Source organism: Vigna unguiculata, unplaced genomic scaffold (assembly GCF_004118075.2).
Source record: "Vigna unguiculata cultivar IT97K-499-35 unplaced genomic scaffold, ASM411807v1 contig_122, whole genome shotgun sequence".
Lineage (NCBI taxonomy): Eukaryota > Viridiplantae > Streptophyta > Magnoliopsida > Fabales > Fabaceae > Vigna > Vigna unguiculata.
The window spans coordinates 324,203-396,291 of NW_021010828.1; the positions used below are offsets into that span (position 1 = coordinate 324,203).

Sequence of the window (72,089 nt, forward strand, 5' to 3'; positions counted from 1 at the left end):
TCCATGAGTTGAAATGCATGATAGCTACATGTTTGTGTCTTTGTGTATGTCATGTTGAGTCTTTAAATGTGCCTAACTTTTGCTTGAGTCATATGTCATATGTTAACTTAAAGTTTTCTTATTCTTGTTTTTCCAAGTATTTGAATCTTGCTTTCACTTTATGTCTTGCTTGATGTATGCTCCATGAAATTGATTTGGCCTAAAACTTGAGAAGCTAAGTGTCCAAGCCACCTAAACCTCTTTCTCATCATTTTATGAAACTAGTTGTGAAAGAGAAAATTTTGCACCAATTTTTGCCTAAAACCCGAGAGCAACCTTGCTTCTTGGTGAACTAAAAGTGTGTTTTTCACTAGGTGTTATGCTACTAGTTTTCATTCTTGAGAATTGGGTGATATTGGCTAATTAGTTCCATGCTTTAACTTGGTTATGATCTTTCTTGGTGTATGCATGATTTAAGACTTGAAGATGCTTGTCAAGTACTTTCCATAGAGTCTTTAAAATGTGCTTTTCTTGTTTTAGTCTTGTTAAAAGTTTTGTCTCAAACTTTTCTTCTTTAGAGTTTAGCTTTCCTTGTTTTTGTGTTTTTCTTGCTTGTTACTAGGTGTTCTTTGTTTTGTCTTAGTAGTTTTCTTTTCTTGAAACTCTTGGGGTGTTGTGGCCAAATCACTTGTCTTGCTATTGAAAGGTTTTGAACAAGTTTTTAAAAGTGTTTGCTTCACTCCTTTGGTGGATTTTGAGTGCTAGCCTTGCCTTGTTACTTTGGGAGAGTGATCTAAACACTTGGGTTACATTTTAGGTTGGATTTGGTCTCGGTTTTCAAGTTGTCTAACCTCTAATCCATTTATTTTGTCTCGGATTTGAGTGTTTTTGTTGTAGGAATCATGGCAAGTTCATCAAATGCACCTACATCAAACAAAAACAATACATTGATGAGATTGCTTCGAGATTTGGAGTTGTCTAGGAAGGAGGCCTTTGAACAATTGAGAAAAGACAAGGAGCAAAGTGACCTAAGAATCCAAGACCACATTCAAAGGCTTGAAGCTAAAGAGCAAGAAAGAGAGGCTAGGAAAAGAGGGCATTCTAGGCACAACTATCACAAGAGAAGCAAACGCCAAAGATTCCTAAGTTCTATGGAGGAAGTGATCCCAAAATCTTCCTTGATTGGGAAGCTAAAGTTGATCAAATTTTCAATGAAAATCATGTAAAGGATCAAGCACAAGTTGATCTAGTAGTTTTAGGATTTTTGGAGTATGCCAATACTTGGTGGCATAAAGTTTGTAAGAATTATGACCAAGGGTCACTCGCGGCTTCTTGGATGGACATTAAAACTCTTATGCACGCTAGATTTGTTCCTCCCTCCTATAGGAAGGAACTTATTTTGAAGCTCCAAAGGCTTCACCAAGGTCCTATGAGTGTGAGTGAATACTTTAAAGAATTAGAGTCTCAAATGCGTAGGGTTGAAATAAAAGAAACTAACAAAGAGAAAATAAAAAGATTTGTGAGTGGTCTTAGGAGAGACATAAAAGACCAAGTAGAGTTGTATGAGTACTCCACTCTTGAAAATGTTTTCACACTTGCCCTTGGGATTGAAATTCAATTAAAAAGAAAAAGAAGGGCAAAGAAGAGTTACTCACCCAACCACTACTCTAGTCCCTCATGGAAGGGAAATGATAAAAAGAAACATGATAAGTTCCCTTCTAACTCTCATCAAGAACCACCAAGTAAAAGTAAGTCACCAAGTGATCACATTCACCATTCCACTTCTCAAAGATCAAGTTCCATTAAATGTTTTAAATGTTTGGGTTATAATCACATTGCTTTAAATTGCCCAACCAAAAGGACAATGATCTTAAAGAAGAGTAATGATGTTGAAAGTGAACACTTATCTCCCCATTCTCTTTCAAAAGAATCTTTTTCCTCTAGTAAAACTAAATTTTTTGAGAAAGACCCTATGTTATTAAGGCGCATGATAGGTCAAGATCAAAGTGAGCTTGAGCCAACTCAAAGAGAAAACATTTTTCAATCTAGATGCAAAATTAGCAAATGGATTTGCTCTCTAATTATTGATGGAGGAAGTAGTACCAATGTAGCTAGCACAAGGTTGGTGGAAAAGCTTAGCTTAGAGACCATTCCCATGCTAAGCCCTACAAGCTTGCTTGGATAAGTAAATAGGGAGAAATAATGTCAATAAACAAGTCTAATTAACTTCTCTATAGGAAGCTACAAAGATGAGGTGTTATGTGATGTTGTTCCCATGTAAGTCACACATATCTTACTAGGGAGGCGATGGCAATTTGATAAACAAACTTTACATGATGGTCATACCAACCAATACATTTTCTTCATAAATGGGAAAAAGACCACTTTACAACCTCTATCACCTCAAGAAGTTAATAAGGATAGAAATATAATAAGAAAAGATAAAGAAGAAAAAGAAAAGGGGCAAGCTTTCACTAAGGTGTTACTTGCCTACAAAAAAATTCTTCCAAAGCAAGATGTGCATCACCCTTCCTTCGGGTAATATCCTTAGAAAGAATGGAACAAGAGCTTAAAAAAGGGAGGTGCAAATCCTCCCCCAAATCAAGTCAAGCTCCATCTACAAAGGCTTAAAGAATTTGTGGTCAAATTCTCTCCAAGGAGGGGAGGATGATGAAGGATTGACCCCACCAAGGATGGAGGCACATGCTTAAGAAGACTAAGCATGTTTAGAAAGGAAGTTCACTAATGTTTCATCCCTTTCATTTGTGTTTGTTATTTTTGATTCCCAAAGTTGACTTAGTTGAATCAACTTTAGTTGACTTGTTGACCTTTGACTAGGTTTGACTTGTTGACTATAGTTGACTTGACTTAAGCCAACATGCTAATCTATGTTTATTTGCTTTGAGGTTAATTAGGAGTAAGAAAGCAATGCTAGGTGGCACATGGTGATTGGGGAGCATAAATGATATGGAGGAGAGAGTAAAGCAAAGTCATAAAGCATAAAGTAAAAGGCATGAAGCAAGTGTACCTATGTACCTTTGGTCTCTTTTTTTTTAGCACACTTTGGCCACTTTTTGGAGACATATGAGACACATTCTTTGTCTCCTTTTGTGCTAGAACGAAATTAGCCTTGCACACACCATAGTTAGCTCCTTTGTCTCTCATTTTTTGTAACCTTATTTGACCTAGTTTCTAGAAGCTAGGATTAGGTTTTTGTAGAGACATCCTTAGGTATCTTTTATTTGCTTAGAGCCCCTAAACTCTTCTATATAAGGGGTGCTCCTAGACATGTAAAAGGGTTAAAGATTTTGAAGTAAAAACACTCTTGTGTCTGAACCATTTGTGAGAGTTTCCTCCCTAGGGAGTGAATACTTTTAAGCCTTATCTTGCATAGCAAGTGGCGGCACACATCCACTCATCTTCAAGGTTGCCATGGCTTCTAGCCTAGCCTTGTAGTGGCGTGCTTCTCACATTTTTACCATTTCTTTCCTTTCCATTTTATGTTTTCTTCTTCCTTTAATTGTTCTTGGTTTTCTATGGTTTATGTGCTCCCATTTCCTTTTTGTTTGAATCAATCCATCATCTTCTTCTCTTGAGCTTTGTGAAAGGAACCTTTACATCTAGATAACATGCTATCTTAATGTCCAGTGGGGATTTCACTTAGCTTTCTTAATCAACTCACACCATATTCATTAATCTTCTAAAAGAAAACAAGATAATCCTTCATCATTAGCATGCTTCTAACAGGGATAAACGTGTTGGTTCATCTATAGCACATGTAAGGATTATTTGTGTTCCAAAATATAGAACACAGTTCACAAAAAAATTTGAAAAGCAAAGAGATAACGGTATGCTTGAAAATGATCGAAGATTTCCTTTTTATCCACTCATGATCAAGATGAATGAATTATGTAACCTTTACTTTATGACAATTTTCACTTAATTAAAAATTCTAACAACTTTTCTTTTCTTTATAAAGGTGTCTGATTCTCATTACTTGGAAACACCGGTAGCAAAAACAATTTAACATCAGAGCTTGGAAAGACCTTGTTCATGGCAAGCTTTTGTTAGAAAAGACTAGTTAGGCTTTCATACAGAGAACAAAGTTCTCCTAAACACATCAATCAAACATGGTTTTTAGAAATGACTCACTCGCTGGTTAACCATAGCAAGTCTCTGCATTCCTCAGGTACAACATATAATAGTATATTTATAACTCTACACTGATAAAATCACGAGATTTTTTTATTTCCTTTTCACATAGAATTTAACCAGCTGCTTGTAACAAGAGAATTGTTACCTTTAATTGTGGATACTAATTAAGAAATTAAATAATGAAATGGTTTATACTAGACAACAATCAAGAGAAAATATACCATTACATTCTTTTTATAAAACTCATTTTTAATTCCTCAAGAAATTCTATTGGTATTGGTTATGTAAGTGCTTTGCCCTCACTAACCTTGGTAATTCCTTAAATGTTCTTTTGTCTAATAGGTCACCTATTGTTTGGATTTCAGGATTTCCAAGGTGTTGGAGCTTCTATATTTATCTAGACGTCTCATATTGGTGATTTGGGACTTACACTTACAAGAGTAGATCGTGTGATCGTGTGATTGTTGTTGATCCTATTGAAACCCAATGTGTGTCTTGAAGCACTTTAAATTTTTTATAAATTTGTTCTATAATATACAAAAAGAACTAGCATTATTGGTATTTTCTAATTTATAAACTGTTATCCACTTAATTGTTTTCTGCTATGTCAGTAAATAAATATTATTTGAACACCTTTGACATATTTGATAAATAGATTTTAGGTTTTTTATTTTTTTTTATTTTTAAAAAAATATGACTTTACCGGCGGTTACAACTGTAGCTAAGGTATTAAATATAATTATTTTAACCACCAAGTATTAAATATAATTTTTGTAAAATTCACTTGGTTACAACCATCGCTAAATTTTTTTAATTTTTGATTTTATTGACGATTACAACTGCCGCTAAGTATTAAATATACCTTTTTTAAAATTTACTTAACGGTGGTTAAAATCGACTTTAATATTTTTGCTGGCGGTTATATTTAACCAACGTTATGATGCTTTGTGATGTCAAATTCCGTGTTAGTTATTTAATTGACGAAAAACAAATAGTGACGGTTCAAACCGCCACTAAATTATATATCAAACTGACGTTAAAATTTAAGATTTTAGGAGTGTTAGGTAAAACATAATTATAATAACCGCAGTTAAAAGGGAGAATTTTTCTCTTGATCCTTCTTAATTCTTAATTAAGATTTTATTTTATTTTAACAACTCACTAATAAAAAATTTACTTGCCATTTGAAAGAATTTATATAAGTGTATAATTTTATAATTCAATAATATTTTATTATAAATATATTTTTTAAATTATTACTCAATGAACTATAATTTTTACAATTTTCTCTTTAAAAGGTAATTATTTACATTTCCTCTTTATTTTTTGTTAATTATTTTAATTAATATTTAAAATATTTAAAAATTTTCTTTTCATATATTAACTCATTAGTTTTCAAGAAAATCAATGTGATTTTAATACTTTTGTAATACATTTTGTTGAAAGGAGTTGAAAATTGGTATATAAAAAGAACTAAAATAAATATATTTCATTCAAAAGATAATTTTAATAATATTATACTGTGTATTAAAAAAATCATTTTGGAGATGAGTAACATTTGAATCAAATATGTAAATAAATAATCATATATGTAATTTAAATTGGAGAAGTGAATTAGGTTTTATTTCTATTTTTTGGTATGGTTTAACCATTATTTTTTATATTTTTAGGAGTTAAAATGAAACTTAAAGATAACATTTTTTCGTTATATTGTACTCAAAATTAAGGTGTCCAAAAAGTTATGTCAATCTTAATTGTACCAATTATGTATCATTAACGTTTTATTTTTTTGAAAATTAAAATGGTTATTTTAATTCCAAATTTTGTACATGTACATGATGATAATTTTTTTATATTCTATAGTATTTGTTAGTTAGTTTTTATTTTATTTGTGTTCTTGATTGATATCGTATCCATTGTTTCAGTCTGAGATAGGGGTGAGTATGGATTAGATTTTTAATGATAAAATTCACATACAATTTAGATCTAAATAATTGGATTAGATTTTCAACCCAAATCCATTTCTTTAGCAAAACTAGTTTGGATTTTTTTAAATCCAGATCCAAATATTTGGATCAAGATTTAAACTGAAAATTGGGATTGGATTTTTTGGATTATCCATATTTGAAAATCTTGATTTATAGAATGGATATTCAATCCATAAAATATATAAGATGTAAATTAGATTGAAATCCAGATCCATTAAATGAATTTTAAATGGATTTGATTTTTAATAAAATGGATTTTAAATGGATTGGATCAAAGGAAAAGTGGATTGGATCAAGAAAATTAGATTTTTTGTCTACCCCTAGTCTGAGAAAGAGTTTATATTTGTAGAAAAAAAATAAGTAATAAATGTCTAGGAAAACAATAAATAAAGTCAAGAAATTCTTGATTTCAATTAAATTTAGCAAATGTATATGATAAAATAATTTAATTTGTTAAAGTTTTAGTATAATTTGTTAGAAAAATTAAATTAAATAATAAACTGATTGTAAGTGAAATTATTTGAAAAAAATGAAGTAAAAAATTAAATATATAATAAAAATTTGAAAAAAATGATGTTGATATAGTCCAACATTTAAAGTTTTTTTTTCTGACAGAATATTTTTTTTTAAGATCACAAATTCATATATTTCATTCGGTCTCCTCTTATATTTAAATACAGTAATAAAAGAAGTAAAAAGTATATAAAGGTGGATAAAAAAAATAACAGATTTCAATTTTTAAAAAATTCATACTTAAAATTGAACTTAAATATTTTCAAAGTAGTGGTAATCATATGTTTTATTCTCAATCCATTTGTATTTAGTTTCATTACTGTATTTGTACATATTATTATAAAATAGAAAAATAAACTCATCATATTATTACTCATATATGTGCATAGTTAAGCAGATTTAATATTTAAATAATTTTAAAAATAAAGTCCTAAAATATAGATTATATTTTCAATTATATTAGAGTCTATTTATTACGTGAGTCTTAATATTTAAAATATTTTTAATTATATTTAAAGGATTGGTTTCACTTTGTATTTCCTGTTCCTTTATTTAGGACACATAAGGGTAATGTGAAAATAAAAAGGAATTAAGTGAAAGTTAATTAACTGGCTATACAAGGATGGCTTGATGGTGGTAATGACAACTCACCAATGACTAATGATAAGCTTGACCGTCACAATCTTGTTCCCAATTATGCTTTTCGTTCTGCAATCCATGACTGGCTTCAAAACCACTTATCTAGTGCTTTTCTCCCATTTTAATTGAATTGTATATCTACTTTTTACAGACATATCTAGGAAAGAAAGTTATCATTTCATTTTGTTAGCTTGGATCAGGTTCTTCAATCACAACATGATATAAGATAACATGATTATCTTACAATAGTTCTGAAGTACACATTTTATAAGATATATATCAGAACGACTCTTTATGTGATTATGTTTATTTTTTTCGTTAGTTTTATATAAGGAAATTTTGATTCATGTGAAGGAACTGTCTAAATTCGATAGCAGCAAAAATTTTATAAAGTGAGAATCCCAAATGGTCATGATGTGGTTGGTTATTCCTTTATGTATGGGTTTATCTAAAGCAAATAGTAACATAGTGAAAAAAGATTTATTTTTTTTAAAGGGAATGCTTGAAACAGGAACTTAAATGTATTTTATTTGTGATGATTTTTAACTGTCAAAATGTGATATATTTTGTGGCGGTTTTTAACCGTCAAAATATGATGCATTTTGTGACGGTTTTTAATAGTAAAAAATATGATGCATTTCGTAATGATTTTTAACCGTCAAAATATGATGCATTTTGTGGTAGTTTTTAACCGTCAAAATATGATGAAATATAAATAAATTAGACTACATTTTGTGGCGGTTTTTAACCGCTATTATTTTTTTTTCTGACAATACCAGCAGGTAGAATATTTTTGTCACAATCTGTTTTTGACATTCGTAATTCTGACGGTTATTTAAACCGTCATAAATGTCATTTGTGATGGGTTTTAACCGCTAGAACTTGTAATTTTAACCGTCACAAATATTCACTTTTTTTTGTAGTGAGAAGAGACAGTGTTCTTTTTCAACTAACTTATCTATACTTTTATCTTTTTAATAGATCTGTCACAAAAATGTTTCACATTTTTTTCATTTCTTTATATCGCTAGTTTTATGTATTCATAATCAATAATTTTATATATTGAAATATTGTGTATTTTTTGATATTTAGTTAAGCTAAAAGGAATGTTAAGGTTATCGAAAAATCATAACAGAAAATTCAATGAAGTCTCAAATTAATACTTTAATATTTTTTTATATTTAGTTAAGCAGATTTAATATTTAAAGAATTTTAAAAATAAAGTCCTAAAATATAGATTATATTTTCAATTATATTAGAGTCTGTTTATTACATGAGTCTTAATATTTAAAATATTTAAAGTCTTAATATTTTTAATTATATGTAAAGGATTGGCTTCTCTTTCAATTTCCTTCTCAATAAAAAAACACAGGTTCCGTCACTTCCGCGTTTTAAAGGATGGACTTGATGCTTCCAATTTTTACAATCAATTAGATTTGATGTATTTTTGTTTCTCTATTTTAGATATAACATTTCTTCATTTTCTTTTTTCTTGGGTATATTTCTTGTTCCCTTATTTAGGACACATAACGGAAATGTTAATTAAACATTTGAATACTATCTTTGTAAATTTTGGCACTCTAAACACAAATACTTGAAACATACAATGATTTGATATTGTGTTAGATGTGGTTGATTTGTAGGTTTGTGATTTGAATAGGTGTAATGTTTTGTCAATTATTTGAATAATTATTTGAATATTGTATTCTGAATTTGTTTACTAAGTAAGATTTAGAAAATTATATTTGTTTTAGCTTTGCTAGGTATTGTGTAGTTTCGAAACAAAAATGGCCTTTAATTATATTTTTTTGATGTAATAAATTAAAAGTATAAAAATTTGGATAAAATATATAAACCATAAAGAACAATCCTATGTTTTATGTTTTCAAAACTTTAGAATATCATACTTAAAATTCAATTTCAACTTCTTCAAAATATTGGAAATCAAAAGTTTTCCTATCTATTCATTTCTATTTATTTCCGTTACTTATTTAGACCTATTATAAAATAGAAAAAATTACTCGTTTTTTTTACAAGAATGTGCATATACGTGCACAGTTAAACAAATTCTAATATGTAAAAGGATTTTAAAATAAAAGATAATTATTCATAAACTTTCCCTAGAAGCCTAAAATATTATAATATAAAAACTAAAAGAATGAAAATAAAATAATATGAAAAATGAAATCTTAAATTTAAAATTGAACACTAACATAAAATATATAAAAAAATAATAAATAAAACAAAAAGTTGTCACATGATACTACATTCGTATTGGTAGTAATAAGGATGCATGGTTAGGGTTTCTTGTAAAGCCAAAATAAGAGAATAGGTTTCTTATTAACCATAATAACGATACATTTTTTGATATTGATGATAACATTGCTTTAAGATAGACGAAAGAGTAGGTTTCATTCTCGTTCTTTTAAGAGAAGAGAGAAGGTTTGGTGAGATGAAGAAAAAGTTATTTGTAACCTACCTAGAGAGAGAAGAAGAGCAGAAGAGACGATGTTCTTCTTCAACTAACTTATCTATACTTTTATCTTTTTAATAGTTCAGCCACAAAAATGTTTCACATTTTTTTTTCATTTCTTTATATTACTAGCTTTATGTATTTATAGTTAATAATTTTATATATTGAAATATTGTGTATTTCTTGATATTTGGTTAAGCTAACATGAATGTTGCAAAAGGTTATCAAAAAATCAGAAGAGAAAATTCAATGATGTCGCAAATTGATACTTTATTTTTTTTTTTGTAAATTTTTTAGATATTTAACACCAATCTTTGTTGGTTTTTCTATTAATTTAAACTTTTTATATTTAATTATTTTAAATTTTAATGATATTAAAATATAATTATTTTATCATTTAATTGTTTTTTAACTTTTATTCGTGAACATTAAATAAAATATTAAACATAGCAGTAATATTTATGGGCATTTTTGTTCTTTAAATAAAATAAAATTGTATTGAAGGTTATCATGTCGAATTTGATTTAATATCATAATTAATAATAAACTTTTACGATATTCGATGTATATTAATTATTCTTAACTAGTGTTCTAAAATAAAAGTCTCTCGCATCATGAATTTCTTCACATCATATATATATATATATATATATATATATATATATATATATATATATATATATAAAATAAAATAATAATAATAATAGATAAAACAAAAAAATGTCACGTGATTGGTTTCTAAAGCCTGTGGTACTGCATTGGTATTGATAGTAATAACGTTGCATTGTTCAGATTTCTTGTAAAGTTAAAATCAAAAAATAGGCTTTGTATTGACAGTAATAATGGTGCATTTCATGGTATTGGTAGTACCAATCTTAATAAATGTAATATATGTGTATGAGCAAACCATTGGAGCCTCTTGAGAGTGAATGCACATTAGTGGGAGACATGAGTAAATGGGAAAGAGAGAAATGGAATATTATTGAAAGAAGAAGAAAAGGTAGCACATCTTTTGCTTACATAGCCACAAACAGAAAGAGAAAGAAAAAACTTAAACTGAACCTAATTGTGTAACAGAAATACTAGCATTACTAAAAATTCTCGTATTACAGGGAAATTTTCTTGCAAATTTGTTAAAAAATTTGCAAGAAAAGATTTTTTCCTGCTATTTTTTCTAAGAATTTTAATGGCAGGTAATTCCTTCATGGGTAATTATTTCTACAAAATTATTAAAATTCGCAAGTATTTCTTCAAATTTGTTACGAAAAGTTTTTTATACAAATATTTTGTAAAAAAATTGGCAGCAATTTCCTACAATTTTTTTCATAACAAATTTATAAGTATTTCCTGCAAAAAAAAAAAATCAAAACAAAATTGGCAAGAAATATGAGTTTTTTTAGTAGTATAGGGACAGAATCCTCTTGATCGTTGAAAGGGAATTTAGGTTGTATATTTGACAACCAACTATGCATATTGCTTTAAGATAGAAGAGAAGAGTAGGTTTCGTTTTGGGATCGTATTGTTCAGAATGACTATTGGCAACACGTATTAAAAATGTATTTTTTCTGGACTAATTTAAAGACCAATACCATAAAATGCATCGTTATTACTGTCATACAAAGCCTATTTCTGATTTTAGCTTTACAAGAATTGAACAATGCACCGTTATTACTATCAATACCAATGCAGCACCACAGGCTTTAGAACCGATCACGTGACATTTTTTTTATTTATTAATTTTATTTTATTTGTTATATATTGATGTGAGAAATTTTTCACTCAATTTGTGTATTCAAGATTTTATTATATTGTATTATATCTTATAAATTAGATACTTTATTGACAAGTATCGGTAACTATATAGTGACTAATTATTTTTCACTAAATTTGTCATTATTCAAAGATTCGATTGTATTGTACTATAACTTTCCACCAATCTATTTTAAGCTTCCATACCACATAAAATCTCATCTTAAAAAGTTTGAATTTATAAAACAATGAATAGTTAGACTCCCAAATTAAGTTAAATGATATCAATATTTAACATTTTTTAACATTGACCTGACCCTTTGAGAAGGGGATCTTCTTAAAACACATACCAAATTTTCAATCATCATCACATTATTAATATCTACTCTATTTTAATGAAAAAAAATAGTGAGTTTGAATTCAGAAAAAAATTGTGTTCTTATCTTTCAGTTACATTTTACTCCTTACCCTTCTCTTATTCCACCACCATATATAAATTCTCTATTTTTTAATTATCAACAGGAACAAATATATTAATAGGAGCAATAACATTGCTTTAACCTAAATACAAAAAAAAAAGGAAAAAATCATCAAGAACATATCTAAACTATACATCTTTCTCTACAAATCAGATTAACACATAGATGAAGTTGTGGTTAGTTAGGTGAAATAAAAAATGTTTAAATTCTTGTATATTTTAAATTGAAAGAAATGAAAATTTGTCATCACGTCTGTTTTTTTCATGTTTTAAATTTTCATTTTGCATATGTTAGAGTTATATGAGTGGAGTTAAACATGTTTTGATCTCTTAATTTTAGTGAAAATTGAAATTGGTCCCTTTTGAAACTTTGACCCAATTTAGTGCCTCAACCTTAGAATGCATGAATTTAGTCATTTTAACCAAATTTTGTTAAGTTTATTTGACGTTTCAATGGTTAACTATTTTACATTTGAGTTGTTATACTATTTTACATATTTTCGCTTAATGTTAACTAAGAAGCACATTTAAAACGTCAAATAAATTTAATAAAATTTGGTTAAAGAATTAAATCTATGCATTTCTAATGATGAAAGACTAAATTGGTCCAAAGTTTCAAAGTTTGGTTAATTCTAATTTCCGGTATAAGTTAAAAGACCAAAAATATATTTAATTTTTAGAATTAGAGTGTGAAAGTTATCAAAAGTGGAATTTAATTGATGGTGATGAATTTTTTTTCAATTTGTTTGTTTGTTTCTTGATTTCATGTTGCATTTGGCATAATAAAATAAAAAACAGAAGGCACAGAGTAACCGCATCATTAGTATCATATCATCAATCAAAGTAAGAGAAGATTCCAAGAGTAATTTAAATATGTATGATTTATTAAATAAAGGGGTGACTCTCTTACCACATAACTTTGTTATTACATATATAATAAATAAATATATTAAAATTTTAAAATAGTGAAAATAAATAATGAGATAAAGAACGTAATATAGAATATATATACAAATATAATATGTAAAACAAAAGTTTGTGCCACGACCAAATTGCTTTCAAAATCTGAAACTATTCAGGTACTCTTGGCAGTAGTGGAATTTCATGCAATATGTTGGGGGTGTCAAAATTTTGGTTAAATTATTCTTCGGTCCATTTTTTGTCTAAAAATATCATGTTGGTCATCTAGTGTTTTTAGTTTCAATTTGGTCTCAATTTATAAAAAATAATGCAATTTTATCTTTTTCGTTAAATTTCTTGAAGCAGAACAAGAATTTTCATTAAAATTGATACTACGATTATGCCAATTACACCCACAAAGCAAATCATTCACAACTTCAGTTTTGATGAAAAATTCTTGATTTGATTCAATAAATTTAACGAAAAAGGCAAAATTACATAATTTTTTAAAATTCGAACCAAATTGAGATTAAAAAAAACTAAATGAGTAATTTAATATTTTGAACGAAAATAGGAACCAAAGAGTAATCCTAAAATTTTTATATAAACTAGTCAAAATATTGTATTACTTTTTTAGGATAATAGAAAATAATAAATTACAATTATTATTATTATAATTATAAATTAGATATAAATAATTTTTATAATTTTAGTATAATTAATTTCATTTATAATGATTCATTTTAAAAATAAAAATGATTAAATTAAACAAATAACAATTTAAAAATAATATTAATAAAATAATTATTTTATTAAAAGATGTTTAAAAGATTAAATTGAAAATAAATGTAAGAAAGAAAACTTTTCTTATATATAAATATAAATGTGTAAATATTTATTAAAATTAAATTTGAAAAAATTTGTTTAAATCATATATTAATTATATAAATGTAAAAAAAGAAAAAATTGGGGTTCATGGACCCTTATAGTTCCAACGTTGTTCGCCATTGCTCATGGGCATCCATTCTAGCATTAGTGGATGCTTTTTCTTGTAAAGTCTAGAGAGTAAAGAGCTTCTTTTGTAAATATTAGGTTTAATTATGCCTTTGGTCTCCATTTGGAGTCAAAATCTCAAATGGTACCATATTTTAAAAGTCTCAAATGATCCCTTTTTTGTTGAAACGTCTCACGTTTGCCCTTGCCGTTAAGTCAACGTTGACGACGTTAGAGGGAGTGCACGTGTCAGTTCCTCGATTTTTAAATTTTTTTAATTTTTTTTTATTTTAATTTCTTTTTTGAATTTTTAGAAAAAATTAAAAAATTGCCACGTGTCAAGCTGTCATCGTGCCACGTGGCAGTACAGTGACACGTGTCAGTATTACTCACGTTCATTTTGTTAGTCTCAATTTGTCCCTTTTTTAATTTGTCTCAATTTAGTCCCAATTTTTGTAAAATTAGCAATTTTTCCCCCTTCAAATTGAAACAAAATTTAATTTATATAATGTATACAAATATTATATTAAATTTGATATTTGTATTCATATGATATTTTTATTATATATTTTTAACATAGCTAAGTTTAGTTAAAATTATGTTTCACATCAACTTTACTTAAAATTGTTTTAAAATTTTAAATTTATATGTGTTTATTGTAACATGAACTAGGTAATTTATGAATTTTTTTCTATAACAACTTTTAACCATTTTAAATAAAGTTCAATGTAAAATATTAATTAAATGAACTTAATTTGGTTAAAAATATTTACTTGAAATATCAATTTTGATGGAAATATTTGTGTACATTTATACATAAATTAAATTTGATTTCAATTTGGAGAGGGACAAAATTGCAAATTTTTACAAAAATTGGGACTAAATTGAGACAAATTAAAATAAAGGGACCAAATTGAGACTAAGAAAATGACACGTGGCGTAATATTGACATGTGTCACTGTCACTGCCACGTGGCACGATGACAACTTGACACGTGGTAATTTTTTAATTTTTTAAAAAAATTCAAAATAAAAAAAAATTCAAAAAAAAATTCAAAAAGTCGAGGAACTGACACGTGACACTCCCTCTAACGGCGTCAACGTTGACTTAACGGCAAGGGCAAACGTGAGACGTTTCAACAAAAAAGAAGACCATTTTGAGACTTTTAAAAATATGAGTACCATTTTGAGATTTTGACTCGAAAATGGGGACCAAAGACATAATTAAACCATAATTAAATTAGAAAAAGTAATAAATTTTATAAGTCTATTTCCTAAAAAAAAGTAACATTCATAATTTTATAATTCCAAATTTTTAAGTACAAGTATGTTAAAAATAGAAATGACTTTGAATTGGATTAAAATAAGAGAAGAAATGTAAAGAATAAAGTTGTTTTTGGATTGACCAGAGAAAAACTTTAATGAGCAACTTGCTTATAAGCCACATGAACTACAAATTATGTGAGAGGGGCTTAAGCGGACCAATAGACTTAAATACTTAGTCCATCCCACATATTTTCTTACGGGTCTGAATGCTAGCTCGTCCCACATTGTCATCTTTATAAATAAACCTAAAATCTAATCATACTTTAAAAAACCAGAAACAATTTTTTCAATCACATTTTCAAACAAAATAAGCTTTTATTTATTCTAAATATTTTTTAATGAGATTAAAGTTAAGAAAATAGATTATCTTAACTTGTTTGTTAACAAATACTAAAATTTTATTATATTTGAATACTTTATGTTAACATATACTTTATTGCTTGAATTTTTAACATTTTTCATAACCTTTATTATAAAACCATCATTAAATACAATAAACAATATAGGAAATAATTAATAATAATGACTGCACATATGAAAAATAATACATGGGCATAATACGAGATATATTGGGATAATATTATTGACATAATATCTTTGGTATTGATTTTACTAATTAGAATTGCAACTTTTCTAACTGATGCCAAGCGAGCGATGTTGATCATTATTAATTCTATTGTCATTCTTTCTAAGGATGTACTTATCTCATTGTATGTGAATGACATTTTTATCACAATATGATAAGGGAGGTATTGTAAAACTAAAACCAAATCCTTTTCAAAATTTCCAGACAAATTATCTTGGACATTGAGGTATTTTCTTATTTCTTGTAATACTACACATCCAACCTATATGCTATAGTTTGCAGCGAAGTATTATAGTAAAGAAATAAGAAACTATCCTATATATAATTATGAATGTGGTTAGAAATTTAGAATACAGATTAATATTATACAATCGTGAATATCTAATCTATATATATGTGTTATTAGGAATATCTTTATTTATCTCATATTATGATTTATTGTTATAAATTTCAAATTCTTCTATTTGATGTATTGATTCATTTTTCTCAATACAACTTGTAATGTGTAAAACACCCAATTTCAACTCAACGATTTCTCTTCTAGAGTTTAAGAATAATGATAAATAATCTTAATGAACTTCAACTTTAACTTTAAGGAAACTCTCAAAAAAGTCAATTGAAAATTATGTGACAAATTCTCCCAAAACCTTCGCAAACAACATTCCAACCAAATCATGTTAACATATTTTAACTGAGACCTAATCCGAAGAAGAAACAAATCGAATAAAATAGATAGGTTTGATAAAGAATAAAAGTTTCATATTCTTTTTCTTTTAATGTTTAAAATTCTCATTTATTTGATCAAAATACTATTATAATTCTTAATTCAACTTTGATTGAAATAATATAATAAAATTTAAAATTCTTTATAAATAAATTACCCTCCCAACATTTCTCACCTATATGTTGTAGTGAGGTGTAATGAATGAAAAAAAAAATGGTTATTACAATCAACTTATATAGGCTTATAAGTTATAATCACTTCTACAGCAGCAAAGTACGATAAGACAGCTCATTAGGTTGCTTTGTAAAATTGGTTACACATCTGAATAAACAAATACAAGACCAATCTGGAATTCAGATCATTGAATGACCTACTAGGAGTAATTCATGGGGAACATGTTCCTAGAATAACCAAAAATAAAATATGGAAAGATAAATATGGGAACAAAAGCATCACAGTAATCCCTTCATGTTAGGATCAGAGTTATCAAATTATTACGGCATAAACGAACTTCTATTGGAATCAATTTATCAATGCTCAATGTACAGCAGAAATCTAATCTGGACATCCAACTCCTTGTAAAGGAAGGAGAATAACCGAACCCAAGCTTTCTGTTTAAACTGATTATCTTTTTATGGAACGAACCATTCTGTTGTTTCATTCACATACTTCCTTCAGTGCTCTGAAATAAAACTTTTCAGTGGGTATTGATGCTCCAAATTGCTGAGATTGTTTCCTTGCATTTTCTCATTCACTGGCTGACTAAAAGCAGCAGAATACACTGCTTTGATGTTGGGAGTTTTCCTTAATCCTGTAGGGACATTACTCCACGATTATTTGCAGATGCTCTTCAAGAAATTGAGAATTTCAAGATAATCGCAATGAAGTTCTGAATATAAGAACCAAGACTAGATCCATTGAGTCACCAATATGTCGAACGTCCTCTCATTGTTCGTGCTTCGGTTCCTCAACATAAGCAAAAGTTCGTCCTTGTGTAAATCTTTGCCTTTTTACCCTTCTCCACAACAAAAACTCCCTTGATACCCTTTCATCTTCGACTTGGAGCATAGGCATTAAGCTTTTGTCTATCGTAGAAGAGTTACATATGTCCACCGAACTGCATTCTGAAATGTGAAGTTCGGACTCAAGCAGCTTCTGATGAAAGAGTGTGAGGCTTCTGCATTACATTGTGAGTGAAGGAATACATATGGTTTCGTTGTTGCAGGATCATAACATGAATCCCAAATTCAGAATGAATCTTTTCTTTAAGGAAGCCATCTTATGCTTCTCCCCATGCACTAGTATAACATGCTTGGGGGCGAGAAAATTTACAAGATCCATTATCCCTTTAGATCAGTGTGAGGACTAAAAGCTAATTGATGAACCTGCCAATTAAGCGAGTCAAGTTATACCAGAAACCAAATCATTGACGCAATTACTTCAGTGCTGATTTGTACAATATAGCAGAAGACTACAAGGATTTCTTGTTTTGGATATTCAAGCAATTCAAGACTAGAAAGACATTAATTTAAATATAAGCAGTATTATAATGTCGTCTTGGTCTTATTTCTATAGCACACAAGTCTTCAAACAAAATCTCAGATAATTGGAGGAACATCGATAGGTGACAGCGACACACAGATTAGTTAAATCGGGTTTATACCCAGTGTACCAATATCAACTCAAGAGGACAGAATCTGCTATTATAGAACAAAGAAGTGAAAGAAGAAATATGGTTTCAGTTGTATATTAATATGAAAAGGCATGTCAGAAGCATACTCATCACCTCAAACACCAGCTCAGGAAGTAGACTAATGATGTAATACTCTGTGAAAGTCAAGATGTTATTTTCCTAATTTAAGTTTGCTAATCATGTTATTTTCACCACTGTGCCGATTTATCACTTGTACATGCAGCTAACTCTGTTCCTACTCATGCCATGTGAAGTTCTATGAACTGACGTTCGTAAAATAATGAATAGTTAGATATATCTCCCTGTAATTGGGTAGGGATAATATTTACCTGGCATCGCACATCGATTCTTGTATTAGCGTCCAGATCAACTTTGGCCCGCTTATCTGACATTAATTTATGACCTATCGTTCCAGCCATACAATACCTACAAGAGAACAAGTAACGGATTAGCAGAATACAACTGGTTTGCGAATATATGAAAATGGAATAGATCAATACATATTTTTCTTAGTTACTTCTAAAAGAAGTACCAACTTCCACATGTTTAAGACAGATTTTTCGGTTGACATGATTAAAAGTGAACTTTAAGTCTAACTCAACCTTATAAAATTGACTTGAAATGTGAGGTTTGCACTTACTTATATACTATAATTGCCTTATCTCTAGTAGTTGTGAGAGTTCCACGCATTCCCTTACATCGAGACATACATCTCAAATGTGAGACTAGACATTAATGGATGATCCAATAGCAAGTTGAACAATAGACCTAACAAACAACAAATTTGCTAGGATATACTCTAATTCATGACTCTGATACCATATTAGAAATGAATTTTAAGTATAATTCACCTCACAAAACCAGTTTGTAAAGTGAAGTTTGCACCTACTTATATACAATGAATTGACTTATCTTAATCAACGTAGGACTTCCAACACAATCCTCTCACACCAAGGCATATGCATGTTGACCATGTGACTATACATTAATGGGTAGTCTGATAGCAACCCGATAAGAGATGGAATAATAGATCTAACAGGCAACAAACTTTGCTAGTATAGGCTCTAATTTATAACTTAATACCATGTTAAAAATTGAACTTTAAGCCTAACTCAACCTTACAAAATTTGATATTTCTCTTGGATTTCTCTTATTCCATTATATAGAAATATTTCCTAAATCGGTGACAAATATTAGTACCAATTTATCTATTCCCTTCCCTAATATGACACCTTGTTTCCCCTCAATTCTCACCAATATGACACCTTGTTTCCCCTCAAATTCTCACCAATCTTTATCTTGTGCTTCTTCGACTTATCCACAACTTTCTGTCACTGTTTTTATTATTTTTCCTTCCTCCTTTCACTTGTTTGATTATTTTACCAAATCCTTTTTTTGCACAAAATCTGTAGTTTTATTTTCTTTTAATTTTCTTCACTTAAACGAGCTTCGGTATAGAAATTGAAATCATATTTTGATTATCAAAAGGAGTTAGATTCTTTATTTGTCAAGCATGACAACCAAGAGTTAGAATTTTGAATAGCCTCTCCTCTCTCAAATATTAGGGTAGAATTGAATAATTTTATTACTAAGAGTACGTAAAATATATATACATGATTAGAAAACTGATTTTGGAAATATAATAATAACACTTAATGTAATCAAATCCCTATTATTCAGGTGTATAATCAGATCCCTATCATTCAGGGATATTTACATTATAGACTTTATTATAATCTGTTAAATATGAATAATAAAATATAATTGCTAATAGTCTCTGATACATTAATTTGAGGAGTTCTCCCTAAATTCTGAAACCTCAACCTAGGCTTGCCCCTTCAAGCATTACACTACACATTACGATATATGTTGGTCCATAAGCCATCCAATGATAAATGATCTTATACTTCAAATTTTTTAATTTTTGGGTGAAATGACGGATTTATGCATGGCTGGGCTTAGTTAGTGAGTAAATGGATTTAATTGCAACCTGTAAATAATAATATAATGGAAAATCGTGAACGAAATTTTTTTAACTTTTATCTAAAACAATCATGTGAAATCATTCTTATGCTTTTAAAAAACAATCTGACTCGTACACATCCAAAACAATCATTTGCATTTCAATTTCTAAATTTTCTTTCCATCCAAAATTGTGAAGCAGTCACTTCCTAAATTGATTGCTATCACCAATGTATTTGTATGTACCAGAAGTTTTAGTCAAGCGTGATATTTATCATTAAAGGGCAGTATTAAATAGCTTCGTGTCCATATGCTTTTCAATGTGACAAGCTAATTTTAGTAAACATTTATCTGCATTTTGCTCATCATGCTATCAAATGGCTAATATAAAGAGAAATAAGTAAAGAAAATAAGAATAGGATTGTACCCCGGCAAAGTGACAAGGTTATTTCTGACACTGCCCACTGCTTAAAACTTCAAGTGAAAATCCACCGCTTATCATCCCAGGAGTAGCGAAAAGAACACAAGGACCAGGAGCATTTATCATAGACTCTCAAACTTTTGAACTGTAACATCCAAACCAGATGAATGAGACGTAGAACTTATCAGATAATACACATAATTTCAACAAAAGCTCTAATCTTAATTTCTTGAGTTTTCACACAAAAGTTTCAATATGGATGCATTCGAATAAGTTTGTTTAAAAGTAAAATTAATATATGTCATATTAGCAAAATTTATATATTTCCCCACGATACTCCGTTAGGACTTCTACTTTTACTACTCCAGACTTTTACCAACTGACCTTGAAATTTCAATAAAAATTTCATAAGAGATTAAAGATCGCCTAGCATAACAATGACACAATATTCTTCATCTTGCCAATCAAAGTTTGAGGACACACCATAGTTATTTCATATAAAAGAAATCTGTCAACAAGAATAGAACAATTTCCTTTTGTTTGATTTATTTTTCTTTTCAATAAATTCAAATTTGTCATCACCAGATATGAAAAGAAATATTTAAAATTTCATATCATCAAAAAGATCTAGCTTTGGTATGTGTTATATAGATGTCAAACCTAAGAATCCGATGGCAGACATTCCTTCTCATAAAACCTGTAAAGCAACTATTAAAGTATAATGCAAATTCTAGAAGAATCTAAAAAAATATATAAGATAGAGTTATTGAAATGTAAAGAATCTTCTAGAGTATTGGAGAAAAGCCTAGGATAGAAAGAAAAATCAAGAACATTCAACTATGTAGAAAAATCTAGAAGTATTTGCATTAGTTCTAGCTAGGAGTTTCTAGAATAATCTATGGGTCTATAAATACCCATGTATCCTACCATTTGTAACATCAAGAACAACTAACACAACATCCAATACAACTACTCTCAACTACAAATATACTTCTCCAACTACTACTTTCACACTCTACTATCTACACATTTTCTCTATCCCTTCAACTATCCCTTTCACAACCTTGAATTACTATCAGTGGTACCAGAGCTACGTTCGGTCATCTACTGGGCGTAGATAAACTTTTCAACTACTTCAAAAAATTAGAACTTCATTCTATACTACTTCCAAAATATTTTCTCAACCTATGGCCACTACCAATCAAACATCATCAATTCCAGTACCTATTTTCACAGGAGAAAATTATGATTTTTGGAGTGTCAAAATGAAGACATTCTTTCGCTCCCAAGATTTATGGGACATTATAGAAGAGGGATTCACTATTCCAGAAGACACTTCCGCTCTTACTGCAGCTCAGAAGAAGGAGTTGAAGGAAAACAAACAGAAGGATTCAAGGGCTTTATTTGCTCTTCAACAAGCAGTTGATGACACTATCTTTCCGAGAATAATAGGTGCCACAAACGCAAAGCAAGCTTGGAACACAATACAAGAAGAGTTTCAAGGAAGTGATGAGGTACGCAATGTTAAACTTCATTCTCTAAGACGAGAGTTTGAATTAATAAGAATGAAAGAATCTGAGACCATTAAAGACTACTATTCTAGAATAAAGGAAATAGTTAGTCAGATGAGAGCCTATGGGGAAACTATTCTTGACAAAAAATCGTTGAGAAAATTTTAATTTCTATTCCCCAAAAATATGATGCAATCGCAACCGCGATTGAACAAACAAAAGATTTGGCTACATTGTCAGTAACACAACTAATGGGCTCTCTTGAAGCTTATGAACAAAGATTGAAAAGGCATGAAGAAGACTCAGTCGAAAATGCCTTTCAATCAAAACTAAAATTACGGTCTCAGAATAAAGAATATGAAGGAAATAAAAGTAGAGGAGAAATTTCTAGAAATAAAGAAAATTCTAGAAGCTTCCCTATGACTCGTCAAGGAAAATATCCCCCATGTGGCATATGTAAAAAGACAAGTCACATGGAAAAAGATTGTTGGCATCATGGAAAACCTCAATGTCAATACTGCAAGAAATTTGGCCACGTAGAGAAGTATTGTCGTAATAAAAATAAGCATCAAGCAAACTTTGCTGAAGAAAATAATCAGGAGCAACGCTTATTTTATGCCAATCAAGAATCTCCTAACGGAGGAGAAAGTTGGTACTTGGATAGTGGATGCAGCAATCACATGGCCAAAGATCAAAGCATCTTCAAAGACATTGATAAATCTGTCAATGTCAAAGTTCGACTAGGAAACGGTACCACAGTGGAGTCTCAAGGCAAAGGAACTGTCATGGTGGAGACAAAGAAAGGTATAAAATTCATCAAGGATGTTTTATTGGTTCCCAATCTTAAAGAGAATCTTTTAAGTATTCGTCAAATGATGGAGAATGGATATTCTCTCCACTTTGAGAAAGATACATGCAAAATTTATGATAGTAGAAAGACAAAAATTGGCCAAGTAAAAATGGAGAAGAGAAATAGAAGCTTTCCCATAAGCTTCAAACCTGGAACTAATATTGCCATGAAGGCAGAAGTTGATGACTCGTGGCTTTGGCATAGGAGATTTGGTCACTTCAACACATATGCCTTAAAGCTTCTATATAAGAAAAATATGATGAGAGATCTTCCATGCTTAAAAGAGAATAATGAATCATGCGAAGGATGTCTCCTTGGTAAACAACATCGATTACCATTCTCAACCGACAAAGCATGGAGAGCAAAAGACTTACTAGAGTTGATCCATACTGATGTTTGTGGACCAATGAGGACGCCTTCACATCACAACAACAAGTACTTCATCCTCTTCATTGATGACTTCTCTAGAATGACATGGGTTTATTTCTTAAAGGCAAAGTCAGAAGTCTTTGGAATATTCAAGAAATTCAAGGCCCTTGTCGAGAAGCAAAGTGGAAAACAAATAAAAGTACTTAGAAGTGATCGTGGAAAGGAGTATACATCTCGCGAGTTTGACAAATTCTGCGAAGATGAAGGCATAGAGAGACAACTCACAGTCGCATATACTCCACAACAAAACGGTGTATCAGAAAGAAAAAATCGCACAGTCATGGAGATGGCAAGATCAATGCTAAAAGAGAAAGGTATGCCTAACACTTTTTGGGCTGAAGCAGTCTACACTGCAGTTTACATTTTAAACAGATGTCCAACTAAGGCGGTCAAAGACAAGACTCCTATTGAAGCTTGGAGTGGAAGAAAGCCATCAGCCAAACACCTACGAGTATTTGGATCTATCTGCTACATACATGTTCCTGATCAAAGGAGGCACAAGCTTGAAGACAAGACTATACGAGGAATATTCTTGGGATATAGCACACAATCAAAAGGCTATCGAGTTTACAACCTACAAACAAAAAAGCTCGTCATTAGTCGAGATGTTGAAATTGATGAAAATGCTTCTTGGAATTGGGAAGAAGAAAAAGTTGTTAAAAGCACCACTTTAGTTCCAGTGCAACAATATCAAGAAGAAATTCAAGAAGAGGCAGAAGCTTCAAGTACGCCTTCTCCACCTCCATTAGAAGATTCTTCACTAGAGTCCACTCCAAGACGAGTAAGATCTTTGGTAGACATATACGAAACCTGCAATATGGTCATGATTGAGCCTAACTGTTATGAGGAAGCATCAAAGCAAGAAATATGGGTCAAGGCTATGGAAGAAGAGGTTAAAATGATTGAGAAGAATAACACTTGGGAGCTTGTAAACTGTCCTCAAGGAAAAGACATCATTGGAGTGAAATGGGTATATAAAACAAAGTTCAATCCTGATGGAACTATACAAAAGCACAAGGGCAAATTGGTCGCAAAAAGTACTGCACGACAGAAGATCAAATTGCAGATATCTTCACAAAGGCCTTACCAAGACCAAGATTTGAACTACTACGCGCTATGCTTGGAGTTACCGAATTTGAATCAAGGAGGAGTATTAAAGTATAATGCAAATTCTAGAAGAATCTAAAAAAAATATATAAGATAGAGTTATTGAAATGTAAAGAATCTTCTAGAGTATTGGAGAAAAGCCTAGGATAGAAAGAAAAATCAAGAACATTCAACTATGTAGAAAATCTAGAAGTATTTGCATTAGTTCTAGCTAGGAGTTTCTAGAATAATCTATGGGTCTATAAATACCCATGTATCCTACCATTTTGTAACATCAAGAACAACTAACACAACATCCAATACAACTACTCTCAACTACAAATATACTTCTCCAACTACTACTTTCACACTCTACTATCTACACATTTTCTCTATCCCTTCAACTATCCCTTTCACAACCTTGAATTACTATCAGCAACTATTCACACTTCTAGTCTTTTAGGGCACCAGTTACAGCTGCCAGTCAACTACCACATGTTAGCCATTTCACTCCTTTTGCCCACTATAATCAAACCCCTTACCATTAAAACAAAATCATCCCCAAGCCATCACGTTTTTGCCATGAGGAAGCTAATGCTTTAAATATCAAATTCGTTAATCCTTTGGCAAACTGTTACAATTACTGAATTTAAAGAAATATAATCTCAGACTTAGGAATGGTCCCAACGTCAAGGCTCTGTATCACAGCATTAAAGATATGTAACAAACATTGAAAAAAGGAACAGTTTACAGAAATGTTAGTGAACATATGAATGCATAAAGATGCCAGACAGAATATTTATGATATGACAAAAAAAATATTGAAATTACCATTCTTAAAATCGAAAGCATTATGTTTAGAGTATGTATCTTTAATCTTCTGGCTTGTCCAACTAATAAGCATTTTATAATACACATTAACTTGGACTGTTAATCCTGGAAACAAAGAAATGGAGTATTAATATGAAGCACAGATCCCAACAACTAATGGAAAAATAGAAACATTGTCCGAAAAATAGACTAGTCAATAAGTTACAGAACTGAGCTGTATTTTATTATCTTAATCTGATTCATTTGAAAAGGACAAGGAAAACTATTCTGCAATAAGCCTACATAGAGTGAACAGTGCAGAACAAGAAGCTTTGGTAAAAGAATAATGCATAATCAGCTCTAAACCATTATGCTTATACAATTAGTTGTTCCCATATTTTTAAATAATGTCTTTTAGATAATGTAAATCTTAAGTTACAATAAGATATTATTAGATGCTGTAGTGATTATTGATATTACATGAGATAGAAGTAAGGAAAATATGCTTAAGAGAGTGATTCATCTCTTTTAGCTCATTCATTCATTTATAGGAGTTCCTTACATAAAAAATACTAAAATCTAATGATCAATCCAACAGATATAGGTCAGATAAGTAATACTATGCATAAGTTAACCTATTATAATAAGTTATCCCATCCAGATAAGTTACACAATTATGAAACTCTCCCTCCAACTAGAGCATATAGAATGTACATACGTACCAAACTTGGGAGTATATAAATTGAACTAGAGGAACTATGACTTTGCTTTTGACAATAAATCAACTAATAGTATTACTCGCAATTTTGTCCATCGCAATAGAACCATACACAAAGAGATAGACTGACACTTAGAGATATATCGACACTTCAGCAACTGTAAGTATTGCTTCCTACATCCCACCAAGACTTCAGCTAACAGATATATTTATAAAGGGACTTCCCACACAACAGTTTCATGATCTTACATACAAGTTGAGAATGATTGATATCCATGTACCAACTTGAGGGAAAGTGTTGAGTTATGAGAAGATATTATTAGAAATGGTAAATATCAATATCAAGATATTGTAGGGATACAAAGAGTTGTTATTTCATTAATGCAATTATCTTTAGGGTGATTAAGTAACCTCTTCTACTCGTTTCAAACTAAGAAATGAGAATTAGAGTTTATGTTTTCTTCCCTTACATCTCTTTAAAGTGTAAATTTACTATTATGTGATAATAACTGCCTTCTTTGAAAATTAAGTGGAAGTCATCATTATAATTACAGAAATTGACCACAATAGCTTTTCAAACATTTGGAAGGGGAAGAATGACAACTTCTCTATATTTGCAATTATGTTTATTATACATTGATAGTTATCATTAAAATGACAATAATATATTTTATAATATCCAAAAGTAGGGGAAGAATGCTGAATAACATAATAATCCTAAACTAACAAAAGTTTCTTAATCTGTCATAGTCATTCTCTCCCTCTAAGATATTGTGTTGATATTCTAACAATATACACCAATAAAAAATATTTCTCCATTTGCAATTACAAATTCTGGATTTTTATTAAATCAGAATGTAAAAATTTCCTTAAGAAACCATTCAGGGAGATTTCATCCAAGGAATCTCCAACCTTCTCCATGGATCCTCACTAATTCCACTAGGTCTACTGCTAAAGATCCACCGCTGTCATCTCCATTTTCTGATTCATCTGAACTTCCCCACCCAATGAGGCTCTCATCATCAAACATTTTCCAGAACCTCATTGATTCTTATTTCAGCTTGCTTCCTTCATGCTTGTTTTTTTATAGGATATGATCAAAATATACAAAAACAGAGATCTAGAAATGATATACAAAAATAAGGATACGTAATTTACTACTCCTATAGAAATTTGTGACCACCCTCTCAATCTTTAGTCAGAATCTAAAACTGATGTATACCCTGTCATACTCTTTCATCTGTCCATCATTAACTGACTAACAAATCGAGGAAGTTCACATTCTGTTGGTGTTTTGTACAAGAAGCTCTGAAACCTTTCTACTTTTAGTTTGGTAGTCAAGTTAGCTGAGAGTAGGGAACCCGTGATTAACATGTTTGTAGTGGTGGTTTATCTCTTTTTCTGTAATAAAATAGCTATTTTTTAAATTAAAAACCATACACACAGATAATCCTTTCATGGTTCAATTTTAAAAACTAGATAAGCCTCTACAGAAAAATTTCAACACAGGATTTGAGATAATGTCACAAGACAAAAAAATGCAATAATACATGGCCTTAGTGATTATATCGTTAAAACAAATAAGACTGGCTGTTTTAGTGGGATAACGGGGAGCAACTCTGGTTAGGGTTACTACAACCTCAGTACTGGCCAATTAAGCCTCAATGGAAGATTTCCCAAAAAATAAAGTGTGTGCTGTGCAGAAGACAGTTCCTTATTTAATTTATTGAATGTACATAATATGTTTATAAAAGTAATTGTGAAACTTAGGAAATAAGATAAAATCTTGTTTTCTATAAATGGGAAGGGTTACAGTGAAATGATTATGTATAGTTTACATACACAAAAACAATAGATCAAAGAAAGATAATTGACACAAAAGTATACGCTGAAACGAACCTGCTGAGAAATAGATAGGAACCTTCAAATTCATGCGTTCCCAGTAGTCCTCCAACAAAATGCATAGTTCCTAGATATTGTAACAGCTTCGTAAATATAAGACAACCATTACATATATATCATACTTTTGAAAATTGAACTGGTCACTAAAAGACATCAATTTGAGTGGCTCATGGTTTATTAATATAACCTTAGTGAAATTGTTCTTTTTTAAGGTCTTTTAAATTATTAATTAAGATATATTTAATTTTCGAAAGATCTCTCAAAAATACAGGCAAAATAATTGATAGTTTCTCCAAAATATGTTGAACCAAACACATACTTAGAATTTATAAGTGAAATAGTTGCTTGGACTTCATCCATTAGCTATAACAAATAGAAAGATAAATTACAATCTGTGAGATGAATTAATAAGAATACCTGAGCTCTTCCAACAGCAAATGTTGGAATAAGCACCTTGCCTCCACTTGATACACATTTATGAACCTAAATAATTTAATTTGAAAATTAATACCCAACGTCAGAGTAGGTGTGGGTCGAGTTCATTTTGAAAAACAAAAAGCAAAAAATAAAAAGAGAAAATAATGTAACTTGATATCCATCTCTAACACAGCATGTAACTGTCCTGCTTCCTTCCAAATAAACACAACAACCCCTTTTTAAAATTAAAACTAATGCTATTAATACATTTCACATAGACACAATGGTGATAAACTTTATTGCATAAAATATTTTATACTTGTTAGATGATATAATATTGTGTTTAGTAGTTGGGCTCAGCCCATTATGTATTTTTGGGTTTGGTCCATTATCAATATAAATAAACTATCCTTTGTGTAGGGTTTACACAAGGGAGATTAATCCCAAAACCCTATTTCATCTTATTTTACATGGTATCTAGAGCTTAGGTTAGTTTACTACAGTCACTGTCCAGCCGCTCATTGCCGCCATCACCGTCGCTACCGCAGCCGTCGTCGCCGGAGCTGCAGTTTCGATCGACGACCAGGCGACTCCAACGCCGCAGAGATCGCCGGAGTTCCCACGCGTCTCCACCCATCGCCGCAAGCTCCGGACGCCGCCCCCTCTCCGCCGCACGTGATGGTGCGTCGCCGGTCGTTTTCTGCACCGATCAACTTCGCCTGAATCGCCTTCTTGAGCTCTTTCTGGATTTGTGGTTGTTGTTTCAATCAGAGCACCTTCAATTTTTAGGGTTTCTCCCTCTATGGCTTCTTCCGCTACCAATTCGGGTGTGTCGTCTTCAAGCACTCCGCTATCTGAACCCTCTGTTTATACCAACTACGTCAATGTGCATTTATCCATTGACAAGTTGGATGGCACAAATTTCGCGACATGGGCATCCGATATCAAACTTTGGCTCAAGAGTCAAGGATATGAAGATCATCTCACCCAGAGTGTAACTACAGTTGCTGCAGATTAAGTCCACCATTAAATCATCGCTGAAACAAATGTTTCGTTCATATGAAACATGTTCAGACGTTTGGGCACAGGCCAAGTTGTTATACACCACTGACACTCAGCCCATGGCTGAATATTTGGGCAAAATTCATGCCCTTCTCCATGAGTTTAATGAGTTATTGCCTCCGGCCTCCACTCCAGCTGAAGAACTTGAGCAACGGTCAAAGTTCTTTATGTTATTGGCATTACATGGTCTTTCTGATGAATATTCCCATGTTCGCGACCAGATTTTGGGGTCTCCTGTTGTGCCCAACTTCACTGCTACTAGTTCTGCCCTTTTACGTGTGCCAAAAAAACAAATCATTGATATATCTACTTGTGCTGATGATTCCTCAGTCTTGGTCTCTCAGCGGGATGATCGCAATCGTTCTCGCAAGCCGGGAAAGGGACGACCCAAGTGTGACCATTGTGGCAAATTAGGCCACAAGATTGACAAATGTTATGCTCTACATGGACGTCCTCCTCGGTCTGCTGTAGTGGTTCACTCTGATCCTCCTCCCCGATCAGCGACTGTGGATCCTGCTTCATCTGATACCGCAGGGCACCCTGCCATTTTCAACGACTTTCTCAAATGGTATGAGGAACGTCAGAGTTCTAGTTTCACTACATCTGGCTCTGTTGCACGCACAGGTACATCATTTGTTGGCCTAACTCACTCTGATTCTCTTGGTCCTTGGGTTCTTGACTCAGGCGCCACAGACCATATTACTGATAACAAATCTTTGTTTTCTTCTTTGTCTTGTCCGGATCATTTACCCTCAGTTACAATGGCTGATGGGTCTAGAGTCTCATCTCATGGTGTTGGTACTGTTAATATTTTTCCATCCATATCCATTGATCATGTTCTTTATGTTCTTGGGTCTCCATTCAATTTATTATCTGTCAGTCGGCTAACTCGTTCTCTTGATTGTATTATTTCCTTTACTAAAGATTCTGTTTGTTTACAGGACCGGAGTTCGAGACACATGATTGGCACCGGATGTGAGTCTAATGGTCTGTATCATCTTCATGCACAATTTGGTCATCCCAGCCTTGCCAAACTGCAACAACTTGTCCCCAACTTTTTCAAGTTATCTAGTTTCTCGTGTGAGTCTTGTCAATTAGGAAAGCATAGTCGTAGTTCGTTTCCTTGTAGTGTCTCACAACGGGCTTTGTCCCCTTTTGCATTAGTTCATTCGGACATTTGGGAACCTAGTCGTGTTAAGTCTACTTTAGGTTTTCAGTATTTTGTTACTTTTATTGATGATTATTCAAGATGTACTTGGTTATATTTAATGAAAAATCATTCTGAGTTGTTCTCTATTTTTCAATCATTCTTTCATGAAATTAAAACACAGTTTGGGGTTTCTATTCGAAATTTACGGAGTGATAATGGTCGTGAATATCTCTCTCAATCCTTCAAACATTTTATGGCTTCTCAGGGCATTCTTCATCAAACATCATGCGCTTATACACCCCAACAAAATGGAGTGGTTGAGCTCAAGAATAGGCACCTTATTGAAACAACTCACACTCTTTTAATTCATGGTGCAGTTCCTTCACATTTTTGGGATGATGCGGTTCTTACTGCTTGTTATCTTATTAATCACATGCCTTCTTTAGTCTTGCATAACCAAGTTCCTCATTCTATTTTATTTCCTCACGACCCTCTTCACCCTTTACCTCTTAAAGTCTTTGGGTCCACATGTTTTGTTCATGATTTTAGTCCTGGCTTGGATAAGTTGTCTCCGAGAGCCCACAAATGTGTCTTTTTAGGATTCCCCCGCTCACAAAAAGGGTATAAGTGTTTCTCTCCTTCCCTCAACCGTCATTTAATCTCCGCTGATGTCACCTTTGACGAGTCTTCTTTTTACTTCACACACCCCTCTTCTCGTTGTGAGCCACCATCTACTACTATAGATATCCCTATTGTGTGTGATCCTCCTAGTGTGCCCACTTCCAGTGCCACCTCGGATTCTCCTCAGTCACCTCCGAGTGTACCTATTGTGGATAGACCACCTCTTCAGGTTTATAGCAGAAGACACTGTTGCCAACCACCAACACATGACTCATATCAAGTGCCGAGTTATTTGTCTCCTCTGGTTCCAACAATCGAGTCTGATCTTCCCATTGCCCTTTGTAAAGGTATGCGTTCTACCCGTAATCATTCCCCTCATTATGCTGCTTTGAGTTATCATAGAATCTCTCCATCTTTCTATACATGCCTTTCGTCTATTTCCTCTTTGTCAATTCCAAAATCTTTAGGTGATGCACTAGCCCACCCTGGTTGGCGTCAGGCCATGCTTGATGAATTGAGTGCTCTCAGGCATAGTGGAACATGGGATCTTGTCCAATTACCATCCGGGAAATCTGTTGTTGGTTGCAGGTGGGTCTATGCTATCAAAGTTGGCCCTGATGGTGCTGTTGACCGTCTCAAAGCTCGTCTTGTTGCCAAAGGTTACACACAGATCTTTGGTTTGGATTATGGTGATACTTTTTCTCCAGTGGCCAAGATGGCATCTGTTTGCTTATTCATTGCCATGGCTGCTCTTCGGCAATGGCCTCTTCACCAACTTGATGTCAAAAATGCATTCCTCAATGGCGATTTGAATGAAGAAATTTATATAGAGCAACCTCCGGGTTTTGTTGCTCAGGGGGAGTCTTCTGGATTGGTTTGTCGTCTTCACAAATCTTTATACGGTCTAAAGCAGTCTCCTCGGGCCTAGTTTGGAAAATTGAAAATTTGGATTGGATTTTTTGGATTATCCATATTTAAAAATCTTGATTTATAAAATGGATATCCAATCCATAGGATATATAAAATGTAAATTAGATTGGAATCCATATCCATTAAATGGATTAGATTTTTAATAAAATGGATTATAAATGGAGTGAATTGGAGCAAAAGTGGATTGGATCAAGAAAATTAAATTTTTTCCCACCCCTACTAAAAATTATTAAGAAAAAAAAAACTCTCCCTCTTTATAAAAAAAAAAGAAGAGTCAGAATTACTGAATTTTTATCGAAAGACGTCTTTGTCTATGTTATTATGTAATTTATTTATTCTTTTCTTATATATATTTGAATTTTAATAGCGATTAGGAACCATTCAGATACTTGTAGGTGGTTTGCCTAAAATTGTTCATTATGTCTTGATCAACCGTAGGGAGGTTTTCTTAAAATGTATCATACATTTTTATTAACAATATATACCAATTAAACTCTTAATTATATTTCTATGCTAGGGGTTCCTTAGAGTTTTCTTGCCTCGACCATGTTCAATTTTCACACTAATAGTCAATTATATATACAGGGACAAGTATATATTGAATTAAATGAAATGAATCTGAAAGAAAACAAGCAGTTGCACTAAGTTGTGCTTATGGGATTCTTTAATTTCTTTATGCAAAACCAAAACTTGATCATTAACTCATTTCTTTGTTTTTGACCCTAATTAATTCTTGTAAATTTTATCATGAAGGTGGTTAATGCTATGGTATAAAAAGAAGAGGATCATATTCATAAAATTTGAGTGAGGGTGGTGAGAGTGTAGCAGCACATGTTGTTGAAAATTTGGGTGCTGATCCAAATAATATTCGTGCTCAGGTTAGTATTGTACTCTAACTTATTTTTAACTTATTTATATCGGGTATGGAATATGGTTTTATCATAATTTATGTGTAGTCATTATTGTATTCACTGGATGTTACAGGTTATCCGCATGGTGGGTATGGAATATGGTTTTATCATAATTTATGTGTAGTCATTATTGTATTCTCACTGGATGTTACAAGTTATCCGCATGGTGGGTGAGGGTGCTGACAGTGTTGGTGCTACTGTTGGCCCTGGAAGTGGTAATAACAATAAGATGCCAACTTTGGAGGAGTATGACACCAATCTGACCAAGCTAGCCGAAGAGGTAATTGCCAATTCCTAGTTTTCTTCATGCTTTCATTCTGTGTTATGGTATGACTTTTTCTTATTTACCTCTCCTTCTCAAAAACCAAAACCAAAATTATAGGGAAAATTATAGTGATTCATCCTAACACAATTTCTTATTTCTTTAATTTTTATTGGTTTAATTATGCCTTTGGTCCCCATTTTGGAGTCAAAATCTCAAAATGGTACCCATATTTTTAAAAGTCTCAAAATGATCCCCTTTTTTGTTGAAACGTCTCATGTTTGCCCTTGCCGTTAAGTCAACGTTGACGACGTTAGAGGGAGTGCCACGTGTCAGTTCCTCGATTTTTAAATTTTTTTATTAATTTTTTTAAAATTCTTTTAAAATTTTAAAAATTTTTTTTTTTTAATTTCTTTTTTGAATTTTTTAGAAAAAATTAAAAAAATTGCCATGTGTCAAGCTGTCATCGTGCCACGTGGCAGTGACAGTGACACGTGTCAGTATTACGTCACGTGTCATTTTGTTAGTCTCAATTTGGTCCCTTTATTTTAATTTGTCTCAATTTAGTCCCAATTTTTGTAAAAATTGGCAATTTTGTCCCCCTTCAAATTGAAACAAAATTTAATTTTATATAAATGTTATACAAATATTTTTATTAAATTTGATATTTGTATTCAAATTGATATTTTTATTATATATTTTTAACATAGCTAAGTTTAGTTAAAATTATGTTTCACATTCAACTTTACTTAAAATTGTTTTAAAATTTTAAATTTATATGTGTTTTATTGTAACATGAACTAGGTAATTTATGAATTTTTTTCTATTAACAACTTTTAAACCATTTTAAATAAAGTTCAATGTAAAATATTAATTAAATGAACTTAATGTGGTTAAAAATATTTACTTGAAATATCAATTTTGATGGAAATATTTGTGTACATTTATACATAAATTAAATTTGATTTCAATTTGGAAAGGGACAAAATTGCAAATTTTTACAAAAATTGGGACTAAATTGAGACAAATTAAAATAAAGGGACCAAATTGAGACTAAGAAAATGACACGTGGCGTAATATTGACACGTGTCATTGTCACTGCCACGTGGCACGATGACAACTTGACACGTGGTAATTTTTTTAATTTTTTAAAAAAAATTCAAAAAAAAAAATTAAAAATAAAAAAAAATTCAAAAAAAATTCAAAAAGTCGAGGAACTGACACGTGACACTCCCTCTAACGGCGTCAACGTTGACTTAACGGCAAGGGCAAACGTGAGACGTTTCAATAAAAAAGGAGACCATTTTGAGACTTTTAAAAATATGGGTACCATTTTGAGATTTTGACTCGAAAATGGGGACCAAAGACATAATTAAACCTAAATATTAAGAAATAAAAAAATATATAAATGATCAAAGTGAAAAAATATTGAATTAAAAAGAAATCATATTCTTTTGAAAAAATAAAAAAAAATTCGTTATTTAATTTGATAAAATTAAAGAAATGTTACTAAATAGAATTTCCAAATTATTGTATGTTTCAAATAATCTTAGAATATATATATATATATATATATATATATATATATATATATATATATATATATATATATATATATATATATATATATATATAAATAGTAGTAAAATAATGATTTGAAAAATGAAAATAATATAATATAAGATAAAATAAAATCTCTTAATTTTAAAAGTCAAGAGTAAATTAAAATATTTAAAAATGTAATAATAAAATCTCTCACATGAAATTCAGTATCTTCACTTGTTATACATATATTATTTCTAATGGGTTTGTTTTTTTTTAAATCACCATTTAAAACTTTTGATTGATTGATTGCACGTCAGATGCTCTTATTAGTGTTGGTTCTACAGTGAGTACTCATTAAAGTTCCACATCAGATAATATGATGAGTAAAGTAGCAGAAAAGTACTGTAGAAATAAATAGTTTTTTTTTAGTTATCACCACAACATAATATATCATTTGAACTTATGAGAGACTTGAATAGTTGTGTAGCATTAAAAGGGTTGCAATTTTGTCCAAAAAAATTGCATGAGAAGTATGACTTTTGTCCAAGAAAAAAAATACACGATAAATGTTTGTAGTTTTGTTCACAAAAAATAAATTGTATGAAAGTTTGAAGTTTTTGCAAGAAATAAAAAAAAAAATGAATGTAGTAAAACTTTTTGTGACTATTTTGCTTGAAAAAATTATTTTTTTATTGCATGATTACCAACAATTGACAATGGTAGTTGAATTAACGGACCTGTAAACAAGGTAGGATAAACCTAGTATGGGGATGTTTAGGGTGTAGTAATATCTATATTAACCTTCCTTCTTATTATCATAATAATGTGGACTGAGATGATGTGTATCACAATACGTGTTATGATCTCGATCCTTTCCTACATACCCCCAAATATAATATTGAAGAGAACTATAAGTACGTCAGCAATGGTCAATAATGAATATAATTACCAGTAATATTCTCATTACTTTTTGTATAAAATAGTCAATGCTTTTACTGTTGGGTTTGTAATAAACTTAAATGTATTAACCACTATAGGTAACTAACCGTTGTAAGAAACTAGCCGTTGTGAGTAGTTAATGCACTAGTTGTTGGAGTCTAGGTAGTTAATGAGTTAGCCGTTTATAGCCGTTTATAGCCGTTGAGAGTACAATGGTGAGGAAATGTGGGTCTATAAATATATTATGTATTGTATGAATAAATAAAAACAACACAAGAGGTGAATAAAGTTTTTTCACAAGATTATAGAGTTGTTGTCTAACAAAGTACTAACAAAGTGGTATCAGAGCCAGTTAGCTTGAGTGTTTGAATGGAAAAAAGAGAGAGCTAGAGAGTTTGAGTGTTTGAGAAAAGAGAGCTAGAGACCTAAGTGTTTGAGAAAAAAGAGAGTGAGATGGCCAATCTTACAAACAATATTTCCTTGCCCAAGTTGACAAAAGCTGTCAACTATGACAATTGGAGTCTCAAAATGAAGGCCCTTCTTGGATCCCAAGAAAATTAGGAGGTGGTTGAAGATGGTTTCGATGAACCAGCTAACACTACAGGTTGGTCAAATGCCCAATTGAAAGTGTTGAAAGACGCACGTGTGAAGGACAAGGCAACTTTGAACATCCTGTACCAAGTTGTGGACGAGTCTGGCTTTGAGAAGATTGCAAGTGCTAAATCTTCAAAAGAAGCGTGGGGCATATTGGAGAAGGCGTATAAGGGAGATGACCGAGTGAAGCAGGTGCGACTTCAAACACTTAGAGGCAAATTGGAGAGCATGAAGATGAAGGAGACAGAAGGAGTAGCCGAGTACATTACTTGGGTTGAAATTGTGGCAAATCAACTTAGTATAAATGGAGAGAAGTTCCCCGCTAGCCGAGTTGTGGAAAAGATTTTGTGGTCTCTAATGGATGACTTTGAGAACATGGTGTGCGCGATTGAAGAGTCCAAGGACTTGTCAATGCTCACGGTTGAAGAGCTTGTCGGGTCCCTTGAGCCACATGAGCAGCGGAAGAAGAAGAAGAAGGTTGAGCCACTTGATCAATTACTCCAAACAAAGATGTCAATTAAAGATGAGAAAGCTCAGAACACTCAAGGTAGAGGACGATATCGAGGAGGTATAAGAAGCTGTCCTAGTGGTAGAACCCGAGGACAAGAAGAGAAAGAACAATCCGGTCAACAAAATTGGCACGGAAGAGGACGAGGTTCATGGAGAGAAGGTCAATCAAGCAACTCAAATGTTGAGTGCTTTAAGTGTGGCAAGTATGGCCATTATGCAAAGGACTGTTACTCAGGCAAGTCTTTCAGTTGTGGTAAGTCCGAACATTTTGCCAAAGATTGCAAATCTGAAAGTGGAAAGGAAGAGACGATCAACCTCACAAAAGATGTTGAAGAAGAAGCGATATTGTTGATGATGACGCATAGCTCGAGAGTCGAGCATAAGCAAGCGAACTCGACAAGAAGACCAATTAGCATGGAGAATTCAGCAAGAAGGCTGAGTATCATTGTTAACTCGACAAGGCAGTCGAGTAGCATGGATAGGTCGACAACACAACCGAGTAGGTTGCATAGGCTGGTGAGACATGCATATAGCCCACACAGGGTGGTGGAGCATGAAGATACCTTGGACACCATGGTGGAGCATGAGGCCAACTCGGTTAACTTGGTGGAACGGCTACATAGCTCGGATAAGTTGATGGAGCAAGTGGATTACTTAGATAGCTCGGTGGAGCACGTGAAAAGCTTGAGTAGCTCAGAATTTGAAGAAGAAGAACTTCTAATCCAAAGGTTAGAGATTGAAAAAAGAGACTTGCAACAGAGTATTGAAAGAGAGGTTAGAGACAATTTAATTCTACAAGCAAGCTTAGCGAGAATGAAACAGGCTTTGCAAATGCGGCACTTGGAATTTGAAGAAGATGTTTCAAGTTTGCAAGAACAGTTACAAGTTGAGAAGGATCTGAGAGCTGCACTAGAGGTGCAAGATGAGAATTGGCGACTTGAAATGGACGAGGAGATTGAGCACAATACGTGGGTGTGGTCTGATCTTTCCAAAGGAAGTCGGCCTATTGATAAGAACTCAGTTAACGACAAGTCGGCCACAAAGACAACAAACCAAATGAGTAACAAGTCGGCCAAAGACAAGAACAAGTTTGCCAGTAAGGATGCAAAAATTGAGAGAGCCGAGAACAAGTTAGCCACAAGTAAAGTGAAGTACAAGTCGACCATAGATAAAGTGAAAGGGAAGTCAGTCATGAAGAAAGCAAAGAACTTAACTATTCATGAAAGGGACAAGCATAATGTGAGAAGAGTTATTGCACGTTGGAAGTCGTGATGAAGAATAAAGGAACAAAGATGAAGAATAAAAGAAGCATTTAAGTTTAAGGGGGAGTTTTGTTGGGTTTTTAATAAACTTAAATGTATTAACCACTATAGGTAACTAGCCGTTGTAAGAAACTAGCCGTTGTGAGTAGTTAATGCACTAGTCGTTGGAGTCTAGGTAGTTAATGAGTTAGCCGTTTATAACCGTTTATAGCCGTTGAGAGTACAATAGTGAGGAAATGTGGGTCTATAAATATATTATGTATTGTATGAATAAATAAAAACAACACAAGAGGTGAATAAAGTTTTTTCACAAGATTATAGAGTTGTTGTCTAACAAAGTACTAACATTTACAATGTGGTAGCTTGAATTTATGTAAGAGGAGAAAATTTATATGGGAAAGAAATTTGTCTCTAAATTTATTTTGCATGATAATATAGAAACATATGTCTAACTTTCTAGCATAAATATTGTGGAAATTCCTCTTGCCATCATGATAAATTTACCATAAATCAAACATTTTTTTTATCAACAATAACAAATATATTAATAAGGGCAATAGGGTTACCCCAACCCAAATACAAAAAAAAAAAACAAAGAAGGAAGAAAAAAAGAAAAAAAGCAACAAGAATAAATCTAAATCATACATCTTTCTCTCCCATAACTGTTGCCCACCAAATTACAAGAAAAAATTATAATAAGAAAGGAGACTAAAACATGAACTTGATCTACCACTCTTAATGCCAATATGGATCCTGCATAGAATCATAAGCACAACACCACACACCAGTATATATTCCAATACCAAAAGAACAAGTCATGTCAATATAATTATTCTTGCTATCGTGATAGGTTCTTACCATGCAAAAACTAAATAAGACTTAAGAAACACAAAACCATACACAGATAGAATTTCATTCTGAACCTATTGTAAACAAAGAACATTACCTTCACGTCCCCACCCCATCAGATAATATAACAGTCTACTAATTGATGAGTTCAAATTTTTGCCCTCATTTAATATTTAAATTTGGGGATTTAATTGAATTTTCTGTGCTTAAAGATTAATCTAATTAGGATTTGTGATTATTGGATTTATTGAATAAGTTTGGTAAAAATGGTGTAAAAATTGGTTTTAGTTGCATAAAATATTATTGGATATTCTAACGTTTGTCAATGCAGCTGAAATTTATTTTTTGTCATTAATAGTTTGGATTTGAAATATTCAAAGTTACAAAATAAGTCCAAAATCAGGAAATTCTGGAAAAGAATAAATCAGAGCTAAATACACCCCCTATTTTTTTTTTCACACTCCTTTTAAAGTGGACCACCAAAAACCTGTTCTGCACCCCAGTTTTGACTAAGTTGCACCCCTCCTACCACTTAAACTCCACTCAACCAGATGCTGCCATGTGGCAATCCCCACCTTTCACATCAGGCCAACCAAATGCTGACATGTGTCATTATCCTTGCAAACTTATGTGCACCAATTAAACACTGCCACGTCAGCATCTCCTCCACCTCACATGAAACCCTAACCCTAATGTTCATCATCTCCTTCCATCATCATGGCAGCCGCCACCCTAACCGCCAATCTCGCCGCCGGCCACCACGGTTCCACCACAGATCTGCAACAACGCCCAACGTCGTGAATCTGCACCGCAAGCTTGAAGCCACCATCATCCTTGCGCACCAGTAGCCATTGCAGATGACTCCACCGCGACGCACTCATCAGCCTGCACCTGCGACCTAGAACGAACCAGATCAGAAACCTGCATCAGTTCACATTGGAACAGCGAAAAACGCAGCCACTGCTGCGAGCCACCAAAGTTTCGCAGTCCACCAAAGCGAACCTGCAACGCACACAGCAGCGACGAGTAACCACCACCGCATCGCCGACCATCGCGAGCCTGAAGCCACCATGAAACCACCACAGCCATGGCAGCTCCCCTCCACTGTGATGGATCATGCAGCACCTGTCCTTGCTATTCCTGCATCTTTGCCTTGCCAGAAAACATCGCCGGAGAAAAAGGAGCGGCCGTCATTGCACCTTGCACATACGGCAAAAACAAGGATAGGGGCAGCAAACCCTAATTCTGGAGAGAGAAGATTCGCCACGTGTCAGCCTCTGATTGCACAGTCAAATTGGTCAAATCTGGTCAACTGGTCAAACTTTGGTCAAATTCTGGTCAATATTGTAAAAATGGTCAAATAAGAGGGTAGAATTGGAAATTGGACATAGATTAAGTTGCCAATTAATTAAATAAAGATAAAATATTTTAGCAACCGACAGATAAAGTCCAAGTCCAATTGAAGCCTATTTAAAGAGGCCTAAGGGAGCAGAAGAGAGACAACTTACAGACTTAGCAATTCTCTGGTTTGGCAAATACCGTCATCCACCACATCTCTCCTTCTTCCTTTATATTTTCTTCACTTCATCATATTGTTATCATGTATTTCATCAAAGCCATGGAGGGTTAAGCTTTTAAGGTTGATTCCACTGTAATTTCTTAATTGGATTCTGAGGTTAGATGAATTAATTTATTTGTTCTTTTGATTCTTGTTTAGATTTATATTTTATCTATGTCTTTTAGTTCTTAATCTAGTTAAAGCAATGATTTTTACATTATAGCAAGTTAGCATAGTGTTAAATCTAAAGAACATAACAATCATATGAGTCTATGGGTTTTTGAATTTTAATTAAGAAGTTACTTTGATTAATTTTTAGAAACTTTCATATGATTACAAGAGTTTTTGCTAATAATTGAGAAGTTACTTTGATTAATTAACTTTTTACTAGATATAAGGTCTAAAAGAATAGACATGATTAAGACTAGTATTTTTTTATTTTGATTCTTATTAATTTATTTTACGTTTGTCTTATTTTATTTTATTATTTTTTTTATTTTTTTTATGCATATACGTTTAATAGAGTTTGTGTTTTTTTTGTAGTCTTTAGTTTTCTTTTTATATATTTCAAGCAAAGTTCTATTTTTGTTTTGATTAATAATTTCTTTTAAGAAATTTTTTTAGACTAGGTTGGAAAACTCTGTCTAGGAAAGACTTGGTATTTAAGTTGTCCACTGTGACACACCTCTCTTTCCTGGGAGTAGACCCAACGACATCTTAACTTATTTCTTTCTTGAAATCTTTCTGCAAAACAAGAATAGGAAAAAAAAACAAAGGAACACTTTCAGATGGACTGCATAGTGCATGACCCGAGCCAACCCGGGTAAAATCTATCAATTGGATCCGGAACTTGAACGGAGCTTGCGGAAAGCACGTAAAAGACTTCAATTTAAGTGTTCTACTGAGAGAACACCTTCTACATCTGAAGCTACTACAGAAACAACAAATTCATCCCCTCCATTCACAAATATATCCTTTGATCTTTCATCAAATCCATATACAAACATAATGGAGGAAAGAACCATCAGACAGTTGGCCACATCCAACAATCCCATCATCAACAACAACATCCAATACCCAAAAGAGTAGTGTGAGCTCAAGACTGACCTTCTAAAAGCCTTGCCACAATTTCATGGGTTATCAGGAGAGAATCCACACAAACACTTGAGGCAATTCCATATGATTTGTGAAAACTTTAGATCTCCCACGATCGCGTTAGAAACTCTCAAAATGAGAGCTTTTCCTTTTACTCTTCAAGGAGCGACACAAGATTGGTGGTACTACCTTTCGTTGAGAATCACTAATTGGGCAACTATGGAAAGAATTTTTCTTCAGAAATATTTCCCTACATCTCGAGTGGCTGCTGTTGTTGGTCTCTTGGCAAGCGTACCAAAAGTCAACTGTAGTATAATGATCTGAAGTAAGAGTGTCGAACCCAAGAGGAACGAATTCAGTTAAAATAATTAATTATCTCGATCAGCATATATATACAGAAATTTTAATTTGATAGATCATTGACGTTTAAACTAATTTGCATAAAAAAATACACTAAAAGCAGAAAATTAGATAAAAATTCAGTAAAAGAAACTGGGATTGAATTTCATGTATCTCCCTTGTCTGTAATCTGGATGAATATAATATATAACATATGAAAATACCAATATTGATGCACACTCGAAAATCATTCATACTGATCCCTCACGTATAAAATTCATAAGATTAGTTCCGTGAATATTGATTCCTCACATATTCAACAAACTATCCAGCATTACGGTCAAGTGTTAAAAGCAAATGATATATTGAGATCTATTCCTAGCATCACAGTATATCAAGTATCATTGTTCAAATCAGATTTTCAAAAATACCTTTCGGTCAGATCTAAAAATCAAAATCAAAACATCTATTGATCAGATAGAAGTAAGCATTAAGAGTAGAACAATAATACCAATATTGAGTAAAACAGAAATGCTATATATAAATATCACCAGATTACATCCAAGTTCGAGTAGATTACATCCAATCCCAAGGAAAGAGATTAGCCACTCATGGTAGCTATCAAAATCCTAAGAGCTAAATAAGAAGAAGAAGAAAATGTGAACTCTGTAGCTCGTGGTCACAGCTCCAGCAAGTCTGCAGCTTTTCTCCCAAATCTCCAAGCTTGAGCGAGACAACATTCTTCATGCTAAAGAAAGCTTCTCGCTTGGGTGAGACGTGCAAGAGTACTTCGAGCTGAAGAAAGGATCTCGCTTAGGCGAGATTGGCAGCATCTGGGGTCGCCTGGGCGAGAATGGCAGCAAGAGAGGGTCTCCACTGCATGAACTCTCGCTTAAGCGAGAGTCTGCGTCGCTTAAGCGAGAATGGCGGCAGTGACTTTAGCTTAGGCGAGAATGCTTTGGTTTGAGCGACCTTGAAAACATTCCTTCCCTATTTTCTCTGTTTCTTGCTTTCTCCTTCACTCTTCTTGAGTTCTCTTTAATCTTTCCTGAAAAAACACACAAAATAGGATCAAATGATTTCTTTAAATCAAAACTTGGAAGCATGTGATTGAAACTTAGATTTAGGGAGAATCAATATGAAATGAACACAAATTTAAAACATAAGTGCCAGAGTTTGTTATGAATTTTTACTGAATTTTGGCACTTATCAACTCCCCCCAACCTAGCATTTTGCTTGTCCTCAAGCAAAGTAACAAGATCAATAACCATTCAAAACTAAAACTGAAATTGGTTATTGAGAAATCATTTTCACAGTTCCTTACCAGACAACTTTTGCATTCTAAACCATAGATTCAAAATCAAAAGCAAATGGTGAATCCAATTATCAAACAACAGTAGGATAAGAGTGCAGCCAATTTTTCAAGAAAACTAATTGTAAGAACAAGTGATTCTAACCAAGGAAATTATCTCTTAAATGTCACAGGCATGTGTCTCTCTCATTTTCCACTGGATTTCAACAAATCAAAATTGCTAGTAATTTTCAATTCAACCACAAACACATATTCAACATGGATCTTAAGGTCTTTTCAAGGTTGTAATGAGGCTAGGCTTTCAAGAATAATGGTTTTTCAAGATCACAAAAGCACAACTTAGAAAAGAGAGCATAGTTACAATTCAAACCCAATTCTGCTCTCCATTCCTCACAATTCAGACCTCAATACACCAAGTTTCTTTTTCATTCATAATTCACTCTTAGCTCTTTTTGTTCTTTCCTTTTCTTTCCCTTTTTTTTTGAGTAAATATATACATTCCTACACAATACTAAAGAGTGAATTATGATACTCAGCCCTTTTCTTCCTTAAGTGCAATTCTACCAACCAACAGTTGAAAAATGCACCTATGCTCTCTATCCCTATGTGTGCAAAGGGAAATGATAATAATTCAAGTTAAGGTTAAGGTGCATAATTCAAACAATTAGGCTCTCAAATGGGCTATCAACAAAAGATGATTATTTACAGGTTGGCTATTTGGCACTGAGTTATAAATTCAACAAAATTGCCTTAATCATTTCCATGCTTCAAATGTGATGTTATCAAATTGAAACTCAAGCAATATCAATTTGTCAACAAACAGTGGAAACACTCAAGCTGTTTAAGGATTCACACACTCATTGGGTTTTCTGGTTTTTTTCCTTGGTATCTCACTTGTTGTTACAACTGATTATCTTGACTAACTATGTAGCACTAATATCCTAATCCTGTTTAATTATGAATTCAACCAAAATCTTCCTTTTTCACCTCTGTGTTCAGTTCACTCAATTGTTCTAGACTCAGGATACTTACTGAAATCAGATTTCTCTTTAACCAATTTTCTCAAGAAAGATTTTCAAAATGATTCCCAAAAAATTTTAGTTGTCTCTAAGTATTATGCACAAAATACTAAGCCAAAAGGTAAAGTTAAACAGTTAATTAACTAGATAATATAGCATTCTAGCCAAAACAACTAAAGCAAAATAGTAGTAATTACATAAATACTGCAAAATATTAAAAGAAAAAGAACAATGAAACCGTATTTATAGAGTTTTGAATGGTGGAATGATGTTGTGAATCAATCTCCTCCAAAATCAATCTCATCCTCAATGTCTGCTCGATCTGTGTCAGCAGCTCTTAATGGTCCCTCACCTGCAGCAGGTCCACTTCCCCCTGGGAAAATAGGACTGTCCCCAGGTCACTGTAGATAAGTGAAGAATTCTGGTGGAGTCATGTCTGGGTATGGTCCGCGGACATTCTGATAGAGGTACTCCTGAAGGTGGAATTGTCCTCTATGAATGGAAGCATTTTGCTGGTGAGTGTGCTCCATCTGCAACCTCAGATATCTCATCTGCTTAAGAAATTCATTATTCATGTTGAGCTGAGGTTGCTATGTGGGCCCTGTTTGTTGTTCTTCCATTGCTGGTTGGTCTTCAGCTGGTTGGTCTTCAGCTTGTTGGTCCAGCTGGGGCTCTTCTAGCTGCTCCAAGTCCTCTGGGTGGGTACAAAAGTGTTCAATGAATCTCTTGGTAATTAAAGGTCGTATCTTTTTAGTTAACTCTACCTTCACCCTTTGATCTTGGCAAAGAGCTGTGATCAAAGCCGGAAAACCCAAAGCACCTTTTGCCTTGTCATTCCTAGTGTTGACTTTGTATCTCACAAATTTGTGGATTTCTTCAGAGATAATTGTGGCGACGTCAACAGTCAGATCCTCCCTCATTATGCAATAAAGGAGATGACATCTAGGGACGTTCAAGTTTGACACGTGGCCAATGGGCACTATGTTGGCAAGTAAGAATGTGGTCCAGACTTGGGCTAAGGTTTTCATATCTCCTCTTAGAACTCTGAGAGGATTTCCAGTGGGTCCGACTTGATAAGATCGGTTGGTAGCGCATATAAGGAGTGCCACTTGATTTTCATCATAAGGTTCATGACTCCTCCTTCTCCTTATGAAGTCATAGCGTTGCCCTGGTTCTAGAGGTAGTGGATTACCAAGGAATTCACTGATGGCTCCTAGATCATAATTTACCCACCTCCCCCTAACTTTAGATCTCTTTTCACCAGGATTGTCCTCAGAATAAGCATTTGCATAGAATTCTCTGACAATTTCTGGGTCAAATTTGGGAAGCGGGTCAGCCAACTTCATCCAATTCCTCCTGATAAGGCCATTCAAAAATGGGTCATATTCGTCTGGAAGTAGGACCACTTTTCTTTCTTTGATAAAGACCCAGTTCTTTATCTTCTCATACCGTTCTTCTCTTTCGGGATCCCTAAAATGGTTGCTTATTGGCCTTTCAGGAGAAGAGCTACTTGCACGTCTTCTCCTCTTCCCTTTGCTGGGTTCAGTAGCGGGAAGTCTAGATGTTGTCTTTGTTCTAGCCATCGACCTGCAAGGATGAAAATTAACCCACCAAACACATGCCAAGTCAGCTTTTACAAACTTAAATGACCAACCAAGAACAAAATTAAGTCAAGCATTTCATCAAATAGCTTGGATGCACTCTTAAAATATGAAATTTTTGAACCAATTCGTGCATAAACAACCCACATTATTCTGTTACAGCATCAATTCATATTAATTCTCACAATATAAACATAAAATGCAGCAAACAGAACATGGGCACTCTCTTAGGATTTGGAGTATGCAAAACCGTGACTATGCTTGGTGAAATTGAAGAGAATGAGAAGTAGAACTTACCTTTGTACAAAAATTAGCAAAGGGAGACGAAATTTGTGAGTTAAAATTCAAAGAATTGAGTGAGTGAATGGTGCGCTCAAAACTGAGAAGGAAGAATGTGAGCGAGAGTTGGGAGCGAGGGTTTGGGGGAAAGAAAACTGAGAAGTTCAGCCCCTGCTACCCACTTAAACACGATTTCTCGCTCAAGCGAGATATGCGTGAAAAAGCCTTTAAAACTCTCGCGCAGGCGAGGTTGTTTCGCCCAAAAATGTTTTGGCACAGGGCATTCTCGCCCAAGCGAGGCACTACTCGCTTAAGCGAGTATATTAGAAAAAATGTTTAGCTTAAGTTCTGCATATCTCGCCCAGGCGAGACATGTTTAGCTTGGGCGAGATTTTCGTGCAGTTTTGACACACCTTGATTTTGCCACTTTCCAAAATTTTGTTCAACTTTCCCCCACTCAATTCATGATCTTTTCAGTCCAATTAACTCAGAAACACACATCAAACCATACTTCAATCAATTTTTTATCATTCCAAAACGTTTCACATCAACAAACTCAAAATCAAGCTTTTAAATTCAAATTTCACAATTTGGCCAAAACAAGGCAATTTTTAGCATTTGATGATCTCAATTCTGGCACCAAAACTCATTCCCATGCTTAAAATACCAGTTTTGTTTGAAAACACTAAAAGTGCATGGTTTGCCTCATTGAGAAGATTGGATGCTAAAATTCACCTTTTTACACACAAACATCGAACTTTAAACACAAACACATAGTTACATACACAAACACATTTAATCACACAAGATGAAATTAAAGTGCAAAAACATAATTAAAACACTGGGTTGCCTCCCAGGAAGCGCTTGTTTAACGTCACGAGCCTGACGCCTGTTTCATTTAAGGTTCATCAAGTTGAATGATTGTGGCGAGCCTATCAATCTCACCACTAAGATAGGGCTTCAACCTTTGCCCGTTTACAACCAAGCTCCTTTTGGATTCAGGATCCTATGGCTCAATGGCTCCATAGGGTTTCACATCTTTGACAAGAAATGGTCCTGACCACTTTGATTTTAGCTTTCCAGGGAATAATCTCAACCTGGAGTTGAACAATAGTACTGATTGGCCAGGATAAAATTCTCTTTTGAGAATTTTCTTGTCATGATAAGCCTTCATCTTTTCCTTGTAGAGCTTAGAGGACTCATAGGCGCTGAGTCTCATTTCCTCCAATTCTTGCAGCTGTAGTTTTCTCTTTTCTGCTGCTGCCTTTGGATCAAAATTCAAAATTTTCAAGGCCCAAAATGCCTTGTGTTCCAATTCAACCGGTAAGTGACATGACTTACCATATACCAGCTGGAATGGGGATAAACCTGTGGGAGACTTATAAGCAGTTCTGTAGGCCCAAAGTGCGTCATCCAACTTCATTGACCAATCTTTTCTTGAAGATGCCAGTGTCTTCTCTAGAATATGCTTGATTTCTCTGTTTGACACCTCCGCTTGTGCATTGGTCTGTGGATGATAAGGTGATGCAATTTTATGCCGCACTCCATAATGTTCCAAACATTTCTCAAGTTGAGCATTGCAAAAGTGTGAACCACTATCACTAATAAACACTCTTGGAGTACCAAACCTGCATAATATGTTCCGCTTGTGAAATTTGATTACAGTTTTGGCATCGGCCTTAGGAGCTGCTACTGCTTCAACCCACTTTGTCACATAATCAACTGCCACCAAAATGGATTCATTTGAGAAAGAAGATGGCAGTGGTCCCACAAAGTCAATTCCCCAACAATCAAAGGCCTCAACCTCTAAAATGATATTCAGTGGCATTTCATGTCTTTTTGAGATTCCCCCTATTCTCTGACAACTATTGTAGTGTTGCACATATTTGTGTGCGTCTTTGAATAAGGTGGGCCAATAAAATTCAAATTGGAGGACTTTTGTAGCTGTCCTCTCTCCATTAAAATGCCCTCCATATGGGGAACTATGACAGTGCCACAAAATGCTCTTTGCCTCATCATTGGATACACACCTTCTCAACAGTTGATCAACTCCAATTTTGAATAGATGAGGATCATCCCACACATATTGGTGTGCATCTTTTAGGAATTTCTTCTTCTGGTGCCAATTAAAATCTTCAGGTATGACCCATGCAGCTTTGAAATTGGCCATGTCAGCAAACCATGGCCTTTCTTGCACCATCATCAATTTTTCATCAGGAAACTCCTCCTACACCTCTGATTGAGTGTTGGTCACCTCAGTATTCACCAATCTAGACAAATGATCAGCTACAAAGTTTTCACTTCCCTTTTTGTCCTTGATCACCAAATCAAATTCCTACAACAATAAGATCCATCTAATTAGTCTTGGTTTTGAATCAGATTTGGTTAACAAATATTTAATTGCAGCATGATCAGTATATACAGTGACAGATGAACCAATCAAATATGCTCTAAATTTTTCCAATGCATAAACTATAGCTAGCAATTCCTTTTCAGTTGTTGCATAATTAATTTGAGCTTCATTAAGGACTTTTCTAGCATAGTGTATAGCATGGAAAACTTTGGATTTTCTCTGTCCTAAAACTGCTCCTATGGCATAGTCACTTGCATCACATATTAACTCAAAACCTAAATTCCAATCAGGAGCAATTATCACAGGAGCTGAAACCAATTTTTGTTTTAACAATTCAAATGCATGCAAACATTCAACATCAAAATTAAAGGGTGTATCCTTGTTGAGAAGATTGCTAAGTGGTTTGGCAATTCTGGAGAAATCTTTGATGACTCATCTGTAGAACCCAGCATGGCCTAGAAAACTCCTGATACCCTTCACTTTTTTGGGTGGTGGCAGCTTTTCAATGATCTCCACTTTAGCTTTGTCGACTTCAATACCTTTAGCATAGATTTTGTGGCCCAGCACCACACCTTCAGTTACCATAAAATGACACCTTTCCTAATTCAAAACCAGATTGGTATCAGCACACTGCTTCAGTATGGTGTTTAAGTTTTCCAGGCATTGATCAAATGAAGCCCCAAATATAGAGAAGTCATCCATAAGGACTTCTATGCATTTTTCCACCAAGTCCGAGAAAATTACAAGCATGCATTGTTGAAAAGTTGTTGGTGCATTACACAATCGAAACGACATTTTCCTGTAAGCAAACACACCAAAGGGACATATAAAAGCAGTTTTTTCTTAGTCTTCTGGATCCACTGCAATTTGATTATAACCAGAATATCCATCCAGAAAACAATAGAATGCTTGCCCTGCTAACCTTTCTAGCATTTGATCCATGAAAGGCAAAGGAAAATGATCTTTCCTAGTGGCCTGATTTAATTTTCTATAATCTATACACATTCTCCAACTTGTGACTGTTCTAGTAGGAATTAATTTATTTTTATCATTACAAATAACAGTCATACCTCCCTTTTTTGGAACTACCTGGACCAGGCTGACCCAGGCACTGTCGGAAATTGGATAGATCATACTTGCATCAAGTAACTTCATTACTTCTTTCTTGACCACCTCTTTCGTGGTTGGATTCAATCGCCGCTGAGGCTGTGCTACAGGCTTGTACTCTTGCTCCATATGAATTTTGTGCATACAGTAGGATGGACTAATTCCTTTAAGATCAAATAAAGTCCAACCTATTGCACCCTCATTGGCCTTAAGAACTGAAATCAGCTTTTCCTCTTCAGAAGTCGTTAAAGCACTACTAATCACCACTGGTTTGTCACCTCCATCTGCAAGAAAAACATATTTTAAATGAGGAGGTAATACCTTTAGCTCCAGCTTCTGACTTTCAGTTCTATTTTCTTGCAATTTCTCAAGTTGTATTTCATTTGATGCAATTTCTTTTGCTGAATTCATATGTGTTAAGTATTCATCAACTTTATTTTCTTCATCATCCTCCAGATCATCACAAGCATCAATCAAAGCTTTTTCCAATGGGCTTGCCTTTGTCAATTGCTTCCTGGATGACAGAAAAATTTCATTTATCACATCCATCCTGAAGCATTGTTGCTTGTCCTTCGGGTGCTGCATTGCTTCAAATACATTAAAGTTGACTTCATCATCTTGCACCCTGACCTTCAATTTGTCATCATCAACGTCAATAATGACCTTGGCCGTCTTCATGAAAGGTCTTCCTAGTATTAGAGGAACTTCAGTGTCTTCCTCAATATCCATTACTTCAGTTGTAACGTCATCCATGTAGGCCTCACTTCCAGATCTCATATTCTCCGTAGCATAGACAAAGGCATCAAATTTATACTGGCACCCAGATCAAGCAATGCTTTTCCCACTGGTAATGTTCCGATTGTAACTGGAATAGTGAAGCTCCCAGGGTCTTTGGATTTCTGAGGTAATGATTTCTGAATTATAGCACTGCACCCTGCTTCAAGCTCCACTGTCTCTTCAGAAAATCTTCTCTTTTTTGTTAGGAGCTCTTTCATGAATTTTGCATATGTCGGCATCTGCTCCATAGTTTCCACAAATGGGATGTTAATCTGCAGTCGCTTGAAAATGTCCATCAATCTTGCAAACTGCCTTTCCTTGTCTTTTTTGGAGGGATTTTGAGGGTATGGTAGGCCCTTCAACTGAGGTACCTGTTTCTCACCCTTCTCCCTCTTTTTCTCCTCACCTTTATTTTTTTCTTCTTTTTCTTCTCTTTTATTTACAAACTCTCTTTTATTTTGTTCTTCCTCTCCCTCACACTCATTTTTTTCATTCTCTCTCTTTTTTCTCCAACACCTCCTCCTCTACACCCAGGTTGTCTCCAATCCCTCTTCCCACAACTTTACCACTTCGGGTGGTAATAGATTTACAATGCTCCTTGGGATTAGTTTGTGTTGGCTGAAAATTGACCTGTTTGCTTATCTGATAATTGTTTTGCCAACTGTCCAACCTGTGTTTCGAGATTTCTGATTGAAGCTTCTGTATTTTTCTGATTGGTCAAAGAAGCTTGCATAAACTTTTCTAAAGTATCCTCCAGTTTAGATGTTCTGTCATGCACCGAAGGATAATGTTGTTGCTGTTGTTGATAAGGAGGTTGTCTGTTTGAAGGACCAGCATCTTGCTTCCATCCAAAATTCTGATTTGGATTGTTTCTCCACCCTTGTGAAAAGTTGTTATTGTTGGAGAAATTTCCTGGTCTTCCTTGGTTGCTCACATATTGAACTTCTCCTTGTGAGCTACTCTGATAAGAACAATGACCATTTGGATGATCTCCTCCATAAAAGTCACATCTCATAGGTTGTTGACTGGTAGAAGTTTGCACAACTTGCAACTGCTCTGGTAATTTAGACATCTGCTTCGTCAATGCTTCAATCTATTGAGTCAGAATTTTATTCTAAGCTAAGGTCGCATCTGTAGTACTAAGATCAAGCACTCCTTTCCTCTGAACAGTTTGCCTGTTATGCTGAGCTTGATGATCTGTGGATGCTAATGCCTCAATGATTCTTGTTGCTTGCTCCACATCTACACTCATCATTGTTCCACCTGCTGTTGTATCTAATATCATTTTGGTGTCAGGCCTCAGACCATTACAAAATATGTTCAGCTGAGCAATATCTTCGAATCCGTGATTTGGGCATTTCCTCAATAAGGAATTGAACCGCTCCCAAGCTTCACAGAATGGCTCATCTGGTCCTTGCCTAAACGTTGAAATATCAGCTTTGGCTTTGATGTAGCGAGATGGTGGAAAGAATATGTTCAAGAATTTCTCCTCAACATCCTTCCAGCTGTTCAAACTCTGATTTGGATGTGACTTAAGCCATTCCTTTGCTTTACCTGCCAAAGAAAAAGGAAACAAACGCATGTATACATGCTCAAGATCTCCTTCTTGAAAGCCCATGGTTCTTATCAATTCATAGAATGTAGAAAGGTGAGTATATGGATCTTCATTATCCATTCCAGTGAATTGATGAGAACTGATCAAGCTGAGAAAAACTGGCTTCATCTCCAAATTTTTGGTGGTGGGTGGTATTGCTATGCTAGAAAAATATCTTGGCCCTTGTTGCATAGCATAGTCTCCAAGTGTCTTTCTGGCTGGAGCTGGTCTTTGATTCTCCATGTTTTCTGATTGAGATGTGATGGAAGTACAGGAAGATTCTTCCCTTGTCTTTCCTTGCTTCTTCTTGTTTTTGCCTCTGTTCCTTCTAGCTGTCTTTTTTATCTCCGGGTCAAATGCTAATCGATCTTCAGGAACCTGACCTCTTAAGAGCATAAATCAAAACAACTCAAGCAAGGATTAGTACAAAGGGAAAATTTAATAAGTTATCTAATAAAGAAAAATATACACAAAGCTGGATGAGATAACTAAAAATTTCAAAAGAACACCGTTCCCCGACGACGGCGCCAAAAATACTTGTTGGTCTCTTGGCAAGCGTACCAAAAGTCAACTGTAGTATAATGATTTAAAGTAAGAGTGTCGAACCCACGATCAGCATATATATACAAAAATTTTAATTTGATAGATCATTGACGTTTAAACTAATTTGCATAAACAAATACAATAAAAGCAGAAAATTAGATAAAAATTTAGTAAAAGAAACTGGGATTGAATTTCATTTATCTCCCTTGTCTGTAATCTAGATGAATATAATATATAACATTCATAAGATTAGTTCCTGGAATATTGATTCCTCACATATTCAACAAACTATCCAGCATTACGGTCAAGTGTTAAAAGCAATTGATATATTGAGATCTATTCCTAGCATCACAGTATATCAAGTATCATTGTTCAAATCAGATTTTCAAAAATACCTTCCGGTCAGATCTAAAAATCAAAATCAAAACATCTATTGATCAAATAGAAGTAAGCATTAAGAGTAGAACAATAAGACCAATATTGAGTAAAACAGAAATGCTATATATAAATATCATCAGATTACATCCAAGTTCGAGTAGATTACATCCAATCCCAAGGAAAGAGATTAGCCACTCATGGTAGCTATCAAAATCGTAAGAGCTAAAAAAGAAGAAGAAGAAAATGTGAACTCTGTAGCTCGTGGTCACAGCTCCAGCAAGTCTGCAGCTTTTCTCCCAAAATCTCCAAGCTGATTTCACTTTATGATGTAGGGAGAATTTATACCCACGAAGGTCTCGCTCAAGCGACGTGAGCCTCGCTTGAGCGAGACAACATTCTTCATGCTAAAGAAAGCTTCTCGCTTGGGCGAGATGTGCTGAAACCAATGTCTCGCTTAGGCAAGCAAGAATACTTCGAGCTGAAGAAAGGATCATTACAGTATTTAAATAAGAGAGGGATGTCAACGAAATATATGAATTTGTAATTTTAAAAATATATTCCGTCAAAAGAATTTGTAATTTTAAAAATATATTCCGTCAAAAGAAAACTTTAAATGTTGGACTACATCAACTTCATTTTTTTTTTCAAATTTTTATTATATATTTAATTTTTTACTTCATTTTTTTCAAATAATTTCCCTTACAATTAGTTTATTATTTAATTTTATGTTTCTAACAAATTATACTAAAATTTTAACAAATTAAATTATTTTATCATATACATTTGCTAAAATTAATTCAAATCAAGTCATTTTTTGACTTTATTCATTGTTTGCTACACATCTATTACTAATTTTCAAAACTAAAATTTTATTACTAAGTAATTTATTTTTTTTATTATTAACTTTAATTTAAATCAATAATAACATCAACAAATAATTATCTAATTAGAATTTGAATTTGAATTTTTTTAATTTTATAAGTTTTGTATTTTAAAATTTTTATAAAATTTCACTAGGAAATTTTATACTTCCTTGAAAAAAAAAATTCAATCCAACAATTGAAAATAAATAAAAGAATTTTGTACTGATTGATTCTTCAAATGACAAGTGAGTCCTTTTAAGTAGTGATTTTATTAAAAGTTTAAAAATTCAAGTAAGAAGTGTTTGTTTAGAAGGAAATTCAAAGTGAAGCCAATCTTTTAAATATTATTAAAAATATTAAGACTTTAAATATTTTAATTAAAATTATTTTAAATATTAAGACTGGTGTAATAGATAGATTCTAACATAATTAAAAATATAATCTATATTTTAAAAACTTATTTTTAAAATCCTTTAAATATTAAAATCTGCTTAACTATGTACATATATGCACGTTCTAGTAAAAAAAACAAAAAAAAATATGATAAGCACATTTTTCTAATTTATAATATATGTTCAAATAAAGTAATGAAAATAAATATAAATGGATTGAGAATAAGATATGTAATTTCTACAGTTTTGAAAACATTTAAGTTAAATTTTAAATATGAATTTTTAAACATTTTCTATCATTTTTTTTTATCCATCTTTATATACTTTTCACTTTTTTTCATTACAGTATTTAAATACGAGAAGGGTGTGAATGAAATATATGAATTTGTAATCTTAAATATATATTCCGTTAAGAGAAAAACTTAAAATGTTGGACTACATCAACTTCATTTCTTTTCAAAATTTTATTATATATTTGATTTTTTACTTATTTTTTTCAAAGAATTTCATTTACAATCAGTTTATTATTTAATTTTTTTTCTAACAAATTATACTAAAGTTTTAACAAATTAAATTATTTTATCATATATATTTGCTAAATTTAATTCAAATCAAGTCAATTTTGACTTTATTTATTGTTTGCTACACATTTATTACTCTTTTTTTCTATAAATATAAATCCTTTTTTAGAAGAAACAGTGGATAGAATATCAATTTAGAACACAAATAATAAAAAAAACTAACTAACAGATACTATACAATATAAAAAAATTATCATCATGTACATTACATGTACATGGGCAAACATTTGGATATAAAACAACCATTTTAAACTTTAGAAAAAACATAAAACATTAATATGCATAACTGATATAATTAAGAATGACATAACTTTTGGAAACCTTAATTTTGAGTAGAATATAAAGAAAAATGTTATCTTTAAGTTTCATTTGATTCCTAAAACTATAAACAATAATGGTTAAACCATACCAAAAAGTAAAAATAAAACCTAATTGGCTTTTCAAATTTAAATTACATACATGATTATTTGTTCTCATATTTGACCCAAATGGTACTCATCGCCAAAATGATTTTTTAAATCCACAATAATAATATTAAAATTACCTTTTGAATTAAATATATAATTTTTAGTTATTTTTATATACAATTTTTCAACTCCTCTTCAACAGGTATTACAAAAGTATTAAAATTACATTGATTTTCATGAAAAACAATGAGTTAATATACGAAAAAAGAAATTTAAAATATTTAAAATATTAATTAAAATAATTAACACAAGAATAAAGAAGAAATGTAAATAAATACCTTTTAGAGAGAAAAACTGTAAAAATTATACTTCATTGAGTAGTAATTTAAAAAATATATTTATAATAAAAATATTACTGAAACATAAAATTATACGCTTATATAAATTATTTCAAATGGCAAATAAATCTTTTATTAATGAGTTGTTAAAATGAAATAAAATCTTTAATTAAGAATTAAGAAGGATCATGAGAAAAGTTTTCGGTTGTAACTAGGGATGTCAACGGGGTGCGGGCGGGTAAAGTACATGTAGTAGCTCTCTCATACCTTACCCGTTGGATAAATATGTGTCATGTACTCGTATCTATATTTGTCGAGTATCCGTTTTGCGGGTACTTGCATAATTTTTTAATATTTACACGGGTACCTGCGGGTATTAAAATAAAATAAAAGTTTATATTTAAAAATATATTTTAATTGTAAATTCAAATAAAATACAATACATAACATTCATAAATTTTAAACAAAGTCCATAAAATAAATAAATTTCCTTAATTTTTATGTTTTTTTATATGTACTATTTTTTATGTAATACGGTGTAACCTTCTCAAATAAATATTTTTATCTTTAGTTATTTTTACATATATCAAATTTTTAACTCTACATTTATTAATATGTTGAAATAAAAATGTAATACAAAAGAATTAAAGTCATACGGAATTTGATAAAAAACAACGAGTTAATATATTAAAAGAGAAATTTAAAAATATTTAAAATATCAATTAAAATAATATTGAAGATAAAATGTAAATAAATATGTTTTAGGGAATAAAATATTGAAAATTCTAATTCACATGGTTTCCAATTTAAAAATATATATTTTATATAAAAAAATTATTTAATTATAAGATTCTATACTTATTATTCTTCAAATAGTAATGGAGTCCATTTTATTAGTGACTTTGTTAAAAAAAATTTAAACCTTTAGTTAATAAATTTTATGAGAGAAATTATCTCTTGTAATAATTGTTGGTTTTTTTGCTAATTTCATTACTAAAAACTATTCTGCCTTCCTCGTTCACCAGCGGCATCTCCTAAGTCTTCTCCATCTCAAATTCCTTAAACCTAGTTTAATTTTATTTTTAATTGTGGTTTATTAACTTAGAAGCCTAAGATGACAATATTTTGTTCTTTCTATATGTATTTCATACAATTCTATGACCACACAAAATGTAACAGAGCATCGTAACAAAGTAGAAAGCAAAACCGTGTAACCTATTACTTGCCAATCTGTTCTCGTTCCTTGTGCTTTTCCTAAAGTATTCTTATTGTCTTTTTTCCTAAAGTATTCTTATTGTTGAATCTAAAAAAATTCTCTGAAATGCACTTTCGAATTGCTATTTTTAGATCATGACTCTTAATTGAACTCTCAATTGAATTGAAAAGGAGATGAGTAAATTAATGTTGATATGAGGATGAACTTTTTTAGACCAAAATGTTAGTGAAAAAATGATCCTATTCCCTTGAATGTTCTTCCTTTCTTCCCCTCCCTTCAAAATGGTTGTTCCTTCCTTTCAAAACTTTTAACTTCTCTTTAGTATATTAAATTTCCTCTACTTCTCACAGTACTGTATCCATTCTCTCTAACACAGCGTTACCACTCCTTCGCGCAGAGACCGAGTTTGTTGCACAATGAATATTAATGTACTTATGAATTTCTTTTGATGATACGTAGAGCAATTAACAAAACTGATTAATCATATATATATATATATATATATTATATTTATAAAACATTCTATCAATAAAATAAAATTTATATAAAAAAAACCAATGTATTATATTATAATGAATACATACCAGTGCTTTACAAATAGTCAAAACAATGTTTTACAATTGAACTTCTTTCTCTACAACTTAGTTGAAGAAAGAACATTAATATGCAAAAGTGAATAATAATAATTGAAGAAAATGTATCAACTTTAAAAAACAGAAGAAGAAGAAGCCTGTAGACTCTACTTATTCATTCTGTAATAAAAAAAGAGAAATTAATCGAAGGAATCATTGAATTTTATATATTTGAGGATAATATTAAAAGAACATTATTTAATATTACTAGGTATTTAGAAGTTGGAAATTAATAATTTAGAAAAAAAACAAAAATAAAATAGTATCAGACAAAAATAAACTCTTAATTATAAAATCCAACAATAACATAAAGTATATAAAAAAATATTAAAAAAAAAAAAAAGTCACATAAAATCAGTTTCTTAAAACCTGTGATACTGCAGGCAAGCCAAACATTCATATCGGCAATGGTAACTGTGAATTACTTTTTTTTTCGGAAAGCCAAAACCAAAGACTGTATTTCATTCCTTTACAAATATCTTACCTAAAGAGAATTGTTTGTTTTGCGGCGTGTGTGTTCTTATGAAGGTAAGTTATCTATACCCTATCCTTAATTCTGGGATGAATATGTTTCATTTTTTCTTCTTGTTTCTTTTGAAAAAATTCGAAGAAAATAGTGGCAAGATGACAGAAAGATAGATTGTATTGAAAATAGTGGCAAGATGACAGAAAGATAGATTGTATTGACAGCACTCTGGTGATTCAAAACCAATTTCAATATTTTTTTAAAGAAAATTGTTGAAACTGCCTAGTTGAGGGTTAGAGATAAAATGCCAAGGATTTTGTATTTAAATTAATTATTTAGGAAGAGAAATTAAATAAAGGTTATTTTTATTTGAGAATGCATGCTTGATTTGACTTTTTTTTAATGTATGTTTTGACTATTGCTCTTGGTTTGCATATATATTATATAATTAAACCATGGAAATATATCATATTATGTCACTAAGTGTGAAAAGGTCTTTTAAAAAATATTTATGACATTGCGTAATTGCACCATAACATGTGTCAAAGTTTTATTCAGTGTTTAACATGCCATTACATGTGTGCTGCAATTTCATTCTGATCATGATGTTAAAACAAATATGTCTAATATAACTCAACTAACATAGGGGTCAATTGGTTATTGAATCTTTTACTGATTTTAAATGAATCTTGAAAGTTTCTTTAATCTTTATACTCCAAATAATCAGTTTTATAGTTCTGTGTTAATGAAATGTGTAAAGCAATTGAGAAAGGCATAAAAGATGAGAGAAACAAAGAACACAACAATTTATACTAGTTCGATTCAATATGTCCAGTCTTCTCCTAAGCAACCCACTTAGGAGGATTTCACTAAATCAATAGAGATACAAGAATTACAAGAGCATCTATATAATTCAAGACCCTAAAGACTAAGGAGCTTGATCTACAAATCAAGAACTCCCCCTAGATGCAATGCATCCACACAATTGCACCTCGACCTTCATTTCACACAGTGAATCAATTGTAAACAAAAATACAATAAGCAAGGAATAGGAACGAATACACCTAGTGGATGTGTAGATTTTTCACTTGATCCTAGATCCAAGCTTGACCCATCAAGGTTGAATCCACCATCAATCTTCTTGAAGGTTCACTTGAATGATCTCTCAAGAAAGCACAAGAACTCTATAGATCTCAGAAAAGCAGTCTCTCAATTCGTAATTCAGTAATTCAGTTAGTTTTCTCTCTATCTTTAAAAATGATTTCAAAACTAATTTTATACTAGAGTTCTGCTGCAGTGACTAATAGATTAGGAATTTACCTAATAGATTATCGTGAGTGTATTTTCTCTGCATCAGTGCAGTGCCCTCATCTAATCTATTAGTTAAGTAGCTAATCTATTCATGAGTTCACATTCAAGAGTTTGATGGTTGACACAATTTGATGCAAACTTGTTTTACATGTAATACTTGATCTATAACACCTAATGCAAAAGATAGAAAATCAGGACTAAGCCTAAACTACTGATGCACATGATGCATAGCCTTAGACATCATCAAAACCATCTTCACTTGAGTTGAACAAGCTCCCCCTTTCAACAATCTCCCCTTTTTTTTATGATAGCCAAAATGTGTCCTGCAACATAGAGACAAGACAAATAACCTTTCTCCCCCTTTGGACATTAGCAAAAAGAGTAGTAACATTTAAGATCACCTCATAGAGTCATGGTAGTAGGGGTTAAGCATATGTGAAATGATATGTATGAGCGGCAAACATAAGTACCAAATACAAGCAACAAAGATAAACAACACACACAACAAGCATAAACCAATGAGCAAGTACTGATTGCATGAGTAGATCCAACAATAGTATCTTTGAGTGCATACAGGCATAAATCATATGAGCAATTAAGTAGTGCAGTATCAGAGTGCAAAGTATGAAGACATCAGAGTCCATACAATCAGTTAAGGATTACAATACTAGTAGATGACTAATCTAATGAATTATGTCTTATTCAGAAGCAAATGAGCCATAGCAGGAAAACGATAATCGATTAGAGAATTACCTAATGGATTAGCTAGCAAGTAAAACACATAATATAAATCAGCAAAATGTGGTTTAATAACAATAAAGGTACGCAATTTCACTCACATTATCAAAACATAGTATAATATCAACTCATGCATCTCAACAAAAGGTGATTTAGTAGCAATCAAGGCACATAATTTTAATCAAGCCCTCAAAACACACAATCACAACAACAATCCATTTTAATCAATTTGAAGTTATTCTAATTGATTAATTTATGCGAAAATATGAAAAATGCACATTTTACTTCCTTTTTAATGAACAAACATATAGTAAATTCAAAATATGGGAGTACTTCAACCAACAATTGTTCTTAATCACAATGGAAGAGGAACTTTTCACCTTGGCAATGCCTAAAATTTGACCTTTGTTATTATCACCTCTTGTAACATGACTATTAATTGGCTTTGTAAGATATCCTGCAGAAGTTCTTCACATCTCCTTTCATGTGTCTTGAGCATCCATTATATAGAAGCTACATTGTTTTCCTTGCATCAAGACACAACTGAAACATAGATTAAAGAGAAGATGTAGGTACCCAATTGAACTTGGGTCCTTTCATGTTAGTGGTTTGAGGTGTTCCTTTAGGTACCCATTTGTACTCTCCTTTAGAAACCCCACAATTTTTAAAATAGCAGGAATTTGATGCATGACCAAATTTAGAATAGTAGGAGAAAATAACAGATGTTGGTTTACTCATGTTTAGAAAATTTCTGGTGCCTAATGGATTAAATTTGCCATTTTAACCTATTCCCTCTTTATTAAGTACACTCCTTTGAGATCCTGACACAAAATCTAGGTTTGATCTTTCCAGCGTGAATTTTGACAGAGTTTTCATCAAATACTCTATCTTTTCTAGTTGTCCTAGGCAATGTTCACATTGGGGAGAGATGGTTCCATCTTTGGACCTAGAGTGCTTCTTAGATTTTTCCAGCTTTTCCAAGCTAGTTATTAAATGTCGCAACTGAGATCGCGGCGGGACGATGAAAATAATTTTAAATAGTACAGAGGAGTCGCCACCATAATTTATTATGGAAAAGTATAGAAAAACCTTAAAACAATGGTCTTCGGAACAAAATTTGGGTTCAGAAGTCGGTTACGTGTGGGGAAGGTATTAGTACCCCACAACGCCCGTCTTAAGACGGTTCCCTCTTTAATTAAGTGTGAAAAGTAGAATTTTGATGTTTAGAATATTTGTTATTCCCAAAAAAATCAAACAAAATAAAAAAACACATACAAAAATATTAAAGATTCAAACAAAATTATTTTTTTATTTTTTTGGCCCGACGAGGATTGTACCTCGCTCCTACGTATTTCCATTTGGAAAATCAGGGATAACGTAGTTCTTTATAAAAAAATTGTTATTTGATATTATTATTTTGTTTTTATTAATTTTCTAGATTTTTATGTATATGTATATTTTATTAATAATATCAAGAGAACCCAAGATTTTACATGTTAAATATTTAGTTATCAAGCAAATCCGAGATTTGACATAATATTTAAGATGATTTTATAATTTTTTTATTTTTTGTTATTTCTAATTTTCTTTAAAAAAAAGAATTAAAAGCCTATAAAAGAGTATTTTGATTATCAAGCAAGTCCGAGGTTGTTGGTCCAATAAAAGTGTATGGTGTGCAAGTATGTTTGACTGATGTGCCGCTACTCTTTTTCTACACTGCACACTTTTCGTAAAATGAAGAGTTTTACTATGTTAACCGTTGGATTGAGCTGAAATTTTAACAGCTGATCCTTAAGATACATAATTCTTGACTTTGACCGGTAGGATCTTTAATCAGAGCTCTGTAGTGAGAGCAATTTTTATCGCAAGGTCACTGAATTTGTGTTGTTGACAACATTGCACACTTTTCTTAAAATGAAAGTTACTACTTCGTTAACCATTGGATCGAGCTGATATTTTAACAGATGATCCTTAACACATAGTGTTTGACTTTGACCGTCCGATCTTGAATCAGAGCTCTATAGTGAGAGTTGTTTTTATCGCAAGATCGCTGTAGTTTGGTTGTTTCTCTGATCTTGAATGGTTATTACTGACTTGAATCTAATTGTTATATTAAAAGCACGTGATAAATGATTATGCATGAGTGATGTGATTCATGGATTGTGGATGATGGGTTTAGTATGAACTTGGCATGTGATTTAAATGAGATGGTTGGTATCAAGAAGACATGGTATTGATATGAAATACAAATATATATTCACTTTTTGGGAAGGATGAGTTGGTATGGATTCAACATTTGGTTATGAATGAGAATGGGTTGTAGAGGTTGGCATGAGATATTGTGTATGGTAAACATTACTTGATTGATTGAACATGATTGGTTTGTGGTCAGTGCGTAATTCCTTGAAATCTCTAAGTGGGATTTCAGGGTCCTACTTCAGTGGTCGGGACGTAATTCCATGGCCCCTGTTAGTGGGTGTCCATGGTGGTGCCCCATCTATATAATTTGGTAAGGATTCAAGGTAAGGATTGCATCCTGACACTCTAAGGAGTCAGTTAGTCTCACTTAGAGTGGACCGACTCCTACGGTGAGAGTAACAAGAGGCCTGAAATTCATTAAGGGTTACCCTTGTGTGTGAGGAAATTGATTCATTGTAACACTTGTAACACTTGTAACACATAGCTCGAGGGTGAGCAAAGGTATCCACCACAAGTGCTAGCATCCGCTGAATCCGACCAGATTATATGTATCCGGATGAGTCAAGTCGAGTCTTAGTGTATTGATTAGGAGGTCATAACATGCTTGGATGATGTATGTATATTGGACTGTGAAAGTATATTTGATTGCATGATAAAATCTTTTTGGCTCTAGCTTACCCTTTTGCTTGTTTGATTGTCTTGTATGTTGTTCTTCTACCGTTGCGATGATCATCAATTTATTGATGGGCGCAGATGCGAGAGGTACTCGAGGTCAATAGAGAAGGGATGGTTCCGCTGCACAGTCTACTCGTGTTGGACTTCATGTCTCTTTAGGCTTTTCTTTAGGGCGAAGGCCCATTTCGAATACTGGCTATCTCTTACTCATTTTGGGTTGTAGGCATTGTAGTGAGCTTTAGTATTTCCTTTTAAGTACCTTGGATAACTGTAAGGAGTGACTTTATACTCCGCAACTTGGCTCTTTATATTATCCGGTGTAAGATTTCCTTTAATTATGTTATTATTTAAATGGATGTTACAGCTGCAACCTGTAAAAACTTAAAAAGAAAAGGAAGTATTGTCCCGTATGTCTCCGAACTAGGCCAGTTTAGCATTATAAATCTCAGATTTTTTTTTATTTAAGATGTTTGTTTTTTTTTTTGTAAAAGTATGATATGCTTAGCACCACTATTGAGGAAGATATCTTAACTTGGTTTAGGTTTACTACTACTATAGTCTCACCTATCACAAATATAAATATATATATATATATATATATATATATATATATATATATATATATATTTGATATGCTACATACGATAGTTAGGGTTATAGCAGTCAACTTAGTTCAGATTTTTTCTGTAAGTGCTAAGTATATCACAATTTTATGAAAAATACAAACATCTCAAATAAATTAAAACAAAAAATTTATAATATTGAGCTGAACTAGTCAAAAAACACTTTTACTAGAACTTCATCTGAAAATTCTTCCATTTCTTTAATTTATTGCAAGTTGCAGCAAAATTCTCCTTTATGTTTTTGTATACAAGGATTAATTGTGAGAATCTATAAAATCATACTTTAAGAGTGATTGTGTTTAAAATAATGAGATCTTAGTGTTATTTTAATAAATAAACCATTTATATATAAATAGAAATTTCATAAAAGATTTCATTATTTAGAAAACATTATCTCTTTAAAACTCTGTTTCTCTAAATTTTCTCTAATTTCTTTCTAAAACTTCTCACTGTGCTCTCATCCTTTTGAAGATCAGAGGCTACCAGAGTGATTACTGCGGCGAAATCTTCGAGTCTGTCCGATCATTTTTCATCGATTTAGGTCAAAATATTTTGGTGTGGTACAAAAATCCATGGTTGAAAGTTATCCAAGTTGTAAACAAGTAGTTATTAGCACAGGATTTTGAAAGCAAAAATAAAATGTTGGTTTTATTGTATGACCACACTAGGACGAAAAAGAACTTATATGTATGGCAAACAACTGTTGCTATATAGGTTTAGTGTTGAGTTTCGCTATAATTTTGTTTGCATTATATACTGTCCATTGCTTTTATCATTTGATGTCTTGCTTCTTTTTTCGTTCCTCGATTTTGTATTTTTCTAAACATTTAGCTAGGTCTTGGTTTGATAAAGAAATAAATCTAATTTGGCATCTCTAAGTTTTTTTTTTCAAGTTTCGCCACTGAAAAATAGGTTTCGTGATATGAAGAAAAAGTAATTTGTAACCTATTTAGAGAGAAAAGAAGAACAGCAAAGACAATGTTGTTCTTCAAGGTAACTTATTTATACTTTTACCTTATTAATAGTTTTGTCATAAATATATTTTCTCTTTATTTCTTTCCTTTCTTTTTTTTTTCTTGGAGAGAATTGGAGGAAGTAGTGGCAAGGGAAAAGAAAGTTTGATAGAAAAATAATTTTGTTGGTTTTTCACTCTGAAGTACCGACCTGTAAGATTCCAATCTGTAAGAATTTAAGAAAATAATTGTTTATTATAATGGAATAGGAAATGTAATGACTTTTTAATTTAGTTACTATTTATAGTTCTATTTTATTTTACTTAACTAGTTAGATGTTTATTAAAAAGTCATGTATATATTTTGAATATTTCTAGTAGTTACAATTTAAGAATTTTATATCTTTTGTCTTAATCAAATGTTAGCGATGTAGATTTTTAGATTTTTATTTAGTATGACCTAGTGTTGCTATTTTCCATAACCTTATAATCCATTATTAGAAATATATGTAAAATTATTTAAAGAATTTGTTCCTAGTAAATAGTTTTATTAGGTCAATGTGCATGGATTATTTATACATTTTGAGTTTGAATATCTAAATTAATATTATTTGCTTATTTCTTATTTCTTATATATTTTAATACAAATTTTATTTTATTGTTAGAATGTTTTATAAATAATATATATATATATATATATATATATATATATATATATAATTTCATAATTAATCATTTTTCTTCACCGTTCTACGTATCATCAAATATCATTAAAAGAAAAAAAATACACTAATATTCATTCATAGATAAAAAAACCTAAAATTAAAATATTTAATTTAGAAGGCACTGTTGAAAAAAAAAAATCAATGAAACTGAATATGTAAATGATATACATATTAAAAACATAAAAGATGCAAATTTGAATGGATTTAGATTAGCTTAGATTCACTTGTTTTTTTTAAACAATTGTAAAAAGGTCGTGGGGTCATTGTGCATGTATTTTGTATGGAAGCATGTGTGACTTATGGGTGGGATTGTTATATGTACATCATAATATAGCAGCTTCACACTTCATTCAGTTTGAACTCCAAGGTATGAATAAAAATTGCAACAAATTGTGGCACTGTATATGGGTGGCCATTATATGGTGCATTTGAAATCAAAGAAACAAAGGGTTGATGTTGATGAAGTGTTCACTCTAGCCCAACTTAAATCATGGTCTTGGATAGTGTACAAAAATCCTAAAGCATTATTTTCATACTCTGATTGGTGTTTGTCCCAACCATGTGTTTACAATCTTTGTGCTTTTAGCAGATATTAGGCTCTTCTGTTTAGGTTGGTGGTGGACTCATTTTTTATCCCTGTATTAGTGATATCGCTGTCGTTAGGCGATCAAATTATCACTACTTAACTTTAGCAACTTCAACATTGCCAAATTAGTAGTGAACAAACTAGTTAGGGTTAAGATAACCCTGAGTCGTCTCTCAATGAATACGGAATTGATTTCAAATATTTGACTCTTATAAAAATGCAATTAAAACTAGTAACCATGAAAATGTGGGTTTTGAAAAGCAAAAAATAAATGACACGTAAATTAAATATTGTAAAAACAATAATAGTAAATAGGTCAATTCCATTGTTCTTTCAAAATAGGATTCATCATTGGTTTTCTAAAGATTATTGTTATTGATTCCTTGTTTAAGATTACAAATTCATCAATGTAACTTCTTAATTAATTTGTTGACGTCCTCACTTTTAACCAAAGTAACTTCTCAATTAAAAGTAAGAACTTTGTAGATTAGTCCTAGTAAATTTAACCAAAGTAACTTCTCAATTAAATATTACTAGTCCTAATCATGTCTATTCTTTTAGACCTTATATCTAGTAAAAACTTAATTAATCAAAGTAACTTCTTGATTAATTCTAATCTAAGTTTTTACCTTTAATCAAAGTAACTTCTCAATTATTAGCAAAAACTCTTGTAATCATATGAAAGTTTCTAAAAATTAATCTAAGTAACTTCTTAATTAAAATTCAAAAACCCATAGACTCATATGATTGTTATGTTCTTTAGATTTAACACTATGCTAACTTGCTATAATGTAAAAATCATTGCTTTAACTAGATTAAGAACTAAAAGACATAGATAAAATATAAATCTAAACAAGAATCAAAAGAACAAATAAATTAATTCATCTAACCTCAGAATCCAATAAAGAAATTACAATGGAATCAACCTTAAAAGCTTAGCCCTCCATGGCTTTGATGAAATACATGATAACAATATGATGAAGGGAAGAAAATATAAAGGAAGAAGGAGAGATGTGGTGGATGAAGGTATTTGCCAAAACCAGAGAATTGCTAAGTCTGTAAGTTGTCTCTCTTCTACTCCCTTAGGCCTCTTTAAATAGGCTTCAATTGGACTTGGACTTTATTTGTCGGTTGCTAAAATATTTTATCTTTATTTAATTAATTGGCAACTTAATTTCTGTCCAATTTCCAATTTTGCCCCTCTTATTTGACCATTTTTACAATATTGACTAGAATTTGACCAAAGTTTGACCAGTTGACCAATTTGACCAATTTGACTGTGCAATCAGAGGCTGACACGTGGCGAATCTTCTCTCTACAGAATTAGGGTTTGCTGCCCATATCCTTGTTGCTGCCGCAGGTGCAAGGTGCAATGACGACCGCTCTTTTTTCTCCGGCAAGGCAAAGATGCAGGAATAGCAAGGACAGGCCCTGCGTGATCCGTCATAGTGGAGGGGAGCTGCCATGGCTGCGGTGGTTTCGTGGTGGCTTCAGGCTCGCGATGGTCGGCGATGCGGTGGTCCAGCTCGGTGCAGATGCGTGGTGGTTGCTCGTCGCTGCTGTGTGCGTTGCAGGTTCGCTTTGGTGGACTGCGAAACGTTGGTGGCTCGCGGTAGTGGCTGTGTTTTTCACTGTTCCAACGTGAACTGATGCAGGTTTCCGATCTGGTTCGTTCTCGCTCGCAGGTGCAGGCTAATGAGTGCGTCATGGTGGAGTCTTCTACAACGGCTGCTGGTACGCAAGGATGATGGTGGCTTCAAGCTTGCGGTGCAGATTCACGGCGTTGGGCGCTGCTGCAGATCTGTGGTGGAACTGTGGTGGTCGGCGGCGAGATTGGCGGTTAGGGTGGCGGCTGCCATGATGATGGAAGAAGATGATGAAAATTAAGGTTAGGGTTTCATGTGAGAGGGAGGAGATGCTGACGTGGCAGTATTTAATTGGTGCAGATTAGTTTGCAAGGATAATGACACATGTCAGCATTTGGTTGGCCTGATTTGAAAGGTGGGGATTGCCACATGGCAGCATCTGGTTGAGTGGAGTTTAAGTGGTAGGAGGGGTGCAACTTAGTGAAAACTGGGGTGTAGAACAGGTTTTTGGTGGTCCACTTTAGAAGGAGTGTGTAAATAAAAACAGGGGGTGTATTTAGCTCCTATTCTTTTCCAGAATTTCCTAATTTTGGACTTATTTTGTAACTTTGAATATTTCAAATCCACACTATTAATGACCAAAAATAAATTCCAGCTGCATTAACAAACGTTAGAATATCCAATAATATTTTATGCAACTAAAATCAATTTTTACGCCATTTTTACCAAACTTATTCAATAAATCCAATAATCACAAATCCTAATTAAATCAATCTTTAAGCACAGAAAATTCAATTAAATCCCCAAATTTAAATATTAAATGAGGGCAAAAATTTGAACTCATCAATTAGTAGACTGTTATATTATCTGATGGGGTGGGGACATGAAGGTAATGTTCTTTGTTTACAATAGGTTCAGAATGAAATTCTATCTGTGTATGGTTTTGTGTTGCTTAAGTCTTGTTTAGTTTTTGCATGGTAAGAACCTCTCACGATAGCAAGAATAATTATATTGACATGACTTGTTCTTTTGGTATTGGAATTCATACTGGTGTGTGGTGTTGTGCTTATGATTCTATGCAGGATCCATATTGGCATTAAGAGTGGTAGATCAAGTTCATGTTCTAGTCTCCTTTCTTATTATAAATTTTTCTTGTAATTTGGTGGGCAACAGTTATGGGAGAGAAAGATGTATGATTTAGATTTATTCTTGTTGTTTTTTTCTTTTTTTCTTCCTTCTTTGTTTTTTTTTTTGTATTTGGGTTGGGGTAACCCTATTGCCCTTATTAATATATTTGTTATTGTTGATAAAAAAAATGTTTGATTTAGGGTAAAGTTATCATGATGGCAAGAGGAATTTCCACAATAATTTATGCTAGAAAGTTAGACATATGTTTCTATATTGTCATGCAAAATAAATTTAAAGACAAATTTCTTTCCCATATAAATTTTCTCCTCTTACATAAATTCAAGCTACCACATTGTAAATGTTAGTACTTTGTTAGACAACAACTCTAATATCGTCCTCTACCTTGAGTGTTCTGAGCTTTCTCATCTTTAATTGACATCTTTGTTTGGAGTAATTGATCAAGTGGCTCAACCTTCTTCTTCTTCTTCCGCTGCTCATGCGCCTCAAGGGACCCGACAAGCTCTTCAACCGTGAGCATTGACAAGTCCTTGGACTCTTCAATCGCGCACACCACGTTCTCAAAGTCATCCATTAGAGACCTCAAAATCTTTTCCACAACTCGGCTAGCGGGCAACGTCTCTCCATTTCTACTAAGTTGATTTGCCACAGTTTCAACCCGATTAATGTACTCGGCTACTCCTTCTGTCTCCTTCATCTTCATGCTCTCCAATTTGCCTCTAAGTGTTTGAAGTCGCACCTGCTTCACTCAGTCATCTCCCTTATACGCCTTCTCCAATATGCCCCACGCTTCTTTTGAAGATTTAACACTTGCAATCTTCTCAAAGCCAGACTCGTCCACAGCTTGGTACAAGATGTACAAAGCTGCCTTTCAGCACGTGCGTCTTTCAGCACTTTCAATTGGGCATTTGACCAACCTGTAGTATTGGCTGGTTCATCAAAACCATCTTCAACCACCTCCCAATTTTCTTGGGATCCAAGAAGGGCCTTCATTTTGAGACTCCAATTGTCATAGTTGACAGCTTTTGTCAACTTGGGCAAGGAAATATTATTTGTAAGACTGGCCATCTCACTCTCTTTTTTCTCAAACACTTAGGTCTCTAGCTCTCTTTTCTCAAACACTCAAACTCTCTAGCTCTCTTTTTTTTTCCACTCAAACACTCAAGCTAACTGGCTCTGATACCACTTTGTTAGTACTTTGTTAGACAACAACTCTATAATCTTGTGAAAAAACTTTATTCACCTCTTGTGTTGTTTTTATTTATTCATACAATACATAATATATTTATAGACCCACATTTCCTCACCATTGTACTCTCAACGGCTATAAATGGCTATAAACGGCTATAAATGGCTAACTCATTAACTACCTAGACTCTAACGACTAGTGCATTAACTACTCACAACGACTAGTTTCTTACAACGACTAGTTACCTATAGTAGTTAATACATTTAAGTTTATTAAAAACCCAACAGTAAAAGCATTGACTATTTTATACAAAAAGTAATGAGAATATTACTGGTTATATTCATTATTGACCATTGCCCACGTACAAATAGTTCTCTTCAATATTATATTTGGTGGTATGTAGGAAAGGATCGAGATCATAACACGTATTGTGATACACATCATCTCAGTCCACATTATTATGATAATAAGAAGGAAGGTTAATATAGATATTACTACACCTTAAACATCCCCATACTAGGTTTATCCTACCTTGTTTACAGGTCCGTTAATTCAACTACCATTGTCAATTGTTGGTAATCATGCAATAAAAAAATAATTTTTTCAAGCAAAATAGTCACAAAAAGTTTTACTACATTCATTTTTTTTTTATTTCTTGCAAAAACTTCAAACTTTCATACAATTTACTTTTTGTAAACAAAACTACAAACATTTATCGTGTATTTTTTTCTTGGACAAAAGTCATACTTCTCATGCAATTTTTTTGGACAAAATTGCAACCCTTTTAATGTTACACAACTATTCAAGTCTCTCATAAGTTCAAATGATATATTATGTTGTGGTGATAACTAAAAAAAACTATTTATTTCTATAGTACTTTTCTGCTACTTTACTCATCATATTATCTGATGTGGAACTTTAATGAGTACTCACTGTAGAACCAACACTAATAAGAGCATCTGACGTGCAATCAATCAATCAAAAGTTTTAAGTGGTGATTTAAAAAAAACAAAACCATTAGAAATAATATATGTATAACAAGTGAAGAAACTGAATTTCATGTGAGAGATTTTATTATTACATTTTTAAATATTTTAATTTACTTTTGACTTTTAAAATTAAGAGATTTTATTTTATCTTATATTATATTATTTTCATTTTTTAAATCATTATTTTACTACTATTTTTTTATATATATATATTCTAAGATTATTTGAAACATACAATAATTTGGAAATTCTATTTAGTAACATTTTTTTAATTTTATCAAATTAAATAACGAATTTTTTTTATTTTTTCAAAAGAATATGATTTCTTTTTAATTCAATATTTTTTCACTTTGATCATTTATATATTTTTTATTTCTTAATATTTACAAAAGAAGCTCTTTACTCTCTAGACTTTACAAGAAAAAGCATCCACTAATACTAGAATGGATGCCCTGCCCATAAGCAATGGCGGAACAACGTTGGAACTAAGGGGTCCATGAACCCCAATTTTTTTCTTTTTTTACACTTATATAATTTAATATATGATTTTAAATAAATTTTTTCAAATTTAATATTTTAATAAATATTTACACATTTATATTTATATATAAGAAAAAGTTTTCTTTTTTACATTTATTTTTCAATTTAATCTTTTAAACATTTTTTAAATAAAAATAATTATTTTATTAATATTATTTTTTAAATTGTTATTTGTTTAATTTAATCATTTTTTATTTTTTAAAATTGAATCATTATAAATGAAAATTAATTATACTAAAATTATAAAAATTATTTATATATAATTTTATAATTATAATAATAATAATAATTGTAATTTTATTATTTTTTATTATCCTAAAAAAAGTAAATATAATATTTTGACTAGTTTATATAAAAATTTTAGGATTACTCTTTTGGTTCCTATTTGCGTTAAAAAATATTAAGTTACTCATTTAGTTTTTTTTAATCTAATTTGGTACGAATTTTAAAAAATTATGTAATTTTGTCCTTTTTCGTTAAATTTATTGAATCAAATCAAGAATTTTTCATCAAAACTGAAGTTGTGAATGATTTGCTTTGTGGGTGTAATTGGCATAATCGTAATATCAATTTTAATGAAAAATTCTTGTTCCGCTTCAAGAAATTTAACGAAAAAGATAAAATTGCATTATTATTTATAAAATTGAGACCAAATTGAAACTAAAAAACACTAGATGACCAACATGATATTTTTAGACAAAAAAATGGACCAAAGAATAATTTAACCAAAATTTTGGCACCCCCAACATATTGCATGAAATTCTACTACTGCCCATGAGTACTTGAATAGTTTCATATTTTGAAAAGCAATTTGGTCATGGCACAAACTTTTGTTTTACATATTATATTTGTATATATATATATATATATATATATATATATATATATATTCTATATTACGTTCTTTTATCTCATTATTTATTTTCACTATTTTAAAAATTTTAATACATTTATTTATTATATATGTAATAACAAAGTTATGTGGTAAGAGAGTCACCCCTTTATTTAATAAATCATAAATATTTAAATTACTCTTGGAATCTT

At 32.2% G+C, this 72,089-nt stretch overlaps 1 protein-coding gene, 1 non-coding gene and 1 pseudogene across 2 annotated transcripts; 2 read left to right on the forward strand and 1 right to left on the reverse strand.

The window, feature by feature from the left end:
• Positions 1–17,447: 17,447 nt before the first annotated feature.
• Positions 17,448–28,412, reverse strand: LOC114171150 (annotated as a pseudogene).
• Positions 28,413–29,156: 744 nt separating this feature from the next.
• LOC114171151 lies at positions 29,157–32,062 on the forward strand. Its single transcript, XM_028056361.1, has 2 exons — positions 29,157–30,411; positions 31,219–32,062. Exons 1-2 carry the CDS (start codon positions 29,348–29,350, stop codon positions 32,060–32,062), a joined length of 1,908 nt encoding a protein of 635 aa, XP_027912162.1. The 5' UTR covers positions 29,157–29,347.
• A 19,654-nt stretch (positions 32,063–51,716) lies between these two features.
• Positions 51,717–51,823, forward strand: LOC114171173. The gene has a single exon (XR_003601371.1). It is a non-coding gene; the product is annotated as a small nucleolar RNA R71 (small nucleolar RNA).
• The last annotated feature ends 20,266 nt before the right edge of the window (positions 51,824–72,089 follow it).

Coding starts and splice junctions, on each gene's coding strand:
- LOC114171151 (XM_028056361.1), top strand. CDS start 29,348: ATGTTTCGTTCATATGAAACATGTTCAGACGTTTGGGCACAGGCCAAG. Junction 30,412..31,218: donor GCCAAACTGCAACAACTTGT/CCCCAACTTTTT, acceptor TTACTTCACACA/CCCCTCTTCTCGTTGTGAGC.